The 72,089-nt window shown below is 40.2% G+C and overlaps 3 protein-coding genes across 6 annotated transcripts; 1 reads left to right on the forward strand and 2 right to left on the reverse strand.

The window, feature by feature from the left end:
* Window positions 1-16,496: 16,496 nt before the first annotated feature.
* Window positions 16,497-21,337, reverse strand: LOC308526844 (UPF0415 protein C7orf25). 4 transcript variants are annotated; one of them, XR_013996576.1, is made up of 3 exons: window positions 19,836-19,972; window positions 17,049-18,921; window positions 16,708-16,898 (listed from the first exon to the last, which is right to left on the reverse strand). XR_013996576.1 is itself a non-coding variant. In XM_081102083.1 (2 exons), exons 1-2 carry the CDS (start codon window positions 21,253-21,255, stop codon window positions 17,605-17,607), a joined length of 1,332 nt encoding a protein of 443 aa, XP_080958209.1. In that variant the 5' UTR covers window positions 21,256-21,337; the 3' UTR covers window positions 16,497-17,604. The 4 variants fall into 4 exon arrangements, 3 of the variants coding, with proteins under 3 accessions (XP_080958209.1, XP_080958210.1, XP_080958211.1); XM_081102083.1 differs by lacking the exon at window positions 19,836-19,972 and adding an exon at window positions 21,241-21,337 and having other exon boundaries at window positions 16,497-18,921; XM_081102084.1 differs by having other exon boundaries at window positions 16,497-18,921.
* On the reverse strand, window positions 20,736-32,837 carry PSMA2 (proteasome 20S subunit alpha 2). Its single transcript, XM_081102086.1, has 8 exons — window positions 32,599-32,837; window positions 30,584-30,660; window positions 29,500-29,632; window positions 27,755-27,877; window positions 26,939-27,020; window positions 25,234-25,307; window positions 24,184-24,241; window positions 20,736-24,098 (listed from the first exon to the last, which is right to left on the reverse strand). The coding sequence occupies exons 1-8, from the start codon at window positions 32,637-32,639 to the stop codon at window positions 23,982-23,984; spliced, it is 705 nt and encodes a 234-aa protein (XP_080958212.1). The 5' UTR covers window positions 32,640-32,837; the 3' UTR covers window positions 20,736-23,981.
* MRPL32 (mitochondrial ribosomal protein L32) lies at window positions 32,824-42,974 on the forward strand. The gene is made up of 3 exons (XM_081102087.1): window positions 32,824-32,993; window positions 34,498-34,679; window positions 42,444-42,974. The coding sequence occupies exons 1-3, from the start codon at window positions 32,876-32,878 to the stop codon at window positions 42,696-42,698; spliced, it is 555 nt and encodes a 184-aa protein (XP_080958213.1). The 5' UTR covers window positions 32,824-32,875; the 3' UTR covers window positions 42,699-42,974.
* The last annotated feature ends 29,115 nt before the right edge of the window (window positions 42,975-72,089 follow it).

A 72,089-nucleotide genomic window follows, 5' to 3' on the forward strand; every position in this document is an offset into this window, starting at 1 on the left:
GGCAGCTCCAATCTGGATAGAAAGCTCCCTCTGCTGGCCCCACGCTCCTTATTCTCAGCCTTAAAAGGCGCACTACTCCACCTGGCAGGTCCAAGTGCATGGGATCATGAGAACGGCAAGTATGTGCTGGATTAGCAACCCCTGCAACGACGGGTGATGGCTCAGGGGGGAAAATTCCAAGGAAAAAGGAACAAGTGGCCTTTGGCCAGGGAAGAAAATGCTACTAATGTAGCCTGAGCTGCTTCTTAATAAGATATAAAAATAAAAAGACATAATATGGTATTTTCACAGATTTAATACTCAAATCATCTTTTTCTCTCCTACAACTCACTCCAACTGAAGTGTTTTGGGCACATATTATGTTCTCAGATGATTTTCTTAGGAACTTATGACAAATAGAAACCAAAACTAAAGTTTGTGTCAGGAGTCTGTCAGCCTCACAAACGGTGTTTATTCGAAAAGAATTCCCTCTCCATGGTGCATATAGTGATCCCAGCTCAGAGCTCCTGCAACAGGCCAAAGGATTTGGGAGGAAAACAATCTGTTTTGTGGTTGAACAGGAGGCTTCCATCACCTGGACTACTATTTCAGCGGAGTCAAAACAAGCTACAACATCCCCCCCACACACACACAGACACATGTAACACACACACACTATACATACACACAGTACACACACACAGCCACACGTAACACACACACTATACACACACAGCCACATGTCACACACACACCCCCACACACACAGCCACATGTCACACACACCCCACATACATACATACCATACACACACAATTACAGCCACAGGTAACACACACACACGCACACACACACACACACACACCATACACACCCACACACATAAAGTCAAGCACCTTTTTATTTTCTAAAATTTTAAAGTCAGCATACTCAAATTAAAAGTTGGGATTTGGCCCAGCGAGTGTGGCTCAGTTGTTGAGCGTCAACCTATGAACTAGGAGGTCACGGTTCAAGTCACGATCAGGCACATGCCCAGGTTGTGGGCTCAGTCCCTGGTGGGATGCAAAAGGCATCCAATCAATGATTCTCTCTCATCATTGATGTTTCCCTCTCCCTTCCTCTCTAGAATCAATAAAAGGATATGTTTTTTAAAGTTAGGATTCGGTTGGTAATTACTCCATAGCTCACCCTTCTCTGAAGACTTTTAAGAATGCCTTCTGAAAGATGTGTTACATCTGAATAACTCATTTCTTAAGAGGTCACTCTAACCCCAGAAATAGTTTGCAGAAGGAGTGGGGCGCCAGAAATCACTGGGCCTCATGAGGCCAGTTTTATAAGTAGGCAGAGAAGGTGAATAACGACTTGGGTGTAACTGCCAGGGTTCTGACAAGTGTCTCAAGCACTCTCCTGCCTGTCCTATTTCTTCCTAAATGCCTGCAATAGGGACAAGGGTAGGAGAGTGAAGCAGGATACTAAAGCCCTGTATCCCTCTTAAGTGTTTGTATATTTAAAATTGTGGAGTTATTTGTACCTAGCGCATTGAATGTCAAAGTTTGGGGCACTAAGAATCAGCTCAAGAGTTTGTTTTACAAAAGAACTTAGTCCAAGTCTTAGCTGAGGCTGAGAAGCCTCCGTTTCATAAGTGCCCTGGATAAGTTAGTAACAGGTGATCTGTGGACCATCCTCCAAAGCAATGACTTAGAACAAGAGGCTAAATGTAGGAGATTATCTCTTAAGATCGAGAGAGACAAGGGAGGAGAGCAAGGGAAGGAACTCATTCTGAGATGTTGGACATTTAATCTAAAAAGAAGGGCTCTTCTTGTTTGTCCTTGAAAAGTTGAAGATACTCCTTTGGTGACTCCTTGCACACCACCGCCATCTGTTCCTCACTTGCTGTGAAGAGAAGTTTGGAATTAGATGTCCAAAGAACACGTATTTGCTGAACTTCTGCTCTGAGCTACACAATTGGTGATTAATTGTGCAAAATCCTTATCGATCACTGTTTATCCAAATTCAAGAGGAAAAAAGCAAAAACAAAACAACAGGGGGAAAAAGTGATTAGCTCACTCTACACCGGCAAGTGCACCTTCAACTTGCCTTTTAGAGATGCTGCAAAGCCTCTGGCTAGGGACGGGTGAAGTGCTCTGCTTTTGGTCTCTCAAAAACAGAGGCAAAAACTACTGCAGGACTAGTCCCAGGGAACAGAGGGCCCCAGCCCTGTTCAGATCATATTCCAAAAGTAGAGTTTGAAAAGGATTTTTTAGGAATTCCCAGGCATTCAAGTTGCCTTGAACCACCAAACTGACTATTCCTCAGGGTGACACCCATATTCCAGCATGAGAACTAAGCCCAGGTTATGGAGAAATATGTCTCTCTCCATCATGCTGCCCGTTCATCTACCCTTCTCATTTATATTCTGCTGACATATGTGAAATCGTTTTGTGACTACGCCCCCTAGATTCAAAATTCTTACAAAGGGAATGGTCATTATTGGAAATAAAAATCTGATCAATTTAAATAAATAAGTAAGTAAATAAATAAATAAATAAAATAGATGTTAGGAGGTGGGGTATCAACACCAAGTGGGAGGGTTGTGGAAAGGAGAGCCTTGAAATTCCTAAGCAGAGCCTAGGATCACTTTACAGTCTTGCTAAACAAGGATGTGTTTGTTTGTTGTTTGTTTGTTTTTACTAATGATTAGCAGAGTCTCTTTCTTATTGCCATAGTGCTGAGCACCGTGCTACATGTCAGACAATGTCCTAAGTTCCTGATCACTGAGTTCTGCCATCTCACAGATAGAAACTAAGGTTTGGCTTCTTCTCCAAGGTTAAGTAGCTGTGCTTTGAGGAAAAGTCTATGCCACCTAATGAACTAAATGGGGGCTGTTCAAATAGCCATGAGTGGAGTCATTACAATTTTCCCACTGCTTTTAGCACCAAAAAGGGACAATTCCTGAATAGCAAACCAGGTTTTAAATCCAAGAACGATATCCCATGCGTTTCAGGGCATCCTTCTAAGGCAGGGGTGGGCAAACTTTTTGACTCGAGGGCCACAATGGGTTCTTAAACTGGACCGGAGGGCCGGAACAAAAGCATGGATGGAGTGTTTGTGTGAACTAATATAAATTCAAAGTAAACATCATTACATAAAAGGGTACGGTCTTTTTTTTTTTTAGTTTTATTCATTTCAAATGGGCTGGATCCGGCCCGTGGGCCGTTGTTTGCCCACGGCTGTTAAGGCCATTTTTAATCCCCTTCCTTTAAGATGAAGAATCTGAAGCCCATTTAGGGAAAAAGACATGAAGCAGCATCACTCCTCTGATGCACCACTTTGCCCCACCCCTTATAAAGGCTGAACCAAGATCCTTCCCTGATTTTAGAAAAGAAACCAAGATGCACATGCAAAAAAGACATAAATTTTCACAATTGCAATGAGGAAATAGGTACATATTTGTATATATGTGTATATATCCTATATAATAAAAGGCTAATATGCAAATAGACCAAATGTTGGAACAACCAGAACAACAGAACAACCAGTCGCTATGACGTGCACTGACCACCAGGGGGCAGGGGGAACATGGCGGGTGTTGGTTGCGGCAGAATGGTGGAGCAGGTGAGCGGGGGCACCAGACCAAGGCGGGGTGCCAATCACTGTCATCAAGGCAAGCCTCTGGTGGTTACTGAAAATTCTTTGCTCCTGCGCACCATGGTCCTGCCTGGCACTCACACCTGCTGCCAACACCGGCCGGCTTGCACCCGCTACTGGTGCCTGGTGCCAGTCTTTATCACTTGGCACCATCAGCAGGTGCGAGCAGCTACTGGCCCTGATCGCCCCTGAGGGCTTCTCCACCTCCCCCTGCTCCTGAGGGGTGACCAGAGCAGCAGCCGCCACTCGCACTGGCTGCTGGTGCAGGTCCCAATCACTCCGTGCCGTCAGCAGGTGCAAGCGGGACCGGCACTCTCAGTGCATGAGAGCGGCAGCGGTGGGAGCGGGGCTGCTGACTGACAAGGGGCTGGGGGCCACAATAGGAGGGGCCGGATGGGGGTGCAGAGGATGGGCCGTGACCCGCCCCTGTGCTACTGCAGCCTCGCAGTCCACAGTTCCTTTCAAGGTGCACAAATTCGTGCACTGGGCCCCTAGTATGTACTAGTATATAAAATTCTGTAATTACATTAATTTTCTATAACTGAAGAATATTCATATATCAATATTTTATTATATGTGGTTAGTTTTTCCATTGAATATATTTGTTCATTTTTGCTATCTAAAACCAGTTCTATAGTTAGGAATGTCCAGAATCTATAAAAATAGGTATGTATCAATTATAATAAAACAATAATTACATTCCAAGCCAAAGAGATAAATTCTTATTCTGAATTTTTCATGAGCAATATATTGATTAAGCCCTGTCCCCAAGATTGAAGTTTTGAAAGTTGAAGGGCTTCCTTTGCATAAGTTAATTAGCAGATGATCTGAGATGCATTTACAGCCAGCACTAAAGAGTCTATTGTGAAATACATTGACTTCATAATTGCTATTAAAAGTTGCTTCACTAAATGGGTTGTCTCTATCCTTTCTTAAATTCATCTGCCTTCCTGTTGGTTACACCAGTGAGCTTTTTTGTTATTTCTTTAATGAATGTATTTGAAGTTTTACAGGTAGTGGGGGTGGTAAGGAGGTACAATGCCTTCAAGAAGAGCGCCTGAGACATAAAAGATTAATCTGAGGTTAATTTTGGTATTTAAAATTGAAATTTAATTTAATAAGCTTACACATTCAAAAGATTTGGTTCTTCCTTAAATTTTAAGTTCTATCTATATATCTTATTCTACATGTGTCTAAAATGTTTTAACAATCACATTTAAGGGAACAGTGGGGGGAAAGAAAAAGACAAAACTCATCTCATGGACACAAATAACATGTGGTGATTGCCAGGGGGAGGGCAGCGAGGGGGCAGGTGGAGGAGGATATGGGGGGATAAATGGTGATGGACAGAGACTTGACTTGGAGTGGTGAACACACAATAAATACAGTGTACAGATGGTGTGTTGTAGAATTGTGTTCCTAAAACCTGTATAATTTTGTCATCCCACTAAATCCAATAAAAGGGGGGGAAATTTTTTAAAGCAGTAAATACCCCCCACCCCCAAATAAGGGGCCTTTGGTTCATATTTGGTCCTACCTAAAAAACTAATTTTAAAATTTCAAATATGCATAAATTTTTAAAAGTCAGATAACTGATCTTTTAAATAATATAATTGTCTGATTGAACAAATAACCTTTTCCTAAATATATAAATATTGAACTACATATTTTAATAGGCCAAATTTATAAATAAGAACTTTAGATTTTCTTGATTTTATATCATGTATAACTTTAGAAAAATTTCAACCTAGAAATTCTAAATCTAAATCAATTACTCAATTAACACATTTTTAACTTGTTGACATGGCTGACTACTTAATAGACCATTCTTATAAACATATCCATTCCTTATTATAAAATTATTAACATAATGGTTTTGATTCTCTTAATATTTTAAGCTTAATCTAAATCTTTTTATTAACCAATGTCACCTCAATAAATTTATTAAAATAAATAGTTTTAGAAGACGCTAATCAACCAAAATTTAATTACATCACTCTCCAAAATTTAGGGACTATCTTCTTTTATTTTTAAGTCTTTATTGTTGAAAGTATTACATATGTCCCTTTTTTCCCCCCTGACCCCTTCTACCTTCCCCGCCCCCTGCCCCAGGCCTTTGCTACACTATTGTTTGTGACCATGGGTTATGCATATATGTATACAAGTTCTTTGGTTGATCTCTTCCCACCCCCTCACCCCACCCCCACCCCCACCCTGCCTTCCCTCTGAGATTTGACAGTTTGTTCCATGCTTCTATAGGGACTATCTTCTTAACAGAAGTTCTTAACATCGAGAGGTATCAGGCAAGAAGCTGACTAAATTCTAGTCAATGACACCAAGGGCCACCTTCAACCATTTTTACATATTATAACAGAGACTTGATAGCACAGTGAAGGGGTTGGCATCACAGAGAACCTAAGTCTCTTAGGTTCAAGTTATATCTGTACACCCTGAGGAAGAAGATATCTACTAAGAAGGGCTCCTGGTGGCTAACTGTGCTCAAATTTTTTATTTTTTTATTTTATATATATATATATATATATATATATATATATATATATATATATATATATTTTATTTCACAGAGGAGGGGAAAGGGAGAGAGAGATAGAAACATCAATGATGTGCATCATCTATCTGCTGCCTCCTGCACACCCCCTACTGGGGACCAAGCCCACAACCGGGGCATGTGCCCTGACCTGGAATTGAACCATGACCTCCTAGTTCATAGGTCAAAGCTCAACCACTGAACCATGCCAGGCGGGCACCACCACATTTCTTGACTGCCCTTGCAACTAGAGTTTGGCAAGTGATTTGGGTTCCATGAATGAAATGCACCCATACAATGTATGAAAGGTGGCAGCAAATAGTCTGAAGTGAAGTCACCTTTTATTGTGCAGACACCCCAAATCAGACACATAAATCAGTGTAACTTTGTGCAGTTGCTAAAGCAGAGATCCCAATGCCTAGTCCCTGACTTTGTTAATAATGAGAATTAGCAATTTAAAAAAAAAATTGCTTTCTTTCTTGCTCCACTCAATAGTGTCTTCTATTTGTTTCTTAAGCCATGCACAGTCTAGAACAGCCATGGGCAAACTACGGCCCGAGGGCCGGATCCCGCCCGTTTGAAATGAATAAAACTAAAAAAAAAAAAAAAAAGACCGTACCCTTTTATGTAATGATGTTTACTTTGAATTTATATTAGTTCACACAAACACTTCATCCATGCTTTTGTTCCGGCCCTCCGGTCCAGTTTAAGAACCTATTGTGGCCCTCGAGTCAAAAAGTTTACCCACCCCTTGTCTAGAACAATGATTCCCAATCAGGGGCAATTCCTCATCCCCCAGGGGACAGTTGTCAATACCTGGAAACATTTTTTATTGTCAGGAACTATCTAGCTGGGCAAGGGGCTAGCAGACAACTGGAATGTTACTGCCATCTAGTGAATAGAGGCCAGGGTGCACTTAAATATCCTATAATACAGACTCTTGACAGCCAAGAATTATCCAGTCCAAAATGTCAATAGTGTCAACGGTGAGAAACCCCAGAACCATATAGTGTGCTCAATATCTGCACATTAAGCGGCTCTTTTAGCTCTGTGAGTTGCTTATATTTACCCCACCCGGTGAAGAGAGACCAAGTATGAAAGTGGCACTAGAAGAAGAGCATGAGAGCATTGAAAGGAGCAGAAAATCTTCCTGGGGCTGATCAGTGGTGTCTGTTTGATTTGAATGAATGTTTCTAATTCTTGAATGTTATTCTCTGGATATTCAATATTCGCAGGTTTTATAAATTTTTTAATTGTTTTGATCACAATCTACACTAATAAAAGAGAAACATGCAAATTGGTGTCACTCCGCTATGCCCACCAGCCAATCAGATGAATATGCAAATTAACCCAACAAAGATGGTGGCTAATTTGCATACGCAGGCACGGAGCAAAGACTGAAGACTGAAGACTGAAGAGGCTTGTCTTCTCTGCTGCAGCCGGACCAAAGGCCTGGGTCCCAGGTCCCGGAGGAAAACCAGTGCCGGCAGCTAGGGGAAGGCAAGCCTATTGCGCAAATCTTCGTGCAACGGGCTTCTAGTCAAAATACATTCAGTGATAAATTGATGTTAATATTTATATATCAATATTTTATTAATGTTGATATTTCTGTTACATCTTTTATTATTCATATGTACTTTTTATATATTCCTATGTTGTAGAATAAACTGGATCTTCTCTCCTGGAGGATTTCCCACAGTTTTGGAGCTTGGAGTTAGATGCAGATAATCTATCCATCTATCTATATCTATTGATCCATCCATGCATCTAGATTATCTATTATCTATTTATCTATCTACCTACTTGTCTATTTAATCTATACTATTTCTCCTTTTATCATGTTATTAGCCACTAGGATCATTGACTAGATTCATTAGAACTGAGCACTTCAAAATAGTGGTACTCTAATTTAACTCTAAATCATTCTCTCTTTATTAGCTGGAATACTTTTATAAAGAGAATTTATCCCTCATCAACTACATTGATAGCTTGGGTTTATATCATATGGAAAAGAATAGGCTAAGTGGTTGAGAATTTCTCTTTATTCACCAAGTTTTTCAACAATGTTTTGGTTCCTTAGTGTCCACCCAAGGTGAGCCATAAGGTTGTTGTTGTTGTATCATTATAAATTAATAGACTTAAACATATTTGATGTGATTCAACCCATTGTAGTGAATGTGCTATCTTTGCTAAGTGGGGCTTTACTCAGGTTAATTGTTGGGTCCTATTGTCATGATCCTGGTAATCACCAAGGGCTTTGTTGCTGGTTGGCAAGGCAAGATGTCCCAGGTTCACTGGGACTGCTGGTTCCCTTGGGAGAAATGATATTTAAAGACCACAAGCGTGGTGTGCCAGACATTTTATAAAGAGAAGCTGTTTTTCATATCCCGATAGTCATGGGGAAAAGGGGACTGTGTACCGTCAATCTATCTGTAAATCTGCCAGTAAGGAAAGTACATTTTTCTCTCTGTACAGCCAGCCGATGCTGCTGAGACAGGGCAGTCACTCTGCACAGGTATATACACTGCAGATGCACTGCCTGAGCAACACCAGCAGTGTAGACATTGGAGAGACAACTTTTAATTGACAAGTATCTAGATACTGAATTGCAGGAGTTTAGTCTTTAGCTTCCTTGACAATGAAATCAAAAAATTTCAACATCAGTGTAACTTCAGACCCACTTTGTTTTTCTATCTGATTGCTATTGCTCAGTGGCCCAGACACATCAATTATTTCTTTCTCCCACTAGTTAGTATTTAATGATCTGCAAATGCGCTCCTAAAAAGATGCCAAAGATTTGGAAACAGCCCAAATGCTCATCAGTAGATGAATAGATTAGAAAGCTGTAGGACATTTACACAATAGAATACTATGCAGCTGTAAAAAAAAAAAAAAAAGATGGATCTCTTACCCTTTGGGACAGGATGGATGGACCTGGAGACTATTATGCCAAGTGAAATAAGCCAATCCGAGAAAGACAAATATTGTATGATCTCACTTATTTCTGGAATCTAATAAACAAAATGAATTGACCAACAAAATTCAACCAAGACCCAAAGCATGGGGGCATGGAATAGACTGACATACCTTGGTGTGGGGATTGGGGGGACGAGAAGAGATAAACCAAAGAGCTTATATACTTATATGGACACGAGCAATAGCAGGGTAAAGACCTGGGGGTGGGTAAGGGGTGGAAGAAGGGGAGTGAAGGGGGGGATAAAAAATTAAATTAAATTAAATTAAATTAAAAAATAAATAAATAAAATATACATAAACTTTTGTTCGTTTGCATGTGGCTTTCCAGTTTTCCCAGCACCATTTATTAAAGAGACTATCTTTACTGCATTGTGTGTTTCTGGCTCCACTATCGTAAAGTATCTGTCCATATACATGTGGTTTTTTTAATGATTTTTAAATAATAATAATTTACTTTAAACCAGCCCTGTAAGCAGTGTAGCTGGGGATTCATCAGAACGAAAAGCATAGCCAGGGTCTAGCGTTTCCATTCCACGGTGGAGATGCGTCTGGAACAGCATCAGACTAGTTCCAGTCCATCAGTCCACTGTGTATGGCGTCCACATGGCATAAAGCATGTGGGTGAGTGCAGAGTGTGAAAGCCCCACAAGCCAGGAGGCAGGCACGAACAGCAAAAGAGGGAACTCCTTTGTTTAGGAGCTAATGTATCACACAGGCTGTGGCTCTACCCATCACTAAATTCCTTTGTGAGGATCCAGCAGGGATAGCTGCCAAAGGTGTAAGACCTGTTTCATAGAGCCCTAGTTTCATAGAGCAGTCTTATGGGCTGAGAAAGTTGAGTAGTAGGGCTTACGGGATCCTCCATTCCCACCCAACCAGAGCACTTGTATTTGTATCTGTAGTAAAGATGGAAGTGTGTAAAATTTCATCTGAAAAATGAAATACCACTGTTTATTTAAAAAATTTGAAGGACGATGGAGATGGTTTCTAAGATCTAGTCAAGATCCGTCATTCTATAATCTAAAGAAACACGAGTAACAAAACATAAAAAATGCTTAACCTCAACAATAATCAAGCACAATTCCATTTTGACATATCAAAATGAATGTTAATTATTTGGGTGGGATAATAGTATTGTGATTACCTTATCTTTTAGAAGTATTCAGATGAAATAGAAAGATTTTTTTCTGAGTTTTGGTTCAAAATAACATTAAAAAGAATATAATTGAAATAAGATTGCCCAGGTATTATTACAATTGTGTATGGTATATATGAATAAATACTGATATATCAGATTCACTGTACAATTTTCTCTATATATGCTTGAAATTTTCAAAAATAAAAAAAAGTTCTGCCTTGCCAAACAGCCCTGGGTGACTACCAGGATCATGACAAACGGACCCAACAGTGACCTGAATAAGGCTCCACTTAACAAAGATAACATAATAACTGCAAGGGGTTGAGTCATATCATATATGTTTAAATCTATTAATTTATAATGACACAACAACAACAACAACAACCTTATGGCTTTCTCTCTCCCTCTCTCTGAAATCAATAAAAAAAATTAATTACAAAATAAAAACTAGATATTTAAAAAGTCTTAAGGGAGCTTGAGGACCCCTATAAAATAGCATATATTTCCCCTTCAAAACTTGGGGACAAATTACATTTATGATTCTGTAAAACAGAACATATGCAGTCTGGGTATTGCTTGTCAATTGCTTTCTTCAGCTGCAAAGATAACCCAATACCAACAAGCCATTTCCACAAAGGCATCTTTAATGTCCGCATAACTCCTACGTGGCCTTACCCGGACACTAATTTTTAGTGACAAGGGCCACCTCAGATGACCAGAATTGGTGGTCCTGTTGGAAGAGGATCTATCCATTTGGTCAAAAAGTGCTCCTGGTCCTGGAGCAGGCTCCATTAATGTTACGCTATTAGACTGTGCAGAAAAGGCTTAAAGCGCCCCCGTGTGGCCCGTATGTGTTAAAACAAGCCGTGCTGTGGTTTTTGTGGTTGCCCATGCAATAAAGCCACTGGGTGCCCTTATCCCTCAGTCCAAAAATGGCAGCTGTAGCTGGAGATCTTGTAAGAGTGTTCACTTTACCAGGCCTGATACACACTTAAATGTTAATCCAGATCTCTCATCCTAATAGTAATAAAAACAGAATTTTCTAAAGAAAGTATTCTTTGGAGGAGAACAATAAAAAATCTTCAACCACATTATTTCTAAAAGTTTTAGATATTTTATTTGTATGTGCTTATGGTCTTATGTGGTAGCTTTTGCAAATGTCTTAGATGATTTTCACTAAACTCTTTAGCATCTAAAAAAAGGATCTGTTTTACAATAAATGATGAATAACTCTAAATGAAGAGAAAGTAATCATTAAAAATAAAAAATGTAAAGAATCTATCTCTGAGAGCACACTCCATCTGTAAATGAATGGAGCAGCAGAAAGAGCACAGGACTGAAAATTAGAAGGGAAGGGGATATTGACCCTCTAGACCAGGGGTGGGCAAACTTTTTGACGCGAGGGCCACAGTGGGTTCTTAAAACTGGACCGGAGGGCCAGAACAAAAGCATGGATGGAGTGTTTGTGTGAACTAATATAAATTCAAAGTAAACATCATCACATAAAAGGGTACGGTCTTTTTTTTTTTAGTTTTATTCATTTCAAAAAGGCCGAATCCGGCCCGCGGGCCGTAGTTTGCCCACGGCTGCTCTAGACTCAGTCCTCACAGCTTCTCTACAGGCAGATGTTTCTGTCTTCCTGATCCAAAGAGGATGTAACTCACCCAGGACACGCAGCAGAGCTGGCCTTCAAGCTGGGGCTTGCCTCACCTCAAGTGTATTCTTCCCCCAATGCTAGACTGCCGAGGAAGCTTTTCTCCACAGGCCTTAGGCAGGTCATGACCACCTTCACTCTCTATTTTCCTTCTTGCAAAATTAGAACACGGAGCTGCATGATCATTCTGTTTAAAAGCTAACCCTTTGTCATTTAGCTGTTTGTCGTGTCCAGAAAGCTGAAATGTGCTAGAGTCTAAGCTTAAGAAACGTTTGTTCAGTGGCCACTTCCCCAGTTTTGCAACCAATGTCAAGTCAAAACTTGAACTTCCACACATGCCAAAAGGTGAATATTGGTGCCTTTGTTATCCCCATGATCCAGAAACCCCACTCCCCTGATAGGCCCCAAGAAACACATAGGGAGGAGCTCTTTAAGGACACCAGGATTTTCATCCCAGAGAAAATGGTACACACGCCTGAAGCACAGTAGTTCACAAGGATACATGCAGACCACTAAAGTGATATCAGAGGGACATACTTCTTAGGAATAATTAGCTGGCTGCAAAATTAATACTTTTAAACATCTGCATAAAAAAAACCCAGTTTATAATTCTATTATGTTTCCTTCCCATCCTGTAACATTGTTCACAACCTACAATATATCAAAAATCATGTAGTCAGTTGATAGGGGAAACGTGAAGAAAGGAAAAAGGAAGAAAATTAATTAATTATAATAAAAAAAGAAAAGGGCCCCGCATGGACCAAGAATGAGAATGCACTGAGGAACATCATTAGCACAAGTCTCGGTGTTTGCCATTAGAAGGAAGAGAAGAGAGGAAAGGATAAGCAAGGGTAAGGGTACTGGATCCAAAGACATTTGAAACCCATCTCTGGGAGATGGAAATCTACTTAATCTCTCCGATCTTTTTTCTCCAGCAAGAATCTATATATGTAAAACCCTAATATGCAAATAGACCGAACAACTGGTCACTATGTCGTGTGCTGACTACCAGGGGCGTGTGCAGAACCTGGTGGGCGTTGGCTGCGGCAGGATGGCGGAGCAGGTGAGTGGGGGCACCAGATCAAGACAGGGCGCCCATCGCTGTCATCGGGGCGAGCCTCTGGTGGTTACAGAAAATTCTTTGCTGCGGTCCCGCCCAGTGCTTGCACCTGCTTCTGGCGCCAGAGCCACCATTTGCACCCACTGCCAGCGCTGGCCCTGCTGGCACCGGCAGCTGGTGCCGGAACTGCCACTCACACCTGTTGCCAGTGCCCAGTGCCGGTCCTGATCGCTTGGTGCAATCAGCGGGTGCAACCAGCGGCTGCCGGCCCTGATCACCCCTGAGGGCTTCTCCACCTCCCCCTGCTCCTGAGGGGTGATCAGGGCAGCAACCGCCCCTTGCACCTGCTGTTGGCACCAGCCCCAATCACTCCGTGCCGTCAGCGGGTGCGAGTGGGGCCGGTGCCATCAGCATGTGGGAGCTGAGGTGGCAGGAGCGGGGTTGCTGGCAGAGAAGGGACCAGGGCCGCAGCAGGAGGGGCCAGGCGGGGGTGCGGACAACGGACCGAGACCCGCCCCTGTGCCCACTGCAGCCTCACAGCCCAGTTTCTTCGAAGGTGCACAAATTCGTGCACTGGGCCCCCAGTGGAGGAATAAACCTTTGCATCTGCTGTGGCTATTCGGTGACTCAGCCTCTGACAAGCATCTGGCACATGGGCACGAGCCAAGTGCTAGTTCCCTCCTCTCCTCATGCTCCTAGTTCCTGGGTCCCTGCCTGGCCCTGCCCTGGAAGACGGAGCGAAGTCCTCCAGACATCATCTAAGACCAGGGAGTGGGTGGGACTCAATACACACAAATGACATTTGCTGCCACTGAAATGGAGTGATCTCCGAAGGATGCCCCTTTGCTCCAGGCCTTCTGACTGCACTTGAGCAACAAATGGGTTCAATTCAACCTGCGTCAAAATCATCTGCGGTAGTTTATACATGCTGATTCCTGGGTGTGGGTCTCAGAAATAAACATGTTTATTCAATTCTCCAGATGATTTAGGGTACTGTATGAGAACCTTTTATAGGGTGAGAAGACAAAACAGACTAGAACTACAAAATTTGGAGGTTTAACCGATGTTGAAAAATACTAGTTTTCAGTTCATTAATAAGAAATATGTCCAGATAAAAATGGCACATGAAAAGTAACAATGACCCACAGTCCCTTATTTGAAATTCTGAGACCCACAAAGCCCTTAAAAAGCCACATAAAAACTATCTCATGTGGACTAAACTGATGAGAAACTAGTTATATTTTTTACATCCACCACCAAATATGGCTGTTTCATTGTTGAACTATTAAGGTGTTTGCAACAGAGTGCTGCCCCAGATTTCACTACGGGGTACATGACATGTGCAATAATGCCTTTTCCTAAAGTCTAAAATATCCTGAAATCTAAAATACATCTGACTACAAAGATTAGGGTTATGGGATTGTGGCCTTATTCCCGGGAAAGAATAAGCATGTTAATACCCAATTTCTAGTCAACCATCATCTATTCTTGACTAATCCTGGGTCTTTCCACTCCTTTGGAAGAATCTGGAACCCCATCTATGGAAATATCCACCTGAAGTTGCGCCTTGAGGAGCCTCTGCAGCCCAACCAGTGTCGATTCATCGATTCCTGCATTTGGTTTGCACGCCTGTCAGTGATACTTGTTTTATTAGTCTTTTCTGCTGAGTCTCCAGAGAAAAAGTAGCCTAGTAGACTAAGCTTTCCCCCCATTTTCCCAGAGCTGGTCAGCTTTCCTCAGCAGAAAGCTCTTTCTTCAAAGCAAACAGAGCCACCCAAATCCCTTCACTCTGACCTTGTCAGACCCACAGAGCAATAGTGTCATGTGGGCCAAAGAGCACCAGGCTGTGAGTCAGTGGACCTGCTCAGTGATGCCTCTTCACTCTTTTTTTTTTTTTTTTTAATATATTTTATTGATTTTTTACAGAGAGGAAGGGAGAGGGATAGAGTTAGAAACATCGATGAGAGAAAAACATCAATCAGCCGCCTACTGCACACTCCCTATTAGGTATGTGCCCACAACCAAGGTACATGCCCTTGACCGGAATCAAACCTGGGACCCTTGAGTCCGCAGGCCGATGCTCTATCCACTGAGCCAAACCGGTTGGGCTACCTCTCCCTTCTTAGAGAAGGTATATCCTGCAAGCTTCAATTTTCACCTCTGTAATAACGCTCCTTATTGTCAGTACTCAGGATTGGGAAACAGGCACGCCCAGCTCCTGATCTGAGAATTGCATAGTGAAAACAATACAGATCTGCTCAAAGGAGTCATCTGCATTTTTAAAGGGTACAACACCCCCCCAAGCAGAAGCCAGGCTAAGAGAAATCAATGCCCAGGGAAGGAAGCAGACTTTATCTTAAGAAAGGCTGTGGGAATTAACTGTATATATTTTAGTTGGCAAAGATCCCAGGTTCTTAACTATCAATACAAGGCAGGGATAGAAATCTACCTTTTTCCTGCTACTCTATACAAGCTCAGCCCTTTATACTATCTGGCACATGACACTCAAAAATGTATACTGAATGAATAAATTAGTATCATGTCAATTCTGTCTTGAACACATCAAGGCCATTATAGTCCCATCTTTTCTTCCTTTAATTCTTCTTTCATACAAGTTTTTGTTGTTTTCCTCAGATCTGATCCTGGCCCACTGTTTCTTAAAAACTGCCATTGAGTCTCTAATGTCACTTTTCAGAGAAGTTCTGCTTCTCTAGTTTCATCTTTTATAAACTGTCCACATGAGCCTGAACTTTGAACAGGCCCTCGTACTCACTTCTGTACCTTTCCAATCCCATTCATTCCCTATACACATCTTATGAAATCTCACACTAAGAACCCTCAAATGTCATTTCCTCTCTGACTTCCTGACTCCATAGCAAGAATTACTACCTTACTGTTCCCATAGAATTTTAAACATAATTCTTTTAGAGACTTTAATACAATTATATTTCAGTTGTTCACTTCCATTTCAGACTAAGAATTCCTTACAGCAAAGAAGTTATCTTTAATACCAAACTATTATAATAACGCTCAGTACTTAATAGTACTTTAATAGTTTCTCCAAAAAGCCTAAGTCCAATTTCCAACAATAGACAATTTTAGTTGCAATGCGAGTTAAATCTACCTCTCTACCCTAAATTGGAACTCTAATCACAGCCATTTCCCCTAGGAAATATGTTCTGAGTAACAGACTCTCTCCTAAGAAAAACACCTCATATACTTAATTTTGCATGTCATTCAGAATGTTCATGGACCACAATAATCAAATTCCACCTCCCCAACAAACATTATAGCTGGATACTGAGTTTCTCTCCTCACAAAATAGGAACTGGTACAACAGAAAAAAGTCAGGCTGTGAGGATACAAAATCATTAGTACTGGCTCCTATACTTAGCTTAAGGCTCAATTTTCCCATTTTAAAACTGTGAATAGATATCTACTTTGCTGGTTTGTTTGCTTTGTTACAAAATAAAGCATCTAGCACAATATGGACACAAATATGTCTTTTTAATTACATGTCACTCAACAGGCATTGAAGTTTCCCTGCCACTATTTCACAAGAATGAGATAATACAGTTATCACTTGCCACTTGAAAAACAAACAGGAAAAGTACAATTCGTAATTCAAATATTTGCAACATGGGGACTGTTGGTACTTAAAAGTAAAATCTAAATTTTTTTTTGTTGTTGTTAATCCTCACCCGATATTTTGTTCATCGATTTTCGGAGAGTGGAAGGAAGAGACCGAGAGAAACATCAATGTGAGAGAGATACATTGATTGGTTGCCTCCCACATGAGGATTGAGCCGGCAACAAAAGTACATGCCCTTGACCACAATCAAACCCAAGATCCTTCAGTCCACAGGCCACTGCTCTATCCACTGAGCCAAACCAGCTATGGCTAAAATCTGAATTCTTTTTAAATGTTTTATATATTTTTTCAATTTGTTCAAATTAATATTTTATCTTAAATGTCCTGGGTTTAGTGTGATTGTTGGCTGGCTATCTTTCTTTTCAAAAAGATGTATCAATAGATCAATGGGACTTGAGAGATCAGTAATTATTTTAAAAAAGAAAAACAGGAAAAACAAAGACAAGATTTACTTTATTCCATATTAATGTATTCTTTGTAAACATACCCACAGACTGCATCTGACATATAGCAATCAGTAAGTTTCTTTTCATTAATGGCTATTAACTTTAGAACCTGAAATTAACTATACACTAGTACCTCCCAGCCTGAACCTACTATAAATTGATAAACCAATAAAAAACAAGCTTCAGTTTCCTCCAGATGTTTAATGCAAGATGCAGTGTAGCCAGATTCCATGAAATGTGACTACCAGTAGGGAGGTTTGTAGCCCTACTGAAGCAAACAAATAAAAGCACTGTGATACAGCTAAAAGCCTTACACAGATGTTCTGTTCTTAATCACTATAGATAAGGTTGTCTCTTGTGCTTTCTCTACTTTAGGAAGTTACATACTTTATAGATGAGAAACAAATCAACTCTGCTGGTTTGAATTCTAAGTTATTCTTTTTACTAAAGACCTTTTGTTTTTCCAAGTAAGATGGGAAGACCCAGCTGTTGGTATAAATAGCTTATTTCTGTGACAATATTGAAAGGATATCACAATATTCAGTGTCAGTTCTGTAATCTTTTGGTAAGGGAGTGGCTAGAGGTTCTTTGCTCTCAGTAAGTGCTCTGGGCTGATGGATAAACACACTGAATTTAACACCCTGGTTGTTGGCAGCTCTGACAAAACCACTATTGGCAGTCATTGTGATGGCTTTTAGGGTGTCTCCTGTCCCAAAAATCGTTAATGAACGACTATTGATTTTTGAGCTGGCCACTAGTCGCAAGGCACGTTCAGAAGGCTGGTCTGGCACCACATTAATTCGCTTAATTAGCACAGTGGCCCTCTCTCTCTCCCCAGGTCCTCCTAAAGCATCTAGAATAGACTGAAAGTCCTTGACAGCAGATTCACAAGCAAACAGTTCCTTGTCCTTCATAAATGCCTCCAGCTGCGGTAGAACCTGCTCTTTCCTCTCTTGCTCTGCTTGTTCTGTCAGTACTTTTTCTCTAAAGATAAAGTGGCAACCTCCATAGCTGAGGGCAGATACATATGTGATTAAAGTAGTAATGTCCAGATTTACTCTTTTGCACACATCAACCTTAATCTCTGTTGGAAACGCAACACTTGCTAGTATATTTTCCCGGTCTACTCTGGTCACCTGGAAACACTCAGGGCCCTCTTCATCGGAGTCACTCTCACTCAGCTGCAGCTCTTCAGGGTGATCGAAGAGAGAGTTCACTGCCACGATGTCTCCTCGCACAGATATGCCCATTTCTTTCAGCTTCTCCGCCATGGGGCTGGAGACACTGTTGTAAAACGCAAAGATGATGTGAGGGTTGCTATACTGCACTGGCTGCTGGTGGCTGGCCTGAAGGAAGTCTTCAGCTTGCTCAATGATGCTTTTGTCACCATACTGGCCCCGGCCCAGCCAAATATTATGCAGAGCTTCAGCCTTCCGGCCAATGGCCTTCACCCAAGTATGACCACCGTTTGCAACAACATCCACCACAAGGGTCTGCTTTTCTCCCAAGGTATCGGTGTAACCAAACACATGAAGAACACTAACAACGTCTTCCAGACTTTCTGCCGATTCCACTATGGCTCTGAGGTGTGTTAAGTTGGTGCTCTGTAAATGGGATTCCTTAATCGCTACTTTCCCAGCTTCCACTTTCTGTAAAAATTTTAACTCAGCCTTCAACTTGCTGCACAGCTTGGCGCCGCCTTCAACACCACCTTTTCTTGATCTAGAGAGTGATTCCGCCCTCTTGATCAGTTCCTTGGCTACGGCAATTCGTTCACAAAGCATGGAGTGTGCAGACATGCTGACAGCATTATCCCTTTCCTATGAAAAGAAAAGAAACAAGGCACATTGAATGTCTTCACAAATTGTGGCGATTAATTCCTCACTGAGGATCATAAAACGTCAATCTAGGAACAAAGCTTATGGAGGCTGAGTCTAGGGGCCGGAGCTTCTGCATGTCTGACTTTGGAGAGACTCCCTTCTCTGACAGCTAAGGAAAGAATAACAGCTGTACATCCGAACTCTTCCCAGGCGGGCTGGATTCTTAAAAACTGCACTTTCATTTCTTCAGCTTGAAGTTATGGGTCCACGGCCTGTCCCAGGTCAGGATTAAACGCGGGAGTTGGGCAATCTGCTATGTAAGAAACTCCCTATCAGCAGCCTTACTCTGGCTGTAGATAAATTTTAATAAAAGCTCAAATGTAAAAGTAAACTGATTAAAGTAAAAAATATCCACACCGATATTAGCAAGTTATCGAAAGCAGGGCTCTCTCCCCTAAACCGACCACGCTCGGGCGCTCTGCCCTTTTCCTCCTCCGCGCGCGGGTCTTCCTGAACCAGTGCCGACCCGGGCACACAGCACCCGCTCCAGGGAGTCAAGACCGCCTCGCTCCTGCCCTTAACGTCACCCAGCGCATCTGAAAAGACGGAAGGAGCCCACTCACTCGGCTTCCTCTCCGGCTCCAACCACCAACGAAACTCCATGGGTACAGGGCTCAGCCCGCCACGGCGCGGCGGCCGGTACGGCGCCCCGGTCCCCGCAGCTGCGGTGGAGGCCTGCCGCGCAGGCTCGGCTCAAACGGCGCGGCGGCCGGGGCCGGGGCCGGGGCCGGACGTGGAGCGCGGGCGGGCGGAGGCCGCGCTGGTCACCCTCCACGCCGGCCGCGAAGCTCAGCTCCTCCGGGCCTCGAAGAGGAGCCCGGCCTCCTCCTCCCTCCCCTCCCCCGGCTCCTCACCCGCAGCGCCTGGAACCCCGAGCAGCGGGCATGCGCGCGCGCCTGGCTGGGACCCCCCGGGAACCTCACGCAGCAGCCCCGACGCGACTGGGCCGCCAGTGCTCCGCCCGCGAGCCAACGCCGCCTCCGCCGCCTCCCGCGTCGCGTAGCCCTGCGCCGGATGACGCAGCACCGGGATTCCCAGGAGGCAGCGCGGCCTCCCGAGCGGGGCTGAGGTTAACGCGGCCATATTTGTTGATGGCATCTGACTTCGGAGAGGAGGTAGGGCACAGCCCCGGAAGCCAGGAAAGGGTCAGTGGCGCAATTCCCAGGGGTCCGAGCACCCGGCAAGGCTTCACCCCAGGGTCCCAGGCAGGCTGACCTCGGCCCTGGCACCTGATCACTGGTTGGACCTCGCCTGGTGGGAGTGGGTGAATCTTAGTGAAGAAACTCCCTCACCCTAGCCAAGTACCCTGTGTGGCTATCAAATTCAAACCCCTAACAGGTGCCAGGCAATGGTTGTCTTAGAGAAAATTTTGGCAGAGGTTACACATCTGGGAAGTGCTGGCGCTGGGATTTCTGACTCCAAGCACCATCCTGGGCTCCCATAGAAAGTGGAGTAAGAGGTGAGTGCCCTCCTCAGGAGAACAAATGAGCAAGTAACTTCTCAGAGACCGGAAAATTTCTATTACTCTAGTCTAGTAGAGTGCCCAGAGTCACCCAGAAGGTTAGGGCTTTATTAACGTAATAGTTTTAAAAGTTAAGTGGACTTCCAAGTTAAAAATCATCTTTTGTATGCTTTGTGTCAAATGTAAGAAACATTCAACCCTGTGAAGAATTTTTTGTGCGTTTATTTGAGCCAAATTGTCCACAATTGCTGGGAAAGAAAATCTCAATGCAGTGAGATAATGCTCCAGAGAATGGCAGTTTTGCACCTTGTTTAATGCATTACAATCGAAAGACACAAGTGGGTTACATGAAATTCATTGGTGATTGACTGGGGAGGGAGTAAAACGATAGACACACATTTTTTCCGGAGGTGGGTCCAGGATAGTTGGCAGTCAACAATTAACATGGTAATGAGGTCTCTGCCCCAGGGCAGGGGCATTGGTTGTGCCCTGAGGGGTCTGGAGAAAGGGGAGTTACCCTGACAACCCAAAGGAATGTTATCATAGATGCAAAAGACGATAGATAGGCTTTAAAGACTGACTCTTGTCAGGGAAGATTCTAGCCTAGTACATGATTACCTGCCATAAACTGCTTTTAGTTAAAGTTTTTAATTTCAAACCATCCTTAGGTTACTTTAGGTCTCTGGGTTTGACACTTCTCCAAAAAGGGCACACCGATGGACAATAGACGCATTAAAATGTCATTAATCACCAGAGATGCAAATTAAAACTACACTGAGATACCACCTCATACCTACCAGAATGACTTCCATCAATAAATCAACAAACAGGTGCTGGGGAGGATGTAGAGAAAAGGGAACCCTAGTGCACTGCTGGTGGGAACGCAGACTGGTGCAGCCACTGTGGAAAACAGTATGAAGTTTCCTCTTAAAATTAAAATGGAATTGCCATTTAACCCAGAGATATCACTTCAAGGAATATATCCTAAATATCCCAAAACACCAATCAGATAGAATATATGCACCCCTATGTTCATAACAGTGCTATTTACAACAGCCAAGATCTGAAAACAGCCCAAGTGCCCATCAGTTCAAGAGTGGATAAAAAAGCTGTGGTATATTTACAAAAAGCCATTCACATCATGGAATATTATGCAGCTGTAAAAAAAAAAAAAAAAGGATCTCTTACCTTTTGAGACCACATGGATGGACCTTGAGATTATGCTAAGCGAAATAAGCCAGTCAGAGAAAGACAAGTATCACATGCTCTCGTACATGTGTAATCTAATGAATATAATAAACTGATGAACATATAAGTCCAGAGGCATGGATATGTGGAACAGACTGACAGATCACAGGGGAGGTGGGTGCTGGGAACAAGAAGAGATTAACCAAAGAACATATGCATATATGCATAGCCCATGGACACAGACAATACTGTAGTGAAGGCCAGGGCTGGGTGGAGGGGGTAAAGGGGTTAAAATGGGGGATATCTGTAATAGTCAACAACAACAGAAAAAAATGGCTAGAATCTACAGGCTGGAAAAGACTAGAATTTGGGACATTTAGAGATGCATGGAATGGATTGCTAAACCAAAGAATCTGGACATAAAGAAAGTACTTATTTTAAGGCAAATGAAAAGAACAAACTGAGAACAAGGGAGAAGTGTTCTAGGCAGCTTCAACTGACCTGGGCTTCATATTTAATGTGGCTATATGCAGAGATTAGACTCTTGACACCAATCCATTTCAGCTAATTTTTCCTCTTTATTCTGTAAACATCCAATAAGAAACTGCATGTGGTTTCTTTTTGTCCTAAATATGAATGCCTTTACTTTTCCCTTCTTTGATTTGTAGAATTTTAGCATCCCTGTTTTTTTAATTTGACATCAGAGAGCAAATTCAAAAGCAGTCTTAGCCAAATCATTATCCTTGCCAGGCCTTTCACTTGCATTATTAAAATATTACTTTCAGAAAACCCTCTGAGATAATTAACTTGTGCTGTCACTTAGGTAGTAAGTGGGAGAGGTGAGACCTGACTAAAAACCATTCCTTTTTATCACTACCTTCTCTTTCTAGTGTGTTGGATTCACAATATATCAAGAACCCATAAGGAAAGATTAGATGAGGCCTTCAAGACAAACATCTATAATAAAAGTGTAATATGCTAATTAGACTTGACGTCCTTCCAGACGAAGCCGGGGCTGTGAGGGAAGCCCGGGTCCCGGGTGCCAAAGGGAAGCTGGTGCCAGCAGCCGGGGTAAGGCAGGCCTACTCTTGGCACGAATTTTGTACATCGAGCCTCTAGTCTTGAAATAAGTTGGCATATACCATAATAATGCTTCTACCACTTAGAATGAGATAGGGTGTGGTAACTGGGAATCCTCATAAAAATTCTCTAAGACTCTTCCCCTAAAGTTGGCTAAATTTTAATCAACACCTTTTTAGCTATTTAATCATGGAAATGCTAGGATCTGTTGATAAGAATAATGACACTCATAAACCCTCCCTATGTTCTGTAAACCAGACTAATGATGTAATTTCTCTTATCCTAAGATCTTTTTAAAAAAAACAAAGGAGTCCAGCTGGTGTGGTTCAGTGGTTGAGCGCCGACCCGTGAACCAGGCACAGTTCAGTTCCATGCCCAGGTTGTGGGCTCAATCCCTAGTAGGGGCTGTGCAGGAGTCAGCGGATCAATGATTCATCACTGTTTATCTCCCTCTCCCTCTAAAATCAATAAAAACATTAAAAAAAAAGACAAAGAAAACTATACTATGCCTTTGCATATAATGAAAACAGTTCAGATACTCTGAATCACCTGCTTGATTGTATGGACCTTAATTTGCAGTAAAGATTCTGAACACTCTGAGGTTACATGAATGAGGGAGTCTTAAACCATAATTTTGACGCTTAAGTATTAGTATTTTATTTCCAGCACTCATATTCATCCGTAAATTTAAAAGTCTGTTCTAGACTCTAAGGAGGTCTTTTACAATACACTTATCTACTTGTGATGGAGAAACCAACAAGAACCAGCACATAATTTTTCACTTACATAATTTATATCCCACAGGAGACTAATTTGGCTTAGCACTCTTCTAAGCTCCAGTGCTATTTCACAGAACCACCTAGGGTTCCACTGACCCACACCTAGTGGTCCCTAAGAAACAGCTACGCTTCCTACCTTGTCTCAGGAATACATGAATGTTTGTAGATTTTCTCAGCTCTAAAAACAGTGTTTACCAAAATCTGCATTTTGCTTTACTGAAGCATAGAATGACTTCACCATCCTGTTTTGCAATGTAGTTTCCAGAAATCAACGGAGATAAAAAGCAGAAAATAACTTTTAAAATTTTACTAACTCCTAAAAATCTGAAAGTTGGATTTAACAGTTTATTATGAGTTATAAGTATCATTTTAAAAACACTGATCCATTAAATCATGTAGAAATAAGTATGCAAAAGTTTGCAAAACAAAACATACTTTAAACATGTTTAAGTATAGAGATTATCTGCAATTCCAGATTTTCAGTCACTTCATCATGCTATGGCAGCCAAGTAATCCTTAACTTCAGTTGGAGTAAGCCTCCTAAATCCAGCTTCATTGCAGATTCCAACTTCTATGTTATCTTCTGTCATCTGCCCTTCAAAGCTTTCCTATTGATGAGGCAGGAAAAAAGGTCAATTTTCCAAACAGTTAATTATAAAATTATTAAACCCAACTGTTAGATATTGAACTAACCTTTAGGGTTAATATGGCTGTATGAATGGCATCTTCAAGTTCTAGATCTTCATTATATCTAAAGAGTTTTTTGAGAAAAAAACAATTATGGCACAATTTATAGTATAATAATTATTTAAACACAATGATAGCAACAACTTAAGACTTTTAAAAAATTTTAAACACTCTTAAATATACTAAGTTACAAATTAATCAATTTAGTCACCTAATTGAGATAGTTGTCCAATAAGAAACTGACAATAATTTAAAGTGCATTCCCAATATCATGAATATAATCCCAATATGAGTTTATTTTAGGAAACTTCTTTAAGTATAAGTAGTTCAATACAGTCAGAATGTGGTGGCATTATAATAATTCTTAAAAATAAAGCAGAAAATACAGACTTTTGCTAAAATTTCTTGTTCTTTTAAGTTATAACTCCATGTGAAATGTTTTGAAGACTCATTAATAAAATGAGTAAAAGAAAAGAGAAGTGATTTAAGATCCTAAATTATTTACGTTTAACAATACCCTGGTCTAATCTTAGCAAAGTTCATCTGTTAGTTAAAGTCAATTACAAATTTCTCACATTAAAAATGTAGAATGTTTTTTGGAGGACTACAATAATGCCGAGTCTAGAATACAACTAGAAATAAGTGAAAGCAATTCATTGTTATTGTTAGGGCAGCGACAGCAGATTTTTACATAGTGCTCCACTTTTTATCAAGCATGTTCATCATATACTTACTTTACCATCAATACCAGGTATTTGGCTTCACAATTTATTTTTGTAATTGTCATAATGTAAAATGTTACCACTTAAATCACTTAAAAAGTTTTCTCCAAATCCAACTGTCCTTATACTTTGATAGAAAGAGTTAAGAAATTAAAAAATATTACCAATTAATATATTGAAGAACAGGGAGCCAGAGTGGAGAGTTTTATGTCTTTTGTGTAAGTAGGCTCGAATACAGAATACAACAGATTTTGGACTCAGGATATAAATTATTTAAAGAGAGCTGAAAACCATAAAGTAAGATTGCTAACAAATCCAGTTATGGTGAGCCTACCTTTTCTCAAGAAAAGTTTTTCCATTCACATAGTTCTTTCCCATCGCTGTGGCTTTCCAGGCAAAGTAAGCTCCCTAATAAGGATAAGGAAGAAGAAAACCCATTATTTTAAATAATCTAATTATATTGACCTGCCATTTATTTTTTTTTAGCTCTATAATTTGTCTCTAACTTCTCAAGTCACAAGTAGGTTATTCTTTCAAAAAAGTTACAGGGATACAAAAAGGCAAAAAAAGACTTTTGGAAGTTATGGGGAAGTTCAGTATCTTCATCGTGGTGATGGTTTACTCAGGTATTTACCTATATCAAAACTACTCAAGTTGCAGCCTTTAAAAGTATGCAATTTATTGTACACAATTTATGTTAAAAAGCCAGTTAAAGGAAACTGCAGGTAACATAAAGCAAACAATTAAGAGTGATATTTTAGCTTACTAGGATTGAAGGGCTCTATAAAACTGTCATATGTATCTGAAAAGTGGTGCTCAATTCATCATATTGGTGACTAAATTAATTAAAGCAGCAGCAATATGGCATGACTTCCTTCATCTGTTGAAAAAATATACACGCACACGCGCATGCGTGTACACACACACACACACACACACACACACACACACACACACCCCACACATATTTTAAAAGAAACAACTGCCTTTTAGATACAAGGATGAAAAAGGGCAAAAGATAAAATCTAGATTCTTGTGATGGTGGCTTCTGCTACCCACTAAAAAGGAAAGTAACAGGGCTTGTTATCTAGCTTCAGAAACTCAAAGAGATGTAATAATAAAGTTCTCAAAATACTTAATTTTTCTGATTTAAACAAAAATATTTTTCTTTGCCTTTTTAGATTACAAAGTTAAATCATAGGATTTGAATTAAGCAAACCTATAAATATCTAATGACACATTAAATATGAAAGATCAGTTCCTAATGATTTTTTTCTTCCAGTTCTCCTCACAGCAAATGAGACAGATGCAGAGTAGCAACATCCTTTATGAATACTTCTAACTCAGAGACCAATCCTTTACTTTAGAGTAGAGAAGTCACCCATTTTGCAAAACAAAAGACAGTTACATCAATGTTTCCACAGGATTAGTCATACTCAGGTCAGCCCCGAGATTAAACAGATGGCAAAGAGTACAACACTGTCCTCTAGACCCATATATTTCACAATATTTCTCAAAGTAACAGAATTCCGGACACTTAAAAAGATCTGATAAATAGTTCAACAAATCATTCAATTATGTGACATGAATGAACAAGACAGAAGAACAGAGGGCAGAACTAAGGTAGCTTCTTCATCGAAAGACTGAATTACCAACACTTCAAATGTGCAAATAAACAGCAACTATTTCATACTTTCTAAAGTCCAAATGAAAAAGATAAAAATTGTTAATTTCAAAATTTTTGTTATTGTTTTTTGATTGTTTTTTATATATTTTATTGATTTTTTACAGAGAGGAAGGGAGAGAGATAGAGAGTTAGAAACATCGATGAGAGAGAAACATCGATCAGCTGCCTCCTGCACATCTCCCACTGGGGACGCGCCCGCAGCCAAGGCACATGCCCCCGACCGGAATCGAACCCGGGACCCCTCAGTCCGCAGGCCGACGCTCTATCCACTGAGCCAAACCGGCTTCGGCATGTTTTTATTAGCTTTTAAAGGAGCACTTTAACAAATCCCTCAAATACATCTGATACTTACTGATGGATCTGACTGAAATAAATATGGTCGCCCCTCATTCCAACCACAAATTAGTAAAGAAACTCCAAATGGACGAACACCACTGAAGAAAGGAAAATGAAAAATACTTGGTTAAAGTCAATCTAAGTAAGTATTAATTCTCAAGTGAAGTAAATTATCAGGTAAACCAAATTAGACTCATAAGTTCCTTAAAAAATACTTAATACCTCTTTCTGAACAAATCAAATCAAAACAAAATAATTCTCTTTGTGGTACCAAGGAATAGTAGTTAAATCATTTCGGTACATGGAGAGAGACAAATATTGGGTTGAATAAGGTTGGAGTAACATTAAGTGTCCTAACAAAGTGACAACCTGCAGCAATGCAGTTTTCTCACTGACTTCACACATCAGCAACTAGCTTTACTCCACCTCATCCACGTTCACAAACTCAAGAGAATTAAAATGAATATGGATGTGTCAAAGAGTTATTGCTTTCATGGTGTGCTTATGATCATTTCTGATTGGGATGATAAACTTGAAAACAGTAGGGTTGTTTGCCTATACTAGTAAAAAGTGTTTTAGTAACTGGCAAAAGAAATTTATTTAGAAGCTACTTTCTGCTGCTTTCCCCTATTATACAAACAGCAAGAAAACATTCAGATTTTTTCCATAAGAAAATATTCTAGCTCCAGTTGAGAAATTATTCATCATGGTGATTTTCTCTACTCATTAAATAAATACAGGAATAGTAAGTCCTCTTTTTTTAATGTATCTACTCTTCTAAAATGATTTCTTTTTCTAATATGACACATTTCAAGTAATAAAGTCAACTTACCCTGATTGGGTATATTCTTGCATCACAGAAGCTACTCTCTGTACCAGCTGAGCTGTGGGAATGGGTTCTTGGTAAACAAGATAATATTGCTGAGCTAGTTTTCGAGCTCTGTGTACAAGCACTCTAGCAAACAAGGAAGAAATAAAGTTTAATTAAAGTGAAGACATTTTAAAGACTCGTTCTCCTTCTAACAGCATATAACTCCAGCACAAGTTTAGTAACTATGTGCTCAAAGCCAGTCTTGCTACTACATGATTCCAGTTAATTTACAAGAAAACATCACAGCATCACAGAGATGAGCCACAGGAAATAAATAAGGACAAGGCAAAAAGCGACTAGCAGTACCAGTCAGCTTAATAACAACAGATTTAGTGTATACTAGTACAATGAGAGCTTTATCTCCCTCCATGGATTCAAGATTGTGCTCTTTCTCCCCAGGGCAGTCACCCTGATGCTTTATACTTCAATCCAGCACACACATATACACCTGCACACATGACCAAAAGTTCAAGCATTTTTATTCTCTCTGCCTCAAACTTTCTCAGACTACACTTCAAAAAGTCTCTTTCAAAGATTAAAGGATAGCAAATAACTACTTGTAACTTAAAAAATGTAAAATTTATCTTAAAAATATACTGTATAATAATCAAGCATATAGCAAAACCAATAGGATGCAACTTTACCTGCTTATGTACTACTGATCTGAATGAATCATGCACATTATCACCCTGTACAATAAAAACTCAGTTTATTCAATCAGTAGTAGCACACTGAGGCATCCCTTCTATAAACCACTAACAGGATCCACTATAGTGAAGCATGATCACATTCCAGAGACACTGTTGCTTTTAAACTTATTAAAGGAAAATTCTGGCTCTACTTATTTTGTTCCACACAAAATCAAGAATGAAGTCATATTCCTTTTATTGTTAAATGACAGAGAGCTGTCAATCTCTTTCAACTTGTTGGTCCCTGATGTACAAGATTACTCTCTCCCTTCCTATGAAATACAAAGGAGTGAACAGATGATCATCTATCAACCTATTGGCCCTTTAAATACAGTTCCTCATGTTGTGACCCAACCACAAAATTATTTTCGTTGCTACTTCATTACTGTAATGTTGCTACTGTTATGAATCGTAATGTAAATATCTGATATGCAGGATGGTCTTAGGCGACCCCTGTGAAAGGGTCGTTCGACCGCCAAAGGGGTTGCGACCCACAGGTTGAGAACTGCTGATCTAGATCCTGAATGGCTGTCATATTCAGAAATTTTCAGTGGCCTTTGAGAATTTTGTCCCTTTACTAAAAACAAATAAATAAAATAAGGTCAATTCTGGATGGTGATACTTTCTTCTGCTGCCTGATGACTTTTTAAAATATAGTTTATTATACCTATTATAACTTGTATTGCTTTTATTGTTTTTTAAAATGCATTCGAAAACAGCAAAGCCTTTGAAGTCCAGCCCTTGGATGGTAGAAAAGGGACTGTGCTCAGAAAGGAGAAACTACTGAACAGAGGTAAGAAGAGTAAGTACTGTATCGATCTCCTCTTTTACAACCAACTAGCGTGCACTGAGTATCCTCCTTAAAGTAATCCTTTATGCTGCTGTTGTTATACAAAACAAAACAAAAAGGAAGTTGGGAAATTAAAGGATAAACATTCCTTGATTTTTTTTTCTCCTCAAATACAGATTATGAGCAGTCATGAGACGGTGAGAAAATTAATAAATAGTATAGCATACCTGTAATCTGGGCCCATGCCACTATATACCAAGCCTATATGTTTGGTAATTGGCTCCACTTTGTGTACACTTCGCTCATCATACAGAATGGATTTCTGTTTCTTCTCGGTTGCTAATACCACACCATTTGCAGCTTAAAAAAAAAAAACACACAAAAAACACTCCACCTAAATGTTTAATCATTTAAAGACTGCTTCAAGAGCTTTCGAATTATAGCTACATTTTACCAATTTCCTTTTACTTACAAAACTTTTTCTTCTGGATTTCTCTATTAAAACACATTGCGGACCAGTAGTTTTATTGCTAGCTTTGCCCAGTGGCCAGGCAAGTTTCTACTGAACGAGTACAAAAAAGTTTTACATAGATGTTAAAGGCACGCTTTAAAATTAAATACCCATTGCATTTTGAAGTTATTTATTACATATTCTTACAAGCTAATATCTTTTTCAAGTATGATACTTTGTAAAACACTGTGTAATACGAAGCAAGAATTCTCTGTGACCTTCTGCAATGTGTTAAAATCACCTGAGGAGCAACAGTAAATCAATTTTCCCTCAGTGGTCATCCACATACACAAAAATCCCTGCAGCTAACAATACTGCATAACTTTCTCAAAAGTATTCCAGCACATCTAAGAGTCCACATGTTTTAAAATAACAGAATTTTGCCTACTCATCCTACTTATAATCTACAATTTAAAAATCAATGACAAAGACTTTTTTTTAAAGGGATCTTTAGATTAAGTTTTGTAATAACTGTTTCTAAATTACAGGAAGGATGAAAACTGCCAGAGAATAGTGATATATAATTAATGGAAAAATAAAATAATACTCAGTTATCTGAATGGGAAAAACTATAGATTATCACAACTAATTAGATAAAGGTGCTATATTTATTTGGGAAAAAAATTTAATCACCTTGTTAGGCTTACTATATTCTTGAAACTTCAGATACTGTACATTAGAATTGTTAAAAATTATGCTGTCACAGCTTTTATTCATAAATTAATTACTAATTAATTCCATGAGAACACTGGGATAATAACTATTAGCAGGCATCTGAAATGAATGAAGTATTTAATTACCTTTAATGCCCACTGAAGGGGCTCCTCCAGCTACAGCAGCCAAAGCATATTCAATCTGAACAAGTTTACCAGATGGGCTTAAAAAGAAACAAAGGTATTTATTAAATTCACACATTTTCAAATATTTATTATAGAAACATCTCCAAATCCATTAATCAAGAAATAGCTAAACTTTGAAATTTATCATAAAATTGTACGGAAGCTGACGTTTACTAGGCGATTTGAACATATTCATAGTGAAGTGCTCATCTGTTCCCTTTGGTTCTTTTCTTGTCTGCCACTTAAAGAAGTAGCATTACTGTAGCCTTGCACCACTTACCTCAACCTTGTGATTTGGGGCAAGTTATTAAATCTCTCTGTGCCTCAGTTTCCTAATCTAGAAAACGGAGATAAACAGTACTATAGTAGTTACCTATTTCAAAGGTTGTGAAGATGAAATGAAGTGATCCCTTATGTTCCCGGCACAAAATTAAAGCTAAGTAAACACCAAAACAGTAACGTTATTAAGAACGTGAATGTGTCTGTTAACTACCAAACAGCAGCATATACCTCATGTGGGTGGAGCTATATATACTTTAGAAAGTGGAATGGCCTAAGGCTTAAGACCTAGACATCAGTCACAACAAAGCACTTCCTATATAGTATAATATACACGTTTACCGTATTTATCATTGCATCTTTCTGTATGAAAACTCACTGATCTGGGAGCTCACTGACCAATCCTGTATTCAATCACGCCTCCGCCCCATTCCAACGTCTCCATCTGGGATAACTGAAACAGCCCTTCCAACTACTTTCCCTCTGTCACCCTCACTTCCATCCCCCCAGCCGGAATTACCTTTGTACCACGTCACTCCCCACTGAAATTCTACAGTAACTTCTGGGTTCACTTAAAATAAAAACTGACTCTAGCCCCGCAAGATTGGACCTGACCCACGCTAACTCCTTGCTCACTACACCCGAGCACATCTGCCTTATTCAATTCCTTTACGAGGTCAAGCTCTTGTCCAACTGTAGGACTTTCCTACCTGCCCATGTTCCCTCTGTCTGCAACGCTCTCGCACCCCTCAATCTTCCAATCTCAAAAATAACCCTCCCGCATGGGCCTTTCCAGACCCACGCATCTCAGAGGGAAGGGGAGGGCGGGAAGAGATCAACCCAAGAACTTATATGAACGTATGCAAAAGCCGCGGGCACAGACAACAGTGTGGGAGGCTTGGGGGATGGAGGCGGGGCACGCAGGCGGGGTGGAGGGGATCAAAGGGGGGAAAAGGGGGGGACATAGGTTATACTTTAAACATAAAGATAAATTTAAAAATAAAGTTATGTTCCTTCTTTAAGCCTCTTTTTGTAAAACGTCCCAGGAAGGGGGAAACATTTTCCAGAATGCAATTACGGGCACCAATTTGTTAACTCGTTTCCTGTTAATATTCCCAACCGCATGTGATGCACAAGAATGCCTAGGAGGGGACGATAGCGTAGCGCTTTCATTTTTAGTTCCTAAGCTTCAAATCGGGGCATCGAAGAAACCGAAAGTGGGAGATTTTGAACGACACTAGGACGAAAAGGAGGCTAAAACTCAGATCAAATGTGAAATTGAGGTTTGCTGAGATCTGACCAACATCCCGAGCTCCAGAAGCTCCGGAGTCAGGCCGACTTGGGTCAGGAAGAAAACCCTGAGTTCTGGACGGGACACCCGGCCGCAGCTCGGCCAAAGCTGCCTTCTTCTCTAGTATCCAAAGCGAAAGCAAATCCCTGGCTGAGGCCGGTACCTTCCCACAACCTCAGGGTCGCCGGGGACTCCCGACCTGCGTTCCCGCGGCCTCCCGGGACCGCTTGCTCCCCAGGCCGTGGGCGGGCCCGACAAATGACTTTGCAAAGTCGTACTTCCACCCCCGTCCCCTACTGGGCCCTCCGAAGCACCGAGCCGAAGACCAAGTCGGAAAATAAAGTTAAAAAAAAAAACCCGGTGGGCAAAGATCCTGCAACCTCAGCCACGCAGAGAATCTCCATACCTGAAAGTAGTCAACGAAAAGCTGTAACCGCGCTCCGCCATCTTTGCCGGGAGAGCCAAAGCACGTTCTCGCACCTGCGCACTACGTCCGGCTTCCTTTCATTTCCCTCCAGGCGCCTTCTTTCCTCTCCCTCTGATTGGAGGAAGTCAGAGCCGCTCCAGAGGCATGCTGGCCGTTGTAGTTCCAGACGCCGGGTTGTCCGACTCTGCCTCAGTGCGCATGCTCGGAATGGGGGCGGGACTCGGCAGCCGCGTAGAAGACTCCGGTGTTTGCGGCCATGCTGGTGCTGGTGGTTCCGCCGTGGCCTGCAGCCCGGGCACTTCTCCGGAGCTGTTGGCAGCGACTGCAGTGGAAACTTCAGCAGAGCCGGCCAGGCTTCCCCAGCCCTCCGTGGGGTACGTAACGGAGGTCGCGGTAGAGAAGAGGTGGACGAGGGAACGCCAGGCAGCGGGGTGGATACAGTTCATGCGCTGCCCTTCGCCCACGTTTCCATCCGCGACAGAGGACGTTTTCAGGGACGCTTACTTAGGAACAAGAGACAGTTGTTGTTTTTTCCGCTCCCTCTCCGCAAAAGAAAAAGCCCTCCGACACCGTCGTACACGGAAAGTGACTGAGGCTCATTAGCTCAGCATCAGGGGCCGCCACTGTGGGGGATCCTTTGGTCTTGCGGTTCCTGTCCTCCCGCAGTTAGTCTTTGCGGTGTTGGAGTTCCGTGCAGTTACGTCCTGATCCCCGTGTTTCCCCCGGAAGCTAATTTGAATGGGAAGTGTCTTAGATATTAAAGTTTTATATGTACATCCTGCTCCATTTCTGAGGTCTACCCGACGTGGTGATGCACCGGCAGCCGGAAGTGAGCGCCCCCTCACCAGGGGCCGGCGCCGGCCTGTGCTCCGGGGGGCCATTCCCAGAGCGAGCCCAGCAGACACCACCTTCCGGCCGGGGACACGGGCCGGGAAGGGCCCGAGGCTACTCACGCCTTCCAGGGCCTGTGCTGTCCACCGCTGGGCGATGCTGAGACAGACTTTGAGGTTAAAGGGAATACCAGTTTTTAAGTGCTGCACAGCTTTGTATACTTCTTTGTTTCAGTTTTTAAAATGTAAATTTTTTTTAATGTATGGATTGATTTTAGAGAGAGGAAGGCTGAGTGAGAGGGGATCAAACCCTCAGCCTTGGCTATTGGCCCCATGCTCTAACTGACACACCCAGCCCGAGCCTGTATATTCTTAAGAGTACCTAAAATCAAAAGAAATACTGCAAGTCTGAGGAATGGCAAGGAGCGGAGAAAGGAATCTATTTGATTTTATAAACAACGTAGAAAAAAGTGAAAGTTTTTTTAAAAAAGTGAAAGTTTTTTCAAAAAAGTTAATGGTTACATTAATATACAACGAGTGGTGAGCTAGTTCTTAGAGAACAGACAGGAATCGAGATAAAATATGAACTAAGTGACTTAAATAGGGCCTGCCGGCTTATATGACAAAGGAGCTAACTCAGTTTGAATATAATTTAAAAAAAAAAAAAAAAGCCAGTAGGCAGTTTGCTCACTAGGTCAGAAGTGCCCTTTGGGACTCTCAAGCTTAGATTTATTTGTAAAATAAGTAGGTGTACTCCCCACCGACAGGATATGGACAAACTCTTGCTAGAATTCCACTGATTTCATTTCAGCTGGTGTCTCTAAGAAAGAAATTATACTTGTGCTTTTTAAAATTGCTTTATGTATGAGCTTTGGTATAATTTAATAGCTAAGGTTTTCTGTTTAATGTCTATTGAATGTAATATTCTAAATTATCTATAAATATGTCTGTTTTCATATCACTCTTGATTGTTAAGGATAATTATATTTGAAAATAGTCATTTAAAAACTAAAAACTGATTCTGCCATCCTCATATTTTAATTTGTAGAACCAGCATTAGCGGTCCAAGGTCCGGCTATATTTACAGAATCAGCAAATGATACGAATGGAAGTAAGGAGATTTCCAGCCTTTTGGATAGTATCTTTTGGATGGCAGCACCCAAAAAGAGACGCACCATTGAAGTTAACCGGTGTAGGAGAAGAAACCCTCAGAAGCTTATTAAAGTTAAGGTAATATGTTCATTTTTGTAGGTGTACTTTTTCTCATGACTATCACTGCATATCTTCCTTGTCCATTCATATAACCTTTGGGTAAATTATTCTCAAATCTTGTATGTCCACTTACTTCTGGCTTAAATAAAATGCAGTATTCTCAGTATGTGTGTCTGCTGTCGTGTAGCCCAAAGAGTAACACAGTCAAGGAGGGAGTTTGGAGTCTGCACAGAGGACTGGATTGTAAAGAGCCTAAATGATTTTTTAACTGTGAGCTGTGCCACTCCTGAGCTATATAATTTTGAACTATTTGTGGGTAAACATTTTAACTGTAGCAGGACCTGAAATTAAAGTTAGAAGCAATAGTTATATTGAACCTTGGTTTTTCTGGCTTTTACATATTTATTCTATTCTTCATTGTGTCCAGTAAAATACTGTGAAGGAAATTCCTTAGATTGGTAATAAAAATAGCTAACATCTGTTAAGTGACTATGATATACCTAAGATGTGGATTATCTCATCAGTCTATCCCCCCCAAAGTAAACAGTGCTTTGATCATTTTTAGGATGAAGAAACTGAGGTAAAAAGAATTTACCTGTGGTCAGGTTTTGAGCCTGGCAGTCTAATTCTTGAGCTCAAATTCTTCTCTTTAAATTTTATTGTGTGTTCCTATCATCAGCCAGTTCCAGATCTCCACTCTCCATTAGATACATGGATACACTGTCTTCATTGACCTAGTACAAAAAATACAGTGTTTATTACCTTTAATCTGTTAATTTATGGCTTCAATGGCTATGTTTGAATTATTGGCTTTCCATAGCAGCAGCACAGTACAGATGAAACTCCAGAGCAGAACTTACTATTAAGCTGTTACGTTCATTATTAAACTAAGCCCTTAGAACTTAAGCCAAGAAGTGTTAATGAGTCAAAGTTGGAACTAGACTTAAAATCTGGAACTGAAAAATACTTCATTAATTAAACAACAATAATTAATAGAATTGGTTGAGAGAATTTAAAATTTTAGGGACCTGTTATATGATTCCCCTGACTGTTAATTCTGAGGGAAAAGAATAGCTCTTATACTGTGCATTCATTGAATTGTTTTCTGCTACATGTATTACCCTAGGTGCTTTTTTTTAAATATTAAATTTATTGGAGTGACATTAGCTAATTAAGTTTCAACTATACAATTCTGTGATACATTATCTGTTTTTTGCATTGTGTTTCCACCACCCAGAATCAAGTTTCCTTCCATCACCATGAATTTGGCTTTCTTTACCTTTCTCTACTTTCCCTACCTCTCTTCTTCTCTGCTAACCACCATACTGTTGTCTGTGAGTGTTTGTTTTGTTTGTTGCTTTCTGTTTTATATCCTACATATAAGTGAAATCATATGGTTTTTATCTTTTTCCAGTGGACTTACTTCACTTACTATGATATTCTGAAGATTCAAATGGCAGTATTTCATCTTTTCGTATGGTTTAGTAGTAGTCCATTGTGTATATGTACCACATCTTCTTTATCCAGTCCTCTACCAAAGGACACTTTGGTTGTTTCCACGTGAATAATGCTGTAATAAACATATGGGTAAATATACATCTTACTAATAAATGTTTTCAAATTTTTCAGGTCAGTACCCAAAAGAGATAGCTCAATTTTTAATTTTTTGAGGACCCTCCATATTGTTTTCCATAGTCTTTATACCAATTTACTTTCCCACTAGCAGTGTATGAAGGTTTCTTTTTCTCCCCGTCCTCTAACACTTGTTTTTATTAATTGGTTTTAGAGAGAGAAAGAAACATCAATTTATTGTTCCACCCATCCACGCATTCATTGGTTGATCCTAGTATATGTCAGGACCAGGGATCAAACCCACAATTTTGGCCTATTGGGACTTTGCTCTAACCAACTGAGCTACCCAGCCAGGGCTCTTTGTGGCTTTAATTTGCATTACCCTTATCACTAGTAAAGTTGAGCATCTTTTTATGTATCTGTTGGCCACTTGTATGTCTAACCGGGGAAAAATGTCTGTTAGGTGCTCTGCCCATTTTCTAATGGATTTTTTGTTCAGTTGTATGAGTTACTTTTATATTTTGGATATTAGCCTATTATTAGAGGTATTGTTTGCAAATGTTTTCTCTCACTCAGTTGGTTGCCGTTTTGTTTTGTTGGCTTTCTTTTGCTGCGCAGGAGCTTTTTAGTTTGATATAGGGGTCTTTTGCCTTAGGGGTCGACTTCATAAAATCCTTTCTCAGATCAAGATCCATAAGTTTAGTACATATGCTTTCTTCTTTGTATTTTACTGTTCCAGTTCTTATATTTAGGTCTTTGGTCCATTTTGAGATCATTTTTGTGGATGTTATCAAATAGCAGTCTTTTCTTTTGCATATGAGTTTCCAATTTTTCCAACACCATATATTAAAGAGGCCTTCTTTTCTCCATTGTATGGTTTTGGCTCCTCTGTAAAAAATTAGTTTTCCATAGATATGTGGGTTTATTTCTGGGCTCTGAATTATATTGCATTTATCTGTGTGTCTGTTTTTCTTCCCACTGTTTTGATATTATCGTTTTAGAGTATAATTTAAAATCATGGAGTGTGATACCTCTGGCTTTGTTCTTTTTCTCTCAGGATAGCTTTGGCTATTTGGGGTCTTTCGTGATTCCCTACAAACTTGATGGTTTTTTGGTTCTATTTCTTTTTATAATGCCATTGGGATTTTGATAGGGATTTCATTAAATCTGTATATTGCTTTAGGTGTTATGACCATTTTAACTGTTGATTCTTCCAATCCATGAATATATAATACCTTTTCATTCCTTTGTGTCTTCTTCAGTCTCTTTCAGTAGTATCTCTGTTTTTCAGTGTACAGGTCCTCACTTCTTTTGTTAAGTTTATTGCTAGGTATTCTATTTTTGTCTGAGATTTCAAACTTACTGAGGAAAGCATAAGCTTTTGTAGATTGTTTTTGTATCATGCTACTTTGCTGTATTTGTTTATTGTTCCTAATAGTTTTTGGTGGAGTCTTTAGGGTTTTTTAATGTAAATAATCATGTTATTTGCAAAAAGTGACAATTTTACTTCTTCATTTCCAATTTGGATGCCTTTTATTTCTTTCTCTTGCCCGATTGCTCTGGCTAGGACTTCCAGTACTATGTGAATATCAGTGGTGAGAGTGAACATCCTTGTCTTGTTTCTGATCTTAGAGGAAAATATTGTCTTCATTATTGAAAATACTAGGGGCTCAGTGCACGAAATTTGTGCACTGGTAGGGTCCCTAGTGGCTGCCGGCTGCCAGCTGAGTATTCCCTCCCTTCCCCCAGCCACCTGCCACCGCTGGCCAGGGCCTCCCTCCCTTCCCCAGGCCAGCCCCACCCCCTGGTCAAACTCCTGGACAACCTCCTGGTTGAGGGGACAATTTGCATATTGTGCTTTTATTATATAGGATTACAGATGCCCCCTTTTTGCCCCCATTGACCCACTCCCCCCACCCCAGGCCTTCACAGCACTATTTTCTATGTCTATGGGTTATGCATATCCTATATAATAAAAGCCCAATATGCTGAGTGTATGATGGTTCGTTTGACCAGTCGCTATGATGCGCACTGACCACCAGGAGGCAGATGCTCCAACCTGTAGGTTAGCTTGCTGCTGGGGTCCCACCGATCGGGACTGGACGAAATGGGCCAGACACTCCCTGGAGCCCTCCCGCAGTCCCTCCCCAGCCCCAATCATGCACCAGTGGGGTCCCTCAGCCTGGCCTGCACCCTCTTGCAATCCAGGACCCCTCAGGAAATGTTGGAGAGCCAGTTTCAGCCCAATCCCCACAGGCCAGACTGAGGGACCCCACCAGTGCAGAAATCCGTGCACCAGGCCTCTAGTATGCATATAAGTTCTTTGGTTAATCTCTTTCGACCCACCCCCCTCCTCCTCCCTTCAGATTCATCAGTCTGTTCCATGCTTCCATGTCTCTAGATCTGTTTTGTCCATCAGTTTGTTTTATTTATTAGATTCCACATATAAGTGAGACCATGTGATACTTGTCTTTCTCTGACTGGCTTATTTCGCTTGGCATAATGCTAACCAAGGTCCCTCCATGCTGTCTCAAAGAGTAAGAGATCCTTCTTTTTTTACATCTGCATAGTATTCCATTGTGTAAATGTACCACAGTTGTTTTATCCACTCATTTACTGATGGGTACTTGAGCTGTTTCTAGATCTAAGTATTGTAAATAGCGCTGCTGTGAACTGGGTGCATGTCTTCTTTCTGATTGGTGCTTTTGGATTCTTCGGATATATTCTAAGAAGTGGTATCACTAGATCAAATGGCAATTCCATTTTTTAATTTTTAGGAAACTTCATACTGTTTTTTATAGTGTCTGTGCCAGTCTGCATTCCCACCAGCAGTGCACTAGGGTTCTCTTTTCTCCACATACTTGCCAGCACTTGTCATTTGTTGAGTTGTTGAGTTGAGAGTTTCTTATGTAAGACCTTATTATGTTGAGATACTTTCCCTCTATTTTGAGTTTTTTTGAGTTTTTTTTTTTTAATATATTTTATTGATTTTTTACAGAGAGGAAGGGAGAGAGAGTTAGAAACATCGATCAGCTGCCTCCTGCACATCTCCCACTGGGGATGTGCCCACAACCCAGGTACATGCCCCCGACCGGAATCAAACCTGGGACCTTTCAGTCCGCAGGCCGACGCTCTATCCACGGAGCCAAACCAGTTTCGGCTTTTTTAAGTGTTTTAATATAAATTGATGTTGTATCTTCTCAAATGCTTTTTCTGCACCTATTGACAGGATCATATGATTGTTATCCTTTATTTTGTTAATGTGATTTACCCCATGGATCAATTTGCACTCTACTTGATAGTGATGTATTATCTTTTTAATGTATTGTATTTTATTTACTTGTATTTTGTCTGGGATATTTGTATCTATATTTACTAAAGATATTGGCCTGTAATTTTCTTTTTTTGTGTTGTCCTTGCTAGGTTGGTTGGTTGGTTGGTTTTTTTCTTGCCTGATTTTGATATCAGGGTCATGTTGGCCTCACAAAATGTCTCTTCTTTAATATTTGCAAGAGTTTAAGGAGGATAGCTATTAAATCTTCTGTGACAGTTTGTTCACTAATGAAGCCATCTGGTCCTGGACTTTTACTTTGGGGGAAGTTTATGACTGTTTCAATTTCTTTACTGTTGATCAGTCTATATTTTTTAATTCATCATGATTCAGGCAAGGAAGGTTAAATATTTCTAAGACCTTGCCCATTTCTTCTAGGTAATCAAATTTGGTAGAATATATAGTGTTTCATAGTATCCTTCTATGGTCCTTTGTATTTCTCTGGTTTCCAGTATAACATCTCCTCTTTCATTTCTGGTTTTGTTTGGGTCTTTTCTTTTTTTCCTTATTGTGTAAAGCCAGACATTTCCCAGTTTTATTTATCTTTATTTCCTTTCTTCTACTGACTTTGGGTTTCTTTTGTTATTCTTTCTCTAGTTCTTTAAGGTGAAATATTAGGTTGTTTATTTGAGATTTTTTCTTGTTTCTTGAGGTCGGCCTGTAGTGCTATAAACTTTCCTCTTATTACCACTTGTGCTATATCCCCCAGATTTTGATATGTTGTATTGTCGTTCTCATTTGTCTCTGTAACTTTTTGTGTTGTTGTTAATCCTCATCCAAGGATACTGTTTCCATTGATTTTTTTTCTTTTTTTAAGAGAGAGTGGAAAGGGGTTAGGGAGGGGAGAAGGGAGGAAAGAGAGAGAAACGTTGGTGGGAGAGAAACACATCGATTGGTTGTCTCTCGTATGCACTCCACCAGGGCCAGGAAACAAAACCTGTGGCCCTTTGGTGAAAAACATCGATAGGTCACGTCCCTCATGCACCTTGACTGGGGATCAAATCCACAATCTGGGTATTTACCCTGACCATGAATCAAACTCGCCACCTTTTGGTGTACAGGATGATGCTCTAACCAACTGAGCCATACTCGCCAGGGCTGAAATCTTTTGTTGTTGTTGTTGTTTTATATTTGAGACTTCACTGTTCAGTAGGTTGATAAGTAAAGATCTTTCTTTTGTTTTCCAGTAGGCGTTGCTGAAGCATAACTCACAGTTGCATAGCTTCCTCCCCTAACCCTCCCAGAGCTTACAGCAGCCCCAGCAGATGCTGTAGCAGTAGCAGTGGATGTGTCAATGACAGCACACTCTCTCTGCAACACTGAAGACTAGAAGGGCAGAAGTATTTCTCCCTGAGTGTCAGGGACACACTGCAGCTCAACCCAGTGACGGGCTTCTGGGATCTCTGTGGGGTGGTGGTGTCTTTGCTATGGAATCTGACCTGTATTCCCTGGGGAGGTGGGCAGCTCTTGGCACCACCCCCATGGGGGATTGTGGTAGGCGATGGGTCTCTGAGTCTGTGAGATCCCGACACTGCCTCCTAGATGCTGCTAGCAGTGTTGTCCTTTCTGAGGCGTCCCAGGTGCCTCCACCAGGCTCCACTGCAGTGGGCGGGGTGGGGTGGGTGGGGAATGGTCTGTTCTTGAGTTTGTGGCCTTGCTCTCCTTCCAGTAATGGTGGCTGCCCGACCTCAGCTGCCATATCTCTGCCCTGTCATTAGGTTAAGCTGCAGTATGCTCCTGCTGCTTACAGTTGATGTCTCTGCCCCTCCAGTCCTCAGGGCTGCGGAGAGAGTGCACTGTAACCCTATACCTCCCCTGCTACCTATCTGCAGCTGCCCTGTGAGTTTGGGGAGGGTGAGGGAAAGCCGCTCTGCATCTGTGGCTTTGTCTTCTGCCCGGTAATAGCAGCTACTAGACCACAGCTGCCACGCTTTTGTATTCCATCTCTGCCCTGCACTGGGTTTTGCTGCAGTGTTTACTGGTCACTCAGGAGGAATGTTGATTCTGATTCTGTTCCTTAGGGCTGCAGTGTGTGCGCTATAACCCAACACTTTTCCTACTGCTGGGGCCATAGTGAGCTCTGGGCTGCTGCTGTGATACCCATGTCTGCCCTTCCTCCTTCCCATCTCCCCTTTTCCCTGAGATACACCCACCTTCATTCAGATGCATGGATCTCTCAGCTGTATTTATGTGTTGAGCAGAGAATCCTCTATTGCATTATAGCTGTCAAACTTGTAACTTCAATCATGCACATCCTGCTGATGTCATTCCTATTTTTCTTTATATTTCACACCTACTTTTAAACACGTCAAAAAGACTTCTTTAAAGGTTGTCATTTTCTCATTAAAGTTGGATAGATATGTGTAAAAACTCATTAAAATACCCTCAATTTATAACAAGGCAGGGAAGTTTTACATTAAGGAGTAATCAATGTTCCTATGTTAAAAAAGAAAATTATACCATCTACCAACTATACTTCACATAGGGATTTGAGTTATACTGTGATAAATCAGGAAGCCAGCTTGTAATGTGTCTATCATTTTGTTTTTCCGAAGATAAATTGAAAGGAAAAGTTAATTTTTTTGTATTGTATGCTTAGCATTTGAAGATGTGGAACGAAATAGAGTACCGTTTTAAATAATATGATTGCTGTGAAGATTCAAAATCAGTGGACCTGAGTTGTAGTCCCAGTTTTTCTACTAACTCAAACTCAATATTGTTTGTCCTCAGTTTTTCTATTAAAGTGAGGTTGAACCAGATGGTATGTGACTTCTCATGCAGAAAACTTAAATATAAGCATCACTCCTATCAGTAATTTTTTGTTCATTATTTTGCCTCTTGTTAAAATATAGTTTTTTTGTTGTTGATTTTTTTTATAGCACAACATAGACGTTTGTCCTGAATGTGGTCACCTGAAACAGAAACATGTCCTTTGTGGCTATTGCTATGAGATTGTGCACAAGGAGACTGCAGAAATCAGAAAAGAGATGGGGAAACAAGAAGGGGGCCCTTTTAAGGCTCCTACTGTGGAGACCATGGTGCTGTACAGGGGAGAGACACCATCTGAACAAGATCAGGGCAAGAGGATCATTGAACGAGAAAAGAAGCGACCATCCTGGTTCACCCAGAATTGACACCAGAGATGTTTAAAAGGGTAACTTAACGTAAAACATTTCTCCTGGAAAAGAGGAAGTTTTTTTATTTTTCATTGTTGTGTCTTAAAATCAATATAGCTTAAAACATTCTTCATAAGATGTTTTGTGTGGGTAATTTGAAGACTATATCGGGAATAAAATCAAAATGTTTGTGCAGAGGCTCTGGATTTATATGTCTGTTTCTATTATAAGGTTTTAAGTAAACATTAAATTTTCAGGACAAAACAATAAAATAATTTACAATTCATACCGAGAGTTCCGTGTTTGGCTCTGATTTTGTTTGCCAGTGTTTTTTCTTACACAAGTATACTTACACAAATACTTTTGTTTAAGTAACACCTGGAAGTAGTTTATTATTTTAATTCTGGATATTGTTGTTTAAGATGGTAATTCTAGCAATAAGAAAAGGTTTGTTCTTGTTTGGGGTTTTTTGTTTTGTTTTTGAAAACTAAAATTGCCTTTGGTGGAATTTATATGGGATGCATTATGTTAATTTACTTAGAAAAAATAGTTCTTGACATTTTACATGAAATCAAAATAACATTTAGAATTCATTAAATAGCTCATGAGATTTGTAATTTATTGTTTTGGGAGAAAGACTTTTTTTTTTAAAATATATTTTATTGATTTTTTTACAGAGAGGAAGGGAGAGGGTTAGAGAGTTAGAAACATCGATCAGCTGCCTCCTGCACACCTACTGGGGATGTGCCCACAACCAAGGTACATGCCCTTGACCAGAATCGAACCTGGGACCTTTCAGTCCTCAGGCTGACCCTCTATCCACTAAGCCAAACCGGTTAGGGCGGGAGAAAGACTTTTAAAAGGAGATGTGAGTGAATTCAAAGTACACAGAAAGTGTGCTAAGGATGTTGCCTTTACATTTTCCTTTTAGTGTGTCCTTTTAGTTTATTTTACATTTTTATCTCTTTGTAGCAATGACCTTTTTAACTTAAAGCAAATAATTTAATATTTCTCTCTCCCTCTATATCTACCCTGAGCCCAAGGTTTGCTATATTTTTTCCTAAGTAAGATAACTTATTAAAGTACACAGAGGTAAGTAAGTTGGGGATTATGGTTAAATGGAAAATCAGTAGACATGATAAAACCCAGGGATATATTTTAAACAATGCATATAACAGTAGCCTGAATAAGTATTAGAATTAGGCATTTGAACTTTCTTTTCCTTGGAAAGAGTTTACATGGATAAGTCTCTACAAGTTAAGACACGGTCCAGGAATACACCACTATCTTGGTACTAAGACCTGATGGACATTTCTCCCAGATGACTTTACTAGTATAATGAGAATTCTGTGAAGGGGTAATCCATGTTATTCCTAGATGTAAAATGACCAGTTTCATGCAGTATAGTAAGACCAATAATATGTTAAAATGCAATTCATTAAAAGAAAATCCTGAAAACTACATATTGGAATCCCAGTAAATAACTCTTTTAAGACTTGGCATATGGGCATAAAATTTCGTTTCTAGAGTAATTATCTGAATATTCTTATTAACGTACTTCTCTGCAGGTACTATTTCTTAGTATCTGACAAGCCTTAAAAATGCTGTGTCACACTTATTAGGTGTACCAGTTAATAATGCAGATTTTTTTCAATAGATGGGAGTTACACATATGTTGATATATATGTGATTTGATATGTATGCTATTTTATTGACAACTAGCTTCAAAACTTCATATGTCAAATTTGCTGAAAGTATTAACATCATAGATATTTTTATGCTTAGAAATGTTGAATTTTGTGCCAAAAAAAGAGCATTTGCGGAAAGTTTTAATTCATTATTTTGAAAAAAAAGTTATCGAGTACTTCAGGAAGTTTTTGGTGAAAAAGCTCCATCTCAAGATACTTGTGAACGCTGGTTTAAACGCTTTAAAAGTGATGATTTCGATGTGAAAGACAAAGAGCGTCCAGGTAAACCAAAAAAGTTTGAAGACCAACAATTACAAGCATTATTGGATGACGATATATGTCAAATTCAAAACAACTTGCAAAAAGATTAAACATTGTTCAGCAAATAATTTCCAATTGTTCACAGCAATGGGAAAGATTTTAAAGGAAGGAAAATGGGTGCCACATCAACTGAACGAAAGACAAATGGAAAACCGAAAAGTCATCAGTAAAACATTGCTTCAACAGCACAAAAAAAAATTTTTTTGCATCGAATTGTGACTAGCGATGAAAAGTGGATTTATTTTGAGAATCCCAAATGCACAAAATCATGGGTTGATCCAGGTCAGCCATCAACATCGAGTGCAAGGCCAAATCGCTTTGGAAAGAAGATAATGCTCTGTGTTTGATGGGATCAGGAAGGTGTGGTGTATTATGAGCTTCTAAAACTAGGTGAAACCGTTAATACTGATCGCTACCAACAACAAATAATCAAATTGAACCACCCTTTGATCGTGAAACGACCAGAATGTTCCAGAAGACACAGCAAAGTAATTTTGCTTTATGATGATGCAGTTATAGGCATGTTAAGAGATCTTGCCTGGGAAGTATTAACCCACCCGCCATATTCACCAGACCTTGCTCCTTCAGATGACCACTTGTTCCGAACGATGGCACATGCACTTTCAGAGCAGCACTTCAAAACATACAAAGAAGTGGAAAATTGGGTCTCTGAATGGTTTGCCTCAAAACAAGAAAAGTTCTATTGGGACGGTGTCCACAAATTACCTGAAAGATGGGGAAATGTGTAGCTAGCAACGGACATTACTTTGAATAAAGCACTTTTGATGTTTCTCTTGAAATTATCATGTTTTCTTTGATTACAAAATTCGCGTTATTAACCAGTATACCTGGTAATTTTAATTTCTTACTGTATTTTTCACTTTTATACTGTTTATAAACATTTTCTTAATTTCAAAATGTAATATTTTATTAATTATGTTTTAAATTTTATTTATACCTTAATTGTCTTGTGATCAGAGAAGGTACTGTATGCTTTTAGTCTTTTATAATTTGTAGAGTCTTGCTACATTACAACTCAATGTATGATCAGTATTTGTAAGCGGTTCATTTGCCCTTGAGCATAATACTTATTCTGCAGTTGTTGGATGCAGTATTCTGAATATATTCTTTATGTTTAATTTGCTGGTTATATTTTTAAGATTTAAACCCTTATATTTTTCCAGTTTGCTTTAGCATTTACCACTATCTATTTTTATATCTCTTCCACTTTTTGTATAAATTATATATTATGTTTATAGATAAATACATGTTCAAAATTATTATATATTCTGAGTGAACAAAATATTTTCTCATTTTGAGGTGCTTCCCCTCCTATCTAGTAATATTATTTGCCTTAAAGTCTACTTTGATATTAATATTGCTATTTCAATTGTATTTTGGGTTGTGTTTACACATTTTGTACTCTTTTATATTGAATATAATATTTTTACATTTCAATATAACTCCATAACCTATATCATTTCTACTTTTCTCATTCTTCTATATCTTTTTTTAAAACTATATTTTAGGTTAATAAACTATTGCATTTTTTGGCAGTTTGGAAGATATGCAGTCTTTTAGCAGTTGTTTCTGAGATCATAGTCTGTATCCTGACTCATCAGACTTAAATATTACTTTGCAATTTTACTTTCTTCCTGAGTAACGTAGGATATTAGAACACTTTCGTTCAGTTTTATCTCTTCTTGAAGATGCAATTTTGATTCTGCCTAAAATATAAACCTTAAGAAAATAATAAGCAATTAATACTTGTTTTGATTATATATTTATCAATTTCATTCCTTTTGGGATCTCAAATTTGCTATATGAGGTAAGTTTTCTTGTGCCATAGGTCAGGTCTGCTAATGATAAAATTATTTCAGCTTTTGTTTTTCTAAAATATTTTTAATTCATCTTCATATTTGAAGGCTATTTTTAAATATATATTTTTATTGATTTCAGAGAGGAAAGGAGAGGGAGAGAGAGAAACATCAATGATGAGAGAATCATTGATCGGCTGCCTTCAGCACCCCTCCTATTGGGAATCAAGCCCCTAACCTGGTCATATTGCCCTGACAAGGAACCTCCTGATTCATAGGTCGATGCTCAAACACTGAGCCACACTGGTAGGGCTGAAGGACATTTTTGCTGTAAATTAGGAATCAGAACAACAAAGGTATTATTCCATTAACATTAAACTTTATTATTATTAATCTTTCTTACTGCTTTTATGATTTTCCTTTTGCCTTTATTCTCCCTTCTTCTATCCTACCCCAATCCTGCCCACAGCTGTACTCTGATATTTTTAGGTGTACGTTTATTTTTATTTTTCTGGCTTGGGTTTTCTTTGGAATTCTTGAATCTGTAAATTGATGCTTTTTATTAGTCTGGGAAAGTCATTATGTAAGGATTTGTGACTGTTTCCTCCATGTTTATTATTTTCTGTGTTTTCCGTCCATTTATGTTATGGTTTGTTTTGGATATTTTTCTTCTGATCTATGTTATCCATTTCACATTTTTTGCCTTCAAGTTTTTCTAATTTTCTGTAAATCCTGACACTGGGTTTTTAATTTTAGTTGAGGTATTTTTGTTTCTCTTTTTAATGATAGATTTTCTTTTGTTATCAGTTTATTTTGTTCATTAGATTCCACATATTTGTGAGATCATAGTATTTGTCTTTCTCTGACTGGCTTATTTTACTGAGCATAGTACTCTCCATCCATGCTGTGGCAAAGGGTAAAAGCACCTTTTTTACAGCCACATAGTATTCCATTGTGTAAATGTACCATAGCTGCCGGGAGCCGGTCCATCCTTGCTGTTTCAAAGGACCTGGCATATACGGCATACTGTTCTTAATATGTTTGCTCACCTTCTTGGCACTATGTGTTTTAACCAAGGTCTCTGAGAAAGGTTGTTTCCCCAGGTAGGGATTTTCCCCTGAAGTTAGGGAGGGAATAAAACCTCTTAACTAAGTGCCAGGTGGGTAATTAATCACTTTAACTACGATCAATCATGCTTAAGCTACATAATCTTTACTCCCTGGAATGGAGATAAGAAACGCCCTAACCTTTGTAATAGAGATTGATAGGATTGAATCAACTGGTATAAATACAGTTGTAACAAGACAACAAGACACAGAACTTAGGAGACAGAAAGAAGACAGAACCTACACGGAATCTAGAGACAGAAGAACTTCGCTGGAGAGAGCATGGCAAAAGATCCTGGACTGAACCTGACTACAGAAATTGGCAAGAGAACCTGACTAGAACCTGGTGACTGAACCTGGCTGGAGAACCTAGCGAGGGAACATGGCTACAGAACCTGGCTGGAGAATCTGGAGAACCTAGCAAGAGAACATGGACACAGAACCTGGCTGGAGATCCTAAGCAGAACCTCTCTGGAGATCGAGACCAGAACTTGGCTAGAGATCCTGGCTAGGCTGCTGATCAACTGAACACTGTCTCCATGTCATTCCTTCTTCGCCGACTCCATCCACACCTTTGGGGATCCCTGGACCTGCTGGGGTTGGACCCCGGCACATAGCTTTTTAAAATGTACCACTGCTGGTGGGCATTGGGCTGTTTCCAGGTCTTGGCTATTTTAAGTAATGCAGCTATAAACATAGGGATGCATATTCTTTCTGATTGGTGTTTTGGGATTCTTAGGAAATATTCCCAGAAGTGGGATGGCTGGGTCAAAAGGCAGTTCTATTTTCAATTTTTTGAGGAAACTCCCTACTGTTGTTTGTAGATTGATTGATAGTAGCCGTTCTGATAGGTGTGAGGTGATACCTCATTGTAGTTTTTATTTGCATGTCTCTGATGATTAGTGACCTTAAGCATTTTTTCATATGTCTATTGGCCATCTCTATGACTCATTGGAGAAGTGTCTATTTAGGTCCTTTGCCCATTTTTTAATTGTATTGTTGGTCTTCCTGGTGTTGAATTGTATAAGTTATTTTTAAAATATATTTTGGAAATTAACCCCTTATCAGATATATCATTAGCAAATACGTTCTCCATACAGTGGGTTCTCTTTTCATTTTGTTGATGGTTTCTTTTGCTGTGCAGAAGCTTTTTAGCTTGATGTAGTCCCATTTGCTTATCTTTGTCTGAGTTTCCCTTGCCCCCAGAGACATACCAGCAAAAATATTGCTGCAAGAGATGTCTGAGATTTTGCTGCCTATGTTTTCTTCTAGGATTTTTATGCTTTTGCTGCTTACATTTAAGTCTTTTATCCATTTTGAGTTCATTCTTGTGAATGATGTTTTTTATTTCTATAATTATATCTTATTATTTTAAAAGACATTTTTTGTTTTCTAGTTCTGTGCAGAAATATTTAAAACTTGTTTTGCTTATGGACAAAATAAGATTATTTTAAAGTCTGTGTCTACTAATTCCAAAGTCTGGAGCTCTGTATATGTCTTTCTAATGTCTGTTGTTTCTGGTGATTCTCCTGGATGTAGTATTGACTCTTATTCTTCCTTTTTTTTTTTTTTTTTTTTTTTGGTGGTGGTGTGGTTGTTGTGGCAGAGGGGTTCAAAATTGTATTTGGAAAAGTGTAGAAGTTATTTGAGGCCTGGAGTCATGTCATTTTCCTCCAAAGACAATTTTCACTTGCTTTTGCCAAGTCCCTGTGGGGTCTTAACCATCCAGTCTCATGTCATCACATATTTAGTGTTTAAAATTTCTGGGCCGCTCTCAGATGATTTGAAGCTGGTATATCGTCTGAATTAGCACTAGTTTACTCTCAAGTGTTGCTTAATCTTAGGGTACAATCCTCTAGGGCCCAAATCCAGAGCATATGTAGTTTATGAGGGAATCTCACTTTTAGTGGTCTTAAAGTCTTACTTTTTTCTCTGAAACTCATGAGGCTGTGGAAATATTGATTTGATTCTCCGCTAATTTGTTTGGATTGGCAATGGCAATTGTCCCTGGGCAAAAAGACATCCCCAGTGATAAGCTTACCTTTCTGTTTTTTGGTTTTAGATTTTTCTTTGTTTTGCTTTGGTTTTAATTTTTGTTGCTGTCTTTTAGACTTGACTTAGCAATCTTTACATTTATTCAGGTCTGTAATAACTTTGTCAACTGCTGATTGTTGGTGTCAATTCAAATGCCAAAAGGAATCCCCAATTTGGGGTGCGGTGAAGAAGGAAGCTTTCTTTTAAAAAAGAAAATATTTTTATTGATTTCAGAGAAGAAGGGAGAGGGAGAGAGAGACGAGAGAGAGAGAGAGAGAGAGAGAAACATCAATGATAAGAGAATCGTTGATTGACTGCTTCCTGAACGCACCTTTCTGGGGACTGAGCCCACAACCTGGGCATGTGCCCTGACTGGGAATCCAATCGTGACCTCCAGGTTCATAGATCGTTGCTCAACCACTCAGCCACACCAGCTGGGCAAGGAAACTGTCTTTAGTGGAAACAACTAGCCGGTAATACAGCATGGCTGTGAAAACAGCACTGCTGTGGAACAGTGTCTGGATAGTGCTACAGCACAGCTGCTGTGGAAGCAGCAAGGTTGTGAGGCTGTTCAGTTCTGCTCTGGGGAGACCTTTCAGTTTTGCCCCAGAAACTGGAAATGCAGCCTTCAGTCTTTCATGGAAAGTGCGCTCTGCAGTCAGAGGGAAGCTGGTCTATATAGACAGAAGTTCCCACCCATGGTCCCTGATTGGTCAGAATAGACCTGCTCTGAGTGGTCAGAGCTGCACAGCTCTGATTGGGGAAATCCTAAGGTTGTAGGACTCCAGGAACTTCTTTTATTTGTTTGTTTATTTATTTTTATTTTTAAATTTAAATTAATTTTTCCCCAGCTATACCCTCTTCCACCCCACCCCCTCCCCCTAAAGCTGTCTGTATGCTCTCTATGAGTCTGTCTCTGTTTTGCTTGGTAGTCCAGCTTGTTCATTAAATTCTACATATCAATGAAATCATATGGTACTTGCCTTTTTCTGACTGGCTTATTTCACTTAGCATAATGTTTTCCAGGTCCATCCATGCTGTCACAAAGGGTAAAATTTTCTTCCTTTTTACAGACAAATCGTAGTTCATTGTGCAAATGTACCACAGCTTTTTTATCCACTTGTCTACTGATAGATACTTGGGCTGCTTCTAAATCTTGGCTATTGTAAATAATGCTGTAATGAACGTAAGTTCACATATATCATTTCAAATTCATGTTTCAGGTTTCTTCAGTTAAATTCCCAGAGTAGAATTGCTCGGTCAAAGGCAGTTCCATTTTTAATCTTTTGAGGTAACTATACTGCTTTCCACAGTGGCTGCACCAATCTGCATTCCCAGCAGTGCACGAGGTTTCCAGGAACTTCTTTATGAGGACTAGCTCAGAAGGCAGTAACACAGGGCAGGCAGGCAGTCTAGCTGTGCAGAGGCAGGCAGTTTAGTGCAAAGGCATTTCAGTGAAGTGCAGTTTGTGTGAAAGTTCCTTGTGCAGAAATAGTTGCTAGGTTCTACTTTTTTTTTTTTTTTTTTTAGCCCAGGTAACCATCAGGAGCCCTTCTTAGTCCTCAGGGTTTACAACTTCAAGCAGATTTATTTTATCATGGTAAAATGTACGCAACATACAATTTACTATTTGAACCATTTTTAAGTGTGCAATTAGTAACAGTGCACTCACATTGTTGTATAACCATCACCACTATCCATTTCCAGAACCTTTTCATCATCCCAAACTGAAACTCTGTGTCCATTAATAAGTTCCCATTGCCCTTTCCCTCTGTTCTCTGGTAACCACCACTCTTTCTATTTCTATGAATGTTACTATCTTTGGTTCCATATGTAAGTGGAATCATACAATATTTGTCGTTTTGTACCTGACTTACTTCACTTAGCATAATGTCTTCAATGTTTATGTTGTAGCATGTATCAGAATTTCATTCCTTTTTAAAGCCAAAAATATTCCATTTTGTGTGTGTGTGTGTGTGTGTATATATATATACCCATTTTGCTTATCCGTTCATCCATCAGTGGACATTTGGATTACTTCAACTTTTTGGCCACTATGAATAATGCTGTTATGAACACAAGTCTGTAAATATCTCTATAAGACCCTGCTCTGTTCTTTTCAGTGTATTACCAGAAGTAAAATTGGTGGATCATATAGTAGTTTTATGTTAATTTTTTAAGAACCTCCGTATCGTGTTGCACAGCAACTGTACCATTTTACATTCCCACCAACGATGCACAAGAGTTCCAATTTCTATACATCCTCCCAACACTTGTTTTCTGTTTTTGTTTTGTTTTTGCTTTTAAATAATGATCAGTCTAATGGATGTGACATGGTGTCTCATTGTGGTTTTCATTTGTTCTTCTCTAATGATTAGTGATTTTGTATACCTTTTCATGTGCTTCTTAGCCATTTGTGTGTCTTCTTTGGAGAAATGTCCACTCAAGTTCTTTGCCTTTTTTAGATTGGGTTGTTTGTCTTTTTGTTATTGAGTTTTAAGAATTCTTTATATATTCTGGATATTAGTTCCTTCCATTGGTTCCTTCTATGTTTTTTTAATGCATAAAAGGTTTCTAAAAATTTTGATGAAGTCCACTTTATCTATTTTTTTCTTTTATTGCCTGTGTTTTTGTTGTTATATCTAATAAATCATTGTCAAATCCAATGTCATGCAATTTCCCCCCTATGTATTCTTCTATGAGTTTTATAGTTTTAGCTCTGTCCTATTTTGGGTCTGGTTTAAAGTAAGGGTCTGGCCATTTTTTTGCATGTAGATATCCAGTTTCCCATCTCCACTTGTTCAAAAGAGTGTCCTTTTCGTTATTGAATAGTCTTGGAACCATTAAGCGAATTTTTACGCTCTCTATCATAATCCATTGGTCTATATGTCTGTTTTTATGCCATTACCACAATCTTTTGATTAGTAAATCTTTGTAGTAAAGTTTGAAATCAGGAAGCGTGAGTCCTCCAACTTCTTTTGTGTGTTTTCAAGATAGTCTTTCCAATTTAGGATCTTGAGATTTCATTTGAATTTTAGGATGAAATTTTCTATTTCTGCAAAGAAAAGTCCTTGGAATTTTTATGGAAATTGCATTGAATTTTTTGATTACTTTGAGTAGTATTGACATTTTAACAATATTAAGTCTTTCAACCTATAAATATGGGTGCTTTTCCATTTATTTATGTCTTTTGAAATTTCTTTCAGCAGTATTTTATCGTTTTCAATGTGCGAGTCTTTCATCTTCGTGGTACAGTCAAGCAAATTTTATATTTTTTTTCTAGCATTCAAATTTTTTTTGTCTTTATTTTTAATATATCTTTATCATTGAGAATATGACAGTTGTTCCCCCTTTTTTCTCTCTCATTGCCCCCCCTTCACCTGGTTCCCCACCCCAGGCCTTTACCACACTATTGCTGTAACCATGGGCAATGCATATATGCATATAAGTTCTTTGGTTAAGCTCTTCCCACCTCTTCCCTCTGAAATTCCTCAGTCTATTCCATGCTTCCATGTCTCTGGATCTATTTTGTTTGTCAGTTTATTTGTTCATTAGATTCCACATATAAGTGAGATCATGTGATACTTGTCTTTCTCTGCCTAGCTTATTTAGCCTAGCATAATATCCTCCAGGTCCCTCCGTGCTGTCTCAAAGGGTAATAGATCCTTCTTTCTTTTACAGCTGTGTGGTATTCCATTGTGTAAATGTACCACAGTGTTTTTATCCACTCATCTATTGTTGGGCCCTTGAAGATGGAACTGGAATTTAGATTCCTGTTTGCCTGACTCCAATGTCTATTCTTGCCCTTTATACCACGCACTATGCTAAAACCAGATTCTAAACTGACTTGAAGTCATTTGTGGATTTGTATTCTATTTCTGGTTATTTCCTTAATGTTATGTTATTACTAGGGGTCCCTTGGCCTGGCCTGCAGGGATCAGGCCAAAACCAGCTCCCCGACATCCCCTGAGGGATCCCAGATTGTGAGGGTACAGGCCAGGCCGAGGGACCCCACTGGTGCATGATCAGGCCGTGGAGGGACCACGGGAGGGCTCCAGGGCATGTCCAGCCTGTCTCACCCACTCCCCATCGGCCAGGACCCCAGCAGCAAGTTAACCTACCGGTCGAAGCATCTGCCCCCTGGTGGTCAGTGTGCATCATAGCGACTGGTCGAACGAATGGTAGGACACTTAGCATATTAGGCTTTTATTATATAAGATGTGTAAAGTAGAATATTAGTTCATCCTTCTTTAATCATCCTTAAGAAAGTTTAACAATAATTGGCCTTTATTTCTCCTGGGATATTAAAATAATTTCATTAGTTATTTTAGAGGACAAATTACTAAATAAAAGGAATGATCAAATTTTAGAACTAGAAGGGGCATTTGAGCTCAACTGGGAGGATTTGTTCATTCCACAGAGGAGGAAACCCAGACTTCAAAAGGAAACTCTTACTCATATTCTGACAATGAGTTATCTGGCTACCCTGCTAATAAGGCTTAGGTTGAATGAAGCAAAGAATGTTTAGGCTGAGAGCAATGAGTCATGCATGCTCGTGGCTCTTTGAGACAGCTACCCATCTTTCAGGCATTCTTACCTCTCTACCTGAAATGGGAGGAAAGAAGCAGCATGGCTTCCATCTGGGGCGCAGACATCTGGTCAACGTCAAGATTTTCCAATTTCATTCTTGCTAATCATCCTTAATCTTGTCCATGGCTAATCAAAGCAGTTTCTGATATTTACCATGGACTTACTGTGTCATATTTGTGATATACCAAATGTATCTAGTGCATAGTAAATCTATTATTTTCATTAATTTTCTGTTTTACTTTCATGTTACCCTTGGCCAGCAGAGGCTAGGCAATGAACACTCAAAATTACAGAAGAGACGTGCACAATCAGAAGGTTGGACGTGTAATAGATATCTGTTGAAAGGGCATAAGACAAAAAGCCTATCCTGATGATACCCCAAACCAGGTATGTGTTTCGCTTTCCAACATTTACACCTCTATTTTTGTTAAAAAATAAAATCAGAAATCTTGTTAATTCCTTCAACAGATGTCCATTCCGCTTTTAGCTTTGAAAAACAGCTAAAAATGGAAAGACCACAGTGGAAAGGGATATGATTTCTTTGGTCAGTTGTGGATGAGTAAAGAAAACGTGGTCCCCAACTCTGCCTCTCCGTAAAGGAAATGCTGCACACAGTGCACAGGGGAGGAATTGAGCTTCTCATTGTGCCCTTATTAGACAGTGAGCAGGTGCCAAGCTATGCACACATTAGCAGAATACAATTAACACAAGCTGCTGACTCAATTTGTAGTGCTGAGCACAGCAGTGTAAAAACAGGACCATTATAATAGTGCGAGAGTCGAAGAGAACTGTGAAGCAGTATTTGCTACATTTTTTTTTAATTTTTGCAAATTTGAACCTAATACATAACACTACCATTAAACACCAGAAAAACACATTTTAAAATTTCATTTATCTTTCGAAAAATGTTTTTTTAATTCTAGATTGGCCTTTTTGGTGTAATTCACCAAATCATTACTATCAACAATCAAGGTATGTGACTGCCTCACATGAGGCTCCCTCAGGAGAGACATTGGAAAAATGGATAAAAGAATCTCATTGCTTCTTCCAGTAGCCCCTTAAATGGTATTAACTGTTTTCCAAAAGCATGAGAAAAACAGGAACAGTTTAGGAACAAAGGGATTTAAAAGTGAAGTCCAAACAGGGAAGGACACCTTTGAGAGGTGACTGTCAAGATTTTTTTTACCTTACAGGTGGCCTGGGTCCTATTATTTTAGCATTCTTTGTTAAGATTCTATGACAGTCAAAGAAAGAAAAAATATATTTTTTCTCAGAAATAAATTAAGGGATGCAACACTAAACATTGAAATTGAGAATTTTTCTGAACTCATAGGAATTAATGAGAACTTTTCAAGTTTCCTAAAACTCATCTATGAGTCTGTTTAGGGGGAAAGAGACATTAACACGAGTGAAAGAAAAATAAATTTGGTGCCTTCTTTATATAGTGACCCCCAGGTCATTTTAAAAGGAAACATTTTACTCCCTCCTTGATCATACACTGTCCACCCCCACCTACTGTTTGTCTTGTTCTTTAACATCCTAAAACCTTCTTCCTGGTCTCCCTGAAATGCAAATGCTATTTATAGCTTTCAGGGGTAAAAAGAAAATTGGAAGTGTCTGAGGAGATTTCAGTGACCAATGGAACAATTCAGGAGGATCACTCATGTGACCTGCTTAGTCAATGCCTCTCAACCAACTTTGGAGGGTCAATAACTGCTTCTCAGAATTCTTGACACTTACTTAGCTCTCAACCTAAACTAACCCAGTTATCAGGCAAGAGGGCTATATGGGGCCTTGGATTAGTGATTTAATTGACTCCATGTTAAGTCAGCCTAATAGCTGGCCTTACGCTAGCCCTATTACCCATGTAGTAGACATCTGCTCTTTTTACCAGCCAAACATTTATCTCCCACTAAGAAATGGGTATTTACCCAGACTTCAACCTAAAATCAAGAGCCAAGCTAGTGGTTACAACTGCTCTGGGAAAATCAGTCTCAGAGAAGGACTGAAATATTCCATTAAACAATTTACTGGAAAATACCCACTTCATGTCTTAGAACTTAGGGAAAGCACATTTCACCTACCCTACTCACTCCCCACTTCCAAAATTCCACACACATTACCAGAGCTCTATTTGAATTCCTTAGTTCTAGACCTATAAAAATCTTTGTTGGTGAGACTGTATTTCCTATGCCTAGCAAGAATAAATTTAAGTTAACCAATGGTTCTTCCTAGTGGCCTGGTGAGACCTTCAGAATTCCAGTAAGAGCCCCTCAAATTCCCTTGGGAGGACTTCTCCACAAGCTTTGCCCAAGTGTTTTCAAGTGTGGCTAATTTTGCTTTCATTTTTAGGTGTGAGTGTGTGAGCCAAGCCTAGGTAACTATCCCATACCTCTTGACATATGAACTAGTTTTTGGCATGTGAAACAAGACAGTCAATCCGAACCAATGAGTGTCAACCTCAGGATTGTTCTAGAACTATTGGTACATGAGCATTTTTCTTTGCTTTGAGGTTGTTAAGTTGGTAAACTGCAAATCTGGAGCTTCTAGAGGCCATTTTGAAACTGTATCAAGAGGCTCCATGAAACAATGAAAAAAGTGATTCCTGCGACATTATTTGTGAGCATAAAGTTAGCATTGCTCAACTGTATCTGGACTTTCAGTTATGTGAATTCATTAGACCCCTTTCTCATTTAGTAATTGAGTTATTGCCCATTCCTTGTGGGCAAAGTCTTGTTTTATACTTTATTCTGGTAACTAGGACCCTTTCTTCCTACCCCCTCCCCTAACCTATATTCCCTATAATATTATTTCTAAGTATTTTCTTTTTCCCTGAAATAGGATTATGTATCATTACCTTGTGCTAAGAGATATCTGTCCTACATCTGAGGAAAGGAGGATATGTGATCTAGACTTGGCCCAGGTGTGATTTGGCCAATGGATGACAATAGCTTTATTTAACCAGAAACTTTACATTACATGGGTTGGTCCTGGCCCACTTGCATTCATGCTCTCTGCCATGAGAATAGCATGTTTTATATAGAAACTTCTTCAACTTGGGTGCCAGAACAGAACAAAGCCTGGAAGAGTGCATCATTGCCAGCAGAACTGGAACAGATCTACAGCACTCATGTAACTTAAGCAAAAACATACTTTTGTTGTTGTTGTTTGGGTTGCTTGTCACTGTTGCAAAAGTTAATACTTCTTAGTTCATCTTGTCTAAGATTCCCTTAATTCAACAATTTTGTTCCTAAACTTTCCATTGGTAAGCATCTTATTACTTGCTGCCTGTCTGAGTCTCATAACTCCAAGAGGAAAATTGACAAGACATTCTGGGGCAGCAGGAACCAGGGCTGCGAGTCCTCCCTGAGACAGCATGACCGCAAAGACTCCAGTCCTGATTACAGAAGCTGGAGGAGAGGCAGAAAGCAATAAAACTGAAAGTATCTAGATCCTTATGTGGAACAAGGAACCAAGAGTTCAAAATAGAGGAATTAAAATTACTAAAGACAGAAGAGTCAAAACTGGCAGATCTGGGAAAGTTGTAGGATAGGGAAATGTGAATAATCTGTGAAAAATTTGCTAAATCCACAGTAAATGTCCTTGATAGAGCAGATATCACCATTACCCCATCTCATATCTCCCCCACCCGCTGTGCTGGGGATGATCCGGTGGACTGTTTCGATATATTTCAGGCTATTATTGAGATGGTAGGAAGATTTAGTAACAGTTTTCCAGTCTATATCATTTCCATTATCACACTGACTTTTCTCTTTCTTCTGTTCCTCACTTCCTCCCACCCATATTGCCTTGGAAACCAAAATAGTTTTTCTCCTCACTTTTATGGATAGTAATTCAGCTTTCCCTTAACTCCTACTCTCAAATTTTCCTACACAAATCTTTCAGCCCAGCAGGAAATGGCTGCTGTTCTATTCAAGTCTCCTTTATTATCAGCTACATAGATTTTAATTAATAAAATTTGTTTTTCTCTTTTACCTCTCTGATTCTATAACTCATCATTATCTCCTGGTGGTCCCAGAGATGTAGCCCCTAAGTGCATACTGCAACGCCTTTTATAAGTGCACATGAATACTCTTCTAAATTAAAATTTTATTTATCCCAAGGCAAAAACTCTACTCAAGTTCTGTCATACTTTATCACTTTCTGTAGTCTTGGCACACAGTTTCTTATTTTTCTCATTATCCCCAGAAAAGGTGGCTAACATATATTTAGATATATTTTTCAATCTCTTTATCTCAGTTTCCCTCATTTGAAAATGGGAATACTAATGTCTCTTTCATAAGTTTATTATGAAGATTAAATAAATAATACACATAGAACAGTGTCTACCTAGCACAAATAAGTGTTCAAAATTTTAATTTGTATTATGATTATTGTATACTAAACTCAAGGGTCTCCTAATTGCCAGAAAGTATAAAGTAAAGTAGCTTAATATTACTGAATGGCAACTACATTCTGGTTAGGGGCTATTTTGAAAACCCCACTGAAGAATTGAAATAGCACTCTCTACAGAGTCCCCCCTCTTATCCCATATTTTTCTTATATCAGATTATATTTCATATGTCTGTAGCCTCAAAAGATGATGCTTGTCCTTCATCTCCCATCATTATCTCCACACAGAAAATGTAGGGCCAGGTACTGGGGATTACTGGCTGTCTTCCAGGAGGAAACAGTTTTCACACCAAAAGAATTTTAAGACCTGGCTAATGTGTACCAGTAAGATTTGAGATTTTGCAATTAAGACCTAGGAAGAAAGAACTAGAGCAGCGGTTCTCAACCTGTGGGTCGCGACCCCTTTGAGGGTCAAACGACCCTTTCACAGGGGTCGCCTAAGACCATCGGAAAACACATACATAATTACATATTGTTTTTGTGATTAATCACTATGCTTTAATTATGTTCAATTTCTAACACTGAAATTGGGGGTCACCACAGCATGAGGAACTGTATTAAAGGGTCGCAGCATTAGGAAGGTTGAGAACCACTGAACTAGAAAATATTTATTCTACAGAAAAAAATTTGAGGGACTACAAAGATGTTTTAATCTATTAATCTATATAATAAAAGCCTAAGCAACTGTTATGGCAGAATGACCGGTTGCTGTGATACACACTGACCACCAGGGGCAGACGCTCAACACAGGAACTGCCCCCTGGTGGTCAGTGCGCTCCCACTAGGGGAGTGCCACTCAGCCAGAAGCCGGGCTCACAGCAGCGGTGGCAGGAGCCTCTTCCGCCTCTGCAGCAGCTCTAAGGAGCAGCAAGTAGAGCAGTAAGGAGCCAGCTGCTAAGGAGCAGTGCACTGAGCAGTAAGGAGCGAGCAGGCAGGCGATAAGGAGCAAGGGATCCTGGATGCGAGAGAGATCCCAGACTTTGAGAGGGCACAGGCTGGGCTAAAGGACCTCCCCCCCCCCCACCCCCAAACCCATTGCACGAATTTCATGCACTGGGCCTCTAGTATATTATAACACATGAAGTATAAAATGTCTTACTTTGAATGTTTTGGAAGTTTATTTTATAACCTTTATGTAATTCATATTTATTAGTGTTTCATGACTGGTTAAATAAAACACATTTGTTTGATATTTTAAATGTTTGATGTATGTCAATTAATTAAACTTTTCCATCATATTATTCTAACCATATGTGCATTAAATTACTCTCTGCAATCTAATTCAAATATGCTTAAGCCACCTTAAAAAGATATTAGACACAATTTCTTTGTGTTTAACACATGTTAACATTTTGATTAAGGCTATTATGCACATTTTGACTTGTAAAACTTCTTTATAGGTAATTAACATCAATATAAAATAATTAATTATAATTTTTTTGCTTTGTTGGTATTTTTAAGTCTCAATTTCTATCTGCTAATATGATAGCAAATGTTACTTTAATGCATTCATTCCCCTATTCTATTTTGACTACTTCTCATTTTTAATCTATTTTTTATTGTATATGTAATCTTTATGTGAGATTTATTTTGTCATATTTGTTTTTTAACCTACTTTGAGGAATTTTCATAGAAAAATTTAACCCATCTATTCTATCAGCTCAAAATGGTATGTTTGACCTCAATTCTGTCATTGCTTTATGTTATTAAGGGTATGGTAAAAACAATTGCTTGCTTCTATCATCCTGGATTAAAAATAATTTAAATTTTACTTAAGTTATTTTTTTAAATCCTTATTACTTTTATTGGGGTGACATTGGTTAATAAAATTATATAGGGTTCAGGTGTACAGTTCTATAATACATCATCTGTATAATGTATTGTGTGTTCACCACCCCAAGTCAAGTTTCCTTTCATCACCATTTATCCCCCCTTTAACCTCTTCTTCCTGACCCCCTCACTTCCCACCTAGTAATCCCCATAATGTTGTCTGTGTCTATGAGGCTTTTTTTTCTTTCCTTAATATCTTCAACTATTTCAGCCAGCACTCCAACCCCTTCACTCTGTCAGTATGTTCTCTATGTCTACAAGTCTGTTTTTCTTTTGTTTGTTAGTTTCTTTTGTTCATTACATTCCACATATAAGTGAAATCATAGGGTACTTGTCTTTCTCTGACTGTCTTATTTCACTTTAGCATGAAACTCTCAAGGTCCATCCATGCTGTGTAAAAGGCAAGATTTCCTCTTTTTTTTTTTTATTGCCAAGTAGTATTTCATTGTATAAATGTACCACTGCTTTTATATCCACTCATCTACTGATGGGCACCTGGGCTGCTTCCAAATCTTGACCATTGTAAACTGTAAGGACATAAGGATGCATATATTCTTTCAAATTAGTGTTTCAAGTTTCTTTGGATATATTCCCAGAAGTAAAATTGCTGGGTCATAAGGCAGTTCCATTTTTAATTTTTTTGAGGTAACTCCATATTGCTTTCCACAGTGGCTGCACCAATCTGCATACCCACCAACAGTGCACTAGGGTTCCCTTTTCTCCACATTCTTGTGGAATCTCAGCTTCCACATGTGGGAGCTGGGCCAGCCTTTTCTCACATCTCCGCCCTTCCTACCAGTCTCAGTGTGGCTTCTTTTATAAATACTTGGTTACAAGACTCCTCTCTAGCTAGTCTTCAGTTTGTTATTCAGGTTACATGCTCTATATTTTAGTGTAACATCCACCTACTTCACCACCACCTTGGATCTGAAATCTTATTTTAATGATTAAAATCCTATTTTAAATTCTACATCTAAATAGTTGGAATGCTGTTTTAAATTTTACTATAATTTTGAGAAAGCTTTAATCAACTTATATTTTTTAATTATTAAAATCAGAACAAAGAATATTATGTATCATTATCTCCCACCCAATCATCAGTTTTCTTGTCCTTAGCAATCTAATTTATCATCATATAATGCTATTTTGTCATTATTGTTTCTTATATGTTTATTTCAACAAAAAGATTTTAAAATGTATTTATTAGTGACCCTATTGCTTCTATAATATTTTTTATTTTTGTTTGGTATCCTTTTGGGTTCAAGTCTTGCCCCTCCAACCTGGGGTTTCACACCCGAGTCCACCAAGGAACACAAATAGTTTTAAGGTTCAAACTCCTTTACCCTAAACTTCAGATAAGTTGGAATTTTTACTTTCTCAACAGCAGGTATGCACTGTACCTTAAGTAGTAAATTTTTTTTTTTAATGTAGTGTTTTGGGGTTTTTTGTAATTTAATTAGTGAAAATGTTTTCTCAATTTAATTTATAGTTATTTGATTCATAGATCCATTTAAAAGTTTATGCATTATGCATTCATTGTTGATTTTAAATAATCCTCAAAGTTTTTGAGTATCCTTTGCTCCAGTTTTCTTTTGTATAAGTTGGTTTTTAAAAATTTATTTGAAATGCCTCTTTAATACTTTTATTATCTAACTTGTATGTAAACACTTTTAAATTTAGTCCCATATTACAGCATGTTGAAATCTTCAGGTGAATTTCTAGAAAGAACACTTAGTTTATGGAATAAACTAAGGCAGTGGTCGGCAAACGCATTAGTCAACAAAGCCAAATATCAACAGTACAACGATTGTAATTTCTTTTAAGAGACAAATTTTTTAAACTTAAACTATATAAGTAGGCACATTGTTATTAACTTAATTAGGGTACTCCTAAGGCCGAGGAAGAGCCACATTCAAGGGGCCAAAGAACCGCATGTGGCTCACAAGCCGCAGTTTGCTGACCACGGGTAAGGAATATTGAATACTACTATGCAGTTATACGAACTTTACATTTGTTATTTCACTTAAACTCAACAATTTTTAATGTAAATAATATTAATATTAATAAATCAACACTATATAGAATAAAATTGAATTTAAATAATTTTTAAGAACATAGAACAAATAAACGATAGAACCATGTTTTTAAACACAGGTCATTGACTTGAGTTCACACTCTTCACCACTATCCTCTACTGCTTCTTCTAAATGAAGGCTTTGCATTTATGTAGAAAGAGAACATAGTGATATTTGTTTCTATTTGTTTTCTGTTTGGCTATGTTTTAATGCCTAACTCAGGCTTTAGCAAAAAAAGAAAAAAATTCTCCTAGAGTGTGATAAATTGTTGATAAGCTTTCATAGTTCATAATGGTCTGCCACTTCCCTTTGTCTTATGCTTTTAAATAAGTGTTGTGGTGGAAAGTGGGTGAGGTCAAAATAGCCAGCTGCCATCCTAACCTGATACTTCTGTTATCAACTTATCTTTTTAAAACTATATTTTTTTATTGATTTTAGAGAGGAAGAGAGAGAGAGAGAGAGATAGAAACATCAATGATAAGAGAATCATTGATCGGCTGCCTCCTACATACCCTACATTGGAGACTGAGCTCATAACCCTGGCATGTGCCTTGACTGGGAATCGAAGTGTGACCTCCTGGTTCATAGGTTGATGCTGAACCCACTGAGCCATGCCAGCCAGGCTCAACTTATCTTAATAATCTAAAATTATTATAAATTTTCAATCACACTGTAAATTTTGTTTTGCTTTATATTTAAATGACAAACCTTGTTGTTTTACTTCCTGGCTTTAAAAATCTTTATGGTACTTTATTACTTACAGATTTAATTATAAAATCTGGAGCAGGCCATGTTTGGCTCATTATAATTTGTCCCAAACCTTTCTTTTCAGTTATCCCTGATGCCTCTCTCTCTTTGTTCCAGTGAAATTGAACTCTTCACTTCCTAAGTACCTTCTATCTGGGTGAGGGGCTGATGGCCGTTTTCAGGCTGGCCAACCCGCCCGCCCCCCCACTTCGGTGACGGAAGCTCACAGCCTCTCCTTTTTTTCTTTTTTATTCTAGGATTTATTTACCTTCTATAATTGAAACTTTGTTGCTTTGAGTGGAGCTCAGAGCCGGCCACAGCAGCTGGGAAACTTGGCTTCATCCATCATTGGGGCAACCAAGCCTCCTGCTTGCTCCAACTCCGTGGCTGCCGGCCGCCATCTTGGTTGGGTTAATTTGCATATAGTCACTCTGATTGGCTGATGGGCGTGCCTTAAGGCATAGTGAAGGTATGGTCAATTTGCATGTTTGTCTTTTATTAGTGTAGATTAGTATTGTTGGAAGCATTGGGACAGTGAATTATTATTATCGTATTTATTTTTTTAATTCTTCATTAGTTAAGGTATTACACATGTGTCCTCATCCTCCCATTAAACCCCCATCCTCCCCCCCCCACTCATGCTCTCAACCCCCTGTTGTCCATGTCCATTGGTTTAGCTTATATGCATGCATATAAGTCCTTTGGTTGATCTCTTCCCCTTGCCCACTCCCTCCCCTACTTTCCCTCTGGGGATTAATAGTCTGATCACTGTTTCTCTGTCTTTGGATCTTTCCCTGTTCATCAGTCTATGTTGTTCTCTATATTCCACAAATGAGTGAAATCATGAGGTATTTATCTTTCTCTGACTGGCTTATTTCACTTAGCACAATGCTCTCCAGTTCCATCCATGCTGTTTCAAAAGGCAAGAGTTCCTTTTTTTTACCGTGGCGTAGTATTCCATTGTGTAGATGTACCACAGTTTTTATTGTATTTATAAATGTTTGGAGCATATCGGAAGCTTGATACATATGATTCATACATGGGTGGCTTTAAAATTCACGGCAAATCTTTTCGTTTCTCCACCAAACACACCTCATTTTAAGTTAGGGCAGCTGAATTCTATTCCCTTTAGATTCGAGGTCTTCTACTGGCAATGAGACCTTAAGGAAATTATACAACCCTATGTAGTCTTGGTTTTCTTCTCTGTGAAATATGATGATGCCACCCAGACTGTAGAGGGACTAAGAGGAATACCCAAAACAATGTGAGTGTGAGGAATAAATAAGTCAGTAAGGGTGGAGCTACCTTCACATCTTCCAAGCTTTCCACCGGTTTGGTTGTGAGAGAGAAATGGATGCCAAGAGGCTGTTCAGTGAAATAAGTTCCACTGAGGAGCAGCCATCTTACAGTGTTTGGAGGTGGGAGAGGCAAGAGGGGATGTGGTTTTGGGAGGTCTGTGCTCTGGTCTTAAGTAAGGAGTCTGGAGTCAGGGCCAGCCCTGTTTATTCGAGGGGAGTACTGATTTGCGGTATAGGAAAAATGACCACTCGGGGTGTGAATACTGTCTTATGTAGGGAGTGCTGGGCAGCAGAGCGGCAAGAAATAAATAAGCATTGTGAAGAATGCAAGTAGGTCATAGAATCACAGACTACAGAATGTGCTTAAAACCACCGCATCTTATGGGAACACATACAGGCCAAGTATAGACCAAGTGCACTTAGATCTAGGTATTTGGAGTAGCTAGCAACTGACAGTGACAAACATTTCAGTTCTGTTTGCATCTCGATTGGCTTTTCAAAGAGGGTGTAGTCTCTGCTTCCAGTTCTAGCATTCTGATAGTACGTGCAGTTTAATATAAAACCCGGGTTGAAATCCAGGCTTGCCCAACTATAGATTTTCTGGGAAGATTATCATCCTTTGCATTTGTAATTATGATGTTCTTTCCATGTGTTTGTGGTGCAAATACTAGGCAATTTCTGGACATGTGTCTGTGAGTGTGCATAACTGTGTATTATTTAAGTGGGTAACGTGTGTACAACAGAGGCCAAGAACACCTGTTATAGGTACCGACCGAGGTGTCTGTACCACGTCCTTTCTCAACACACTGGTTGTACTTACATAGAAGAGCCAATGGGCCCCGAGCTGGTGCTGGATATGCCCAGTGTCCCTTCTGGGTGTTGGAAGGATAGGGCCCTGGGTAACAAGAAAAATACACATACTTTGAATAATTATAAAGGCGGTGTTTATTAAAGGACATTTTATTTTCAAAATTGGACTATCAGCTGTAAAGTGTACACATTTGGGGGGGACTATATATATGTATATATATACCTGGGGAAGGGGGGGGGGTGGGGGGGGGAGGAGGGAGGCAGGAGGGGGAGGGGGTGGTGATGCTGCGCTGAGGCCGGAGGGCGGGGCAGCGCTGAAGGAGCCAGCGCTGCTAGTGGCTGCTGCTGGAATCCGGTACCCACAGAGGAGCAGGGGAGGCGGGCGGGGTGCGGGCGGGAGGATGAATCGATGAAGCGCTGCGTTACAGTGCACCAGGCGCCGCGGTGGAGCCGAGCACGGTGCGTCTCTGACCCCGCCGGCCCTCCCCTCCCGCACCCGCTCGCCGAGCCCGGGCCCGTCCGCCGAGCGGTGGCCGCCACTGGTCCGGGGCAGCCGCAGCGCGGCCAGAGCGGGTGGGCGCCCGGTCCGTCCCGCAGGTCCCCGAGGCCCGGCGAGCCCCGCAGGGCACATGTGCCCCCCTGGCTGTCATCTGCGCGCTGACGGGAGCATGATCTATGCCCGGGCCGGGGCTGCCAAGGTAAGCGGGCGCTTTTCGGGGACTCTGCTTGCCGCCCCTTCCTCTGCGCTCCTCTGGGCGGCTTCGCCGCTGCTGGCGAGGCCCCGGCAGCGCCCTCCTTCCCCAGAACCCGGGATCCACCCTCCTCCCCACCCTCCCGCGGCTCCTGGGAGCTTCAATCGTCAGCCTGGGGCGCGCCGCCGGGCCGGCCGGCATTCGCGGGCGTGGACCCGAGCGAGTGCCACAGGCACACCCGGCACTCCCGGGAGGGGAGGCTCCGAGAGAAACAAAGAAACCCCCGAGCAGGTTGGCAGCGTCTCCCCCGCCCCGGCCCTCCCAGCGAGAGAGGTGTCGGTGAGGGGGCGGAGAGACCTACGTAATCCCCTCCTCAGCCCACACCCACCCCCGTGCCGAAGCTCCGGGCGTCGGTTTCGCCTGGGGCTCCCCGTAGGTAACCGTGCGCCCGGCCGTGCCCCGGGATAACGGAGCGAGCGCCCACAGCCCCCGCACGGACGCGAGAATGCTCGGCCCGGGGGCACGTGCGGAGCGGGCCCTGGCTCCTGCGGGCGGCGGCGGGCGTGGGGATGCGCGGGCTGGCCCCGGCCCCGGCCGGCTGCGTGGCTCAGCGGATCCCGCCACCTGAGTGCCCACCGGAGCCGCCGGTCATGTCACCTGCGGTACTGCGACCTGCACACAGGCAGCGAGGAGCCGCGGGGGGGAGTGTGCCCGGTCCACCCATGGGTAGCTGAAGGTGCGCTGCGTTTCATCCCTATGACAATGCAGCCAGATTCGGGGGCTCACACCAGGCGGTCCTCCACCCCACCCGCACCCAGTGCCTCCCGCCTGCCTTTGCTGGACCGGCCGCTGGGCCTGTTTGCGGAGCGTGGGTGCGTGGGCTGGCTGGCTGTGCTGCGTACAGGGGCCGGGCACGGTAACTTCCCTGCCGAATTTCAGCGCGAGGCGGGAGCTGGCAGCGACTCAGGCTGCGGAGATGTCGTCGGGCTTCCTGTGGTTCCAGGCACCGCCTGCCTCGGTCGGCATTGGGCAGACAGCAGACAGAGCATTGGGTGATTTTCCTGGTTGCGGAAGATACTGTTCGACGGTGCCGTAGTTCTTTTTTGTGCTTACTTTTCTTGGGATCTGCAGTGGTGCAATTCTCCCCTTGTTTTTATTTTTTCTCTTGGGAAAGATAGCAAGGCCGTCTTAGGGAGAAATGGATAGAGGAAGACAAGCATAGTTCAAAGACTACGGGAGGCATCTTTTCTCTTTTCCTAGGATTTAAGTGCGATGTAGGAGGGCAGATGCCCTGGGAAAAGGCCAGCCTTTACAGACCCAAGAAGTGTCATTGTCCAAGACCGCACAAAGCAGGTAGCCATATCTGCGTTTCTCAGCAGCGGACTCCCTCGGCTTTGGCTAGCACAGCAATTCGTTCTGGGTCGCGGATTCATTTTGAAAATGTGTGTTGTTCACCAAGAAGGGATTAGGGTCCACCTGCCTACCCCGGCATGATGTGTGTATCTGATTGGTAGAGAAATAGTGTGTGGTAGAATTCCCTGGTGCCCCTTCTTCCTCTTTGCTACCTCCTCCGGAATGTGGCACTGGAGAAATGCAGCACGCTTTTAATTCCTAGACCGGCAGGACTTCAGAGTGTTTAATTTAATAAAGCATGTTCTGACTAATTCTGGAGTCCCAGGCTAGTGCCGTTGGCAGCTTTGTGAAATGACAGTTCTGCTTTTGTCTGGGGTAGTTATTTCACAGAGGCAAATTGCTTAAGTTTGTTCAGATTGTGTACCTTATTGGCTTGGTGGAGAGATCACATCCTGAGCCAGAACAGTCTGTAAATGCATCCGCATAGAGGGACTGCAGCTGCTGTGATCTGTTTGCGTAGCGACATTTGATCCCTTTTAAAGATGGGTGTTTCAAAAGATCACTTCAGGCTTTACCTTCTCTGACGTTTGCATCTGATATGACTATTAATATAGGAAATGCTAACAGACCAGATGTGATCATGGAAAGACAAGCCTCCTCAGCCTCTTCCTTAACTGTCAAGTGAGTAAGTCCGGCTAGCTGTGGTTTCTCCCAGTTCCAACATTGTGTGATAAGGTAAGAGAGCATGAAGTTACCCAGGTTAGCAGATCAAATGGTTATGGCCCAAACTGTGTAAGCAAAGCAAGGATTGAGTCCTGAATTTATGGCTTGTTTTTATACCTGCAAGGTTGTTGTTTTTTAACCCCAGTATCTGCATTTTTCTCATAAATTAAATTGGGCAACAACTAAAACAGGTCATTTTTAAAAATCCACTATAGCAAAAATATTTTGTGGGGTTGAAGGAGAGAGAAGGATGTTGAATTCATAGGATAACAGGTTTTCTCTTTATTTGTGGATTAGTTATCTATTCCAGCCCTGTCATTTGTGGATAATTGAGACTGTAGCTTATTTCCAATGATTTTTTTTTGTTTTGTTTTGAATGAAACACTCTATGTAGCTTTTTCATCCTGCCCAGCAGTTGGCAATGGTATGACTTACTTTCCCTGAAAGAATTTGGTGTTGCTCATAAAACTTGTTAGCACTGTTTGGCTTGTTATAAAATTGAGTGAGGCAACAATTATTCTAAATAGGCAAGCAAAGTGTTTTCATATGCTTATACTAATTTGTACAATTTAGGGATAGTTGAGATATTTGATCATTGTTTTATGCTTATCCACACAATTTTCCACAGCAGCCTGCTACTTTTTTTAAAGTTACAATCAAAATAACTTCCTGAAAAAAATAGTACCTGTCAGCATAATGAATCGCTCCCCCTCCAATTTTCCCATAAGCCTTTTGTCCATACCACTAAGGCAGCACTTATCATATTGCAATTACATGAGTTGTGAATGGCCCACAGCCTCCTTGTCTTACAAATAGTGTGAGTATCTTGAGGACAAGGACATTATTAAATTTATCTCTCATCTCTTCAGCACCTTGAACTTTGCCCAGTCCATGGTATGCGCTTAGGCAGCGGTTCTCAACCTGTGGGTCACGACCTCTTTGCCGATCGAACAACCCTTTCACAGGGGTCGCCTAAGACCATCCTGCATATCTGATATTTACATTACAATTCATAACAGTTATGAAGTAGCAACGAAAATAATTTTATGGTTGGGTCACAACATGAGGAACTGTATTTAAAGGGCCAGAAGGTTGAGACCCACTGCTCTTAGGGTTGTTGACTGAGTGGATCTCAGGTCACAGGTGGGAATTCTTCTCTTTGTGAATCAGATGGGCAAATCAAAGAGGTTATTTAAGATGCTGGGGAGAACCAACAAGCTGGGACTCAAATCCAGTCTCTCCACTATACTGCTTCTGAGAGAGGCTACACCACACCCGCAGTAGAAAATGAGGTAGACAGCAAGTTCAAATGCTTCAGGTTTGGGTCTTTTGATTCTTACTTGGATGACTTATATTGTCCATTCTGACAAAATCAATCTGATACTGCTTTGTCCCGTTCTGCTGTAGCCTTTGAAGGAAACTTGTTCTGTCCAAGCCCTCTGTCTCCTAAGTGGCACTTACACGGAAAGCGTGAGTGAGTGCCCTCCTGCTCCCCTCCCCTCCTCTCCAAGTGCTTCTGAAACAACCCAGCAGTTCCATTGATTCGGCCTTCGTTCCTGGCCAGCTCACCCCAACAGAGTTGCCCAACAGGCAAATTTCTGAGCTAACAGGTGTTACTTATTGATAAAGCAACCCCTGCTTCTCTCCCATCACCTTCTTCCTTTCCATCTTACAAAACAGAACAGGTGACCGTTAGGAAACCAGGAAGTACAGTGCTCATATGCCCTTTCTGTAATGCAGCCCTGGGTGTGTTTGATGTCTATGGCCTTTTAGAAAAAACACTGTGAAAGGTTTAGTGTGGCTATTTCAAGTCACTTTTCCTCTCTCAGGTTTAATTTCTTCTTTAAAAGTAGGGAGTTGAACCAGGTAATCCCAAAGGTTACTTCTACCACCATGATTCTGTGATTATTTTTGTTGGTTTATTCAATTGAGCTAATTAGAGGGCAAAAAATATTACTGATAATTTAATTTGACTATATATATGTATATATAGTAGAACTACTTAAGGCTTTCTGTGTCAGCCCCTGGGTTATCTAATAATCATGTTGGGTCCTCTGTTAATGCTATTCTCTACAAATGTAGTAATTTTTTTCTTATTTGTAAAACTAGATTTACTGTATTGAAGGAAAAGGTTTGTGGCATTTCCTGTTCCAAGAAGTATACAGTCCCCAACTCCTATATAAAATGTTTAGAACTTTAGGGTTTGATAGTCAAGGTTCCAATACCTGTAGTAAAGCGGTTTTATTTTCACCATGAGTGTGTTTCATGGCTAAATAACTTGCAGCCAAAAGTGTTCCCTGAGATTCATCCAACCATGTCTCTTTCCATTTATTTCTGCTTCCTCATTTTGCTTTTCCCTCCCTCCCTCATTAGCTCTATGGACCTCCTGTCACATTTCACAAAATATATGCCACTAGTACCATTGCCCACCTCCCCCCCCTTCACCATGTCCCTCCAAATGCAGGAGTCGGAGCCCCATAATCTTCCTACTTGTCTCAACCTTTTCTACACCCTTCATGAGTATTACTTCTCACGTTTGAATATGAGGATTAGAGGTAGACTAGTTCGTGTGATGATTCTGTTTATAGATGTGTACTTCTCATGGAATACATGAAATTACCAGAGCAGTTATCAGATAAATTTTGTTAGAATGGACAAAATAAGTCATTCAAGTAAAAAAACAAAGGTATTTGTGTCTTAAAGTCCCTTTCAATACTTTAGGAAACAAAGAAACATATAGATGATTTATAATGTACATCATACTATAATGTTTGGATGTGTGGGTATTGGTAAGTGGTTGTTATCTTCTGTGACACGGTCACTGTAGGGAAAAAAGTGGCAGGTGCAGGATGTTACTGGTTATTGGAAAGATATCACAAAGACCACTAGAAAAAAATCTGGATTTCCATAGCAACAAGTGATGTGTGCTGTTCATATTATTAATTAGAAACCCTCACTTTATTGTCTCAAAGATTGATGCACACAGAGAATGAAAAATAAGGATAGAGTATATAGATAGGCTCTTCTCATACTATCAGGCATCTATTGCATTGCAGTATTTTGGGTAGAATTCAGTGGATGGAACTTAAAGCTGGTTTTGGAGTTGGGGGAGGTGGGAAGAGCTGGAAAGAGAAGCCATCTGTGCCCATGATGGGGAGGCTGTCATGTAGACTTCATTTGGGGTTCCTTTTATATATTTAGTGGAACAGATTTTTCTTTTCACACTTTCTAGATCTATTTGTATTGCACAGATGTCAGGGAAATATTGTGTGTGTGAAAGAGGAAAAAAAAAAGACCAAAATTCACATTCATGGCCAGGGATTGTAATTTAAGCACGTTGCCCTTAAATTGACACCCACTTAACTTGCACAAATGTGACTTGCCTTTGCTTTCAGTGTATAAGTCACAGCAATTTGAGAAAGAGAAATCTCAGTCCTGCACATTATTAAAATTCAGGGATTCAGGTTAAGAAGGTGAAAAAAAAAAAAAAAAAAAGATGGGAAGACTAGAATTACGCACTGTAGACCTTGCTAATGGAACCATCAGTCAGTCATCATTTTCCTTCCTATAGTAAGTACACTGACCAGGTGAAAAAACTACAGGATACATCAATAGATTTCTCTCATTCAAAGGACTTGTCTTTTTCTTTACAATTAGTCATAATTCCTTTATTATTTAAACTTAAAACTACCTAATTAACACATTTTCCCCCTGTTTTTTGAGCACAAGTTATTTTTGTGAAAATAATCCTTTTGAAGTTGAGAAAAAAAATAATTTAGAGGGTTTGCCATGCCATTTCTCCCTCCATCTCCTCAGTGTCACCTCTGTTCATGATCAGGCACCGGGCCTGTGTGTAAAGGGGATGACAGGAGAGAAACTGTTGGCACACAAACGCACTGTAATATATTACAA

The sequence above is a fragment of the Myotis nattereri genome, assembly GCF_964212035.1.
Source record: "Myotis nattereri genome assembly, chromosome: 11".
Taxonomy (NCBI): Eukaryota; Metazoa; Chordata; class Mammalia; order Chiroptera; family Vespertilionidae; genus Myotis; species Myotis nattereri.

What these genes read in the sequence shown, in the direction of transcription:
- MRPL32 (XM_081102087.1), top strand. Translation starts at nt 32,876, where the DNA reads ATGCTGGTGCTGGTGGTTCCGCCGTGGCCTGCAGCCCGGGCACTTCTC. An exon ending in CTTCCCCAGCCCTCCGTGGG is followed by an intron (nt 32,994 to 34,497) that starts GTACGTAACGGA and finishes TTTAATTTGTAG; the next exon opens with AACCAGCATTAGCGGTCCAA. An exon ending in AGAAGCTTATTAAAGTTAAG is followed by an intron (nt 34,680 to 42,443) that starts GTAATATGTTCA and finishes TTTTTTTTATAG; the next exon opens with CACAACATAGACGTTTGTCC.
- PSMA2 (XM_081102086.1), bottom strand. Translation starts at nt 32,639, where the DNA reads ATGGCGGAGCGCGGTTACAGCTTTTCGTTGACTACTTTCAG. An exon ending in TATTTCAGTCAGATCCATCA is followed by an intron (nt 25,308 to 26,938) that starts GTAAGTATCAGA and finishes TATCCTTATTAG; the next exon opens with GGAGCTTACTTTGCCTGGAA. An exon ending in AAAACTTTTCTTGAGAAAAG is followed by an intron (nt 24,242 to 25,233) that starts GTAGGCTCACCA and finishes AAAACTCTTTAG; the next exon opens with ATATAATGAAGATCTAGAAC.